Source organism: Globicephala melas, chromosome 11 (genome assembly GCF_963455315.2).
Source record: "Globicephala melas chromosome 11, mGloMel1.2, whole genome shotgun sequence".
NCBI classification, from domain to species: domain Eukaryota; kingdom Metazoa; phylum Chordata; class Mammalia; order Artiodactyla; family Delphinidae; genus Globicephala; species Globicephala melas.
In genome coordinates, this window is record NC_083324.2 from 100,238,734 (window position 1) to 100,309,266 (window position 70,533).

Consider the following 70,533-nt stretch of genomic DNA (forward strand, 5'->3'; position numbering starts at 1 on the left):
TCTCCTTTGCCCATGAACTCAGTCTGAGGCGTGGGTAATAGGGGAGATAGGAAACGTTTTATAGACTTAATTTAGGGAGACTGTTCATTCCACGCGCCTTTGCAGAGGAAGGCACTGTCAGGGGACCACTGCCGCCACTGCGGGGGGACCACGGGGCATGTGGGCTGCCTCTTCCCAAGGTTCTTTATCAAAGCCCCCAGGCTGGCCTGCGCAGAGGGGAGGGAAAGACCCCAACGGTCCCCAAATCCTGCTTCTGCACCTGGTGACGCAGGAATGGAGCCACACGGCCGGCCCTGGTCCCACCCCAAACTCCATCCGCGGAGCTAAGATGGGGCAGCGCAGAAAAAAGCTCCCATCATCGAAGTATTGTTTTGATAAAATACTTGTATTTTGGAAAAACCGAGACTTAGGAGCATTTCCAAGGGAAAGCGTTCACTTCACACTGATTTGCCAGGAGAGGAGAGAACCGCATAATTTCCACAGTGACAAGAGAAGGGTCCTGCTGGGAGGGGCCATTTGATCAATCCTACTTAGGGAGATAATCCGGGGAAAACTCAGACGAAGAAACTAGAACCTCTGTTCCTAAATGCTCAGCAACATCCCGATTTGGAATATTTAGTAATAGAACCTACGTCTGAGAGCGAACGGATGTGAGGTCATGGTCAGGGGACAGACCCAGTGCCGTGGAGGTCTCTGGACCTCTCCTCACTGCAGAGCTGGCCAGACCGGAGCAGCCCTGCCCACACAGCTGACCCCCATCCCTGGGAGGAAGTGGGTCTCGAGATAATCCAGTCCAGGGCTTCCCACTCTTCTATGAGGAGCAGCAAAGCACCGCAGTGAAGAGGGTGGACTCTGGACTCGGGCTGCCGGGGTCACATCTTGGCTGGGCCGTCACCACCCGGGAGTCGACCGAGAACCTTGAGCCATGTGATTTGGAAGCAACAATGCAATAGAAGCTGTTCACAGCACGGCTTAGACCCAAGCAAGAGGGGCCCTGCCTTGGCCCCAGGCTTCACGGGTCCCCGATCTAGCCCCACGCCCGTTGGGGTGAGGATGTGTCCACCTGGAGCCCATGACTCTCTCTGGACTACGTTCCAGGTCCTTGCGAGCCCGAATTTCCTGCCCAAACTGCCTGTTCCCCCCTTCAGGGCCGACATGGACCCGTTCCCCGGGTCTCTCCTCCCGGGGTACCACACCCCAGGCCCTCGGGGTGAAGCAGGGCAGCTGCTGGCGGGCTGTGGATGGGGCTGGGAGGCCTCTCGGGCGTTGGGGAGGAGACGAGGCAGGTCGCAGGCTGACGGCAGGCTGGTCCTGCATCCCTGCGTGTTATTAACCTCAAAGTGCCAGAAGTCCTAAATCTGAACCTGCTCCTCAGGTCATGATGAAGGTATACTTGCAAAGGCAGGAGGACAAGAGCTTATTCTGTTCGACCATCTGATGAGTAACTTTTAAATATTTAGGCCGACAGGGTGAGGACCTGTGCTCGTGCTGGGCCTTGGGACCCACGAGTGTCAGGGCAGAATGACTCCCACAATCCATTGCGTGTCCATCACTAGCCACTGTACCAAAGGGCCCTGATGCTCCCCTGCCGCACACAGAAGAGTCCACTGTGTCCTGGAAGCACACGTTTAGGGCTTCATTATTACACGTACGCTTTAAGGGAAGACCAGCCACTGTACCAAAGGGCCCTGATGCTCCCCTGCCGCGCACGGAAGAGTCCACTCTGTCCTGGAAGCCACGTTTAGGGCTTCATTATTACACGTATGCTTTAAGGGAAGCTTGAACCAAACGCTGAAGAAACAACAGCACGAACAGGCCGCAGTCCTCAGGGAATGGCCATCTCTGCCCCCAGAAGGGGAGTCGGGGGCCCCGGCTCCAGAGCTACTCCCTTAGCGAGGCTCAGCTCCTCCCGCCCCAGCTTCTCTCTCTGTGTCTCTGACACAGTCATTCCCCTTCTAGAAACGTATGCTACGGAAACAAGCAGGATGAGACTGGGAGCCCCAAGCCCAGGGCAGTGACGCCTTCCTAACCCCAGGAGGGTGCCTGGTGCGTCGTGGGCGCACAGTGCACGGTTACCGAATGTGTGAAGGGGTGGCCAAGGGTCTGGGAAGAACGACACTTACTGAGACATTATTTGTAACAGTGAAAATACGGAAACAATCTAATACCCAAAATTAGAAATATGAGGAAATGAAATATTGAACATCTAAATGATGGATTGTTGAGCAGTCATTAAAAGTTACCTCTTAGTCATGTACCAATATGTTCATTGCAGCTCTATTTACAATAGCCAGGACATGGAAGCAACCTAAGTGTCCATCGACAGAAGAATGAATGGATAAAGAAGATGTGGCACATATATACAATGGAATATTACTCAGCCATAAAAAGAAACGAAATTGAGTTATTCGTAGTGAGGTGGATGGACCTAGAGTGTGTCATACAGAGTGAAGTAAGTCAGAAAGAGAAAAACAAATACCGTATGCTAACACATATATATGGAATCTAAGAAAAAAAAAAGGTCATGAAGAACCTAGGGGTAAGATGGGAATAAAGACACAGACCTACTAGAGAATGGACTTGAGGATATGGGGAGGGGGAAGGGTAAGCTGTGACAAAGTGAGAGAGGCATGGACATATATACACTACCAAACGTAAAATAGCTAGCTAGTGGGAAGCAGCCGGATAGCACAGGGAGATCAGCTCAGTGCTTTGTGACAGCCTGGAGGGGTGGGATAGGGAGGGTGGGAGGGAGGGAGACGCAAGAGGGAAGAGATATGGGAACATATGTATATGTATAACTGATTCACTTTGTTATAAAGCAGAAACTAACACACCATTGTAAAGCAATTATACTCCAATAAAGATGTTAAAAAAAAAGTTATCTCTTAAATTCCAGTGGGATGGGAGAATTCTCACAGTAGAATTTTAAGCAAAAAAGTAGGATTCAAAACTATATATAGAATATAAAGCATAAATCTAATTGTGTGTGAAGAAACACACATACACATATACACAAACAAATACACACACATCAACTAAATCAAGGTGTTAACAGAGTTGTTATCTATAGTTGTGGAATTCTGAGCAATTTTTAATTCATTCTTTTGGTTATTTTCAAAATTTTCTACAACGTTCATATGTGCATATATTACTAAATTAATTTTTAAAATAGAAACCCCATAAACACAATTAAAAGTGAAAAAGGGCACCAAAGAAAAATTTTGCAATATATGTGTCATAAAATTCCTATCATTAATTTATAAAGAACTCACATGCATCGAACAGCAAAAGATGAACACTCTCATAGAAAAATGGGGTAAAGTCTATTGTGGCAGAGATTAGCTTTCCACCTACATCCCTCACCCACACCCCGAGGTCCTGGTTTCAGTCTGGGTGCCTGCCCAGCTGCACTGCATGTCCCGGCATCTCTTGGAGGAAGGTGTGTGGTCTCGAGACCAGGTTCTCTCCAGAAGAGAATGATGAAAGTGGCATGTACCGATTTTATGACTGGCCCCCAAACCCTGGGGGTAGTTTATGAAACAATAGAACCCCATTTCTAAACTTAACGTTTACTGAGCTATTAACGAGAGCTCAGCACTTCACACACATGATCTCATTTAATCCTATCAACAACCCCCTGGAGAAGTATTATTATTCTCCACACTTTAGAGATGAGAAAACTGACACCAGAGACTGTTTACACTGTGGCATGTGGTATATGTATGTACAGAAATGGCCTGAAGAGTATATTCAAACATTTTAGTGGTTATTTCTGGATGTTCCGATTGTAAGTACCATATGTTCAAATTTCCTCAACAAACATATATTACTTGTATAATTTTTAAATGGTAGAAAACTTTTAAGTGACAATAATTCATTAGAATTTTATGAACAATAGATGACACAGCTAAGACATTAGCCAAAGAACTTTCAGAGGAGTATAACTTATCCTTCCTCTCGCTCTTTATTTTTTTTTTTAGTACATTCTCTGCACAAAAAACAATTTTCACTTCCACAATTGTAAACCAAATCTGAACGGTTCAAAAGGAGGTCAGACGATCTAACAATTACTGCGACTTAAAAATGTACCTTGCCCCTCTGAGGGAGGGAGACCCTCTGAGTCACCATCATCTTATAACGATCATGACCTACAGCCTGGATCATTGAGTTCATAACAGATATACCAGCATTAATTAGCATGCTTTAAACCAGGGGTGGGCATGTTTTTTCTGTAGACAGCCAGCCAGTAGATATTTTAGGCTTTCAGGTAATACGGTCTGTTATAACTACCCAGCTGGGCATGGCTGTGCCCCAGTAAAACTGTTTACAAAATTAGGCATCTGAGGGACTTCCCTGGTGGTCCCTCAGATGGTAAAGTGGTAAAGAACCTGCCTCACAATGCAGGGGACGCGTGGGTTCGATCCCTCGTCAGGGAACTAAGATCCCACATGCGGTGGGGCAACTAAGCCCGTGAGCCTCAACGAGAGAGCCCGGGTGCTGCAAATCACAGAGCCCACGTGCCCTGGAGCCTGCGCGCCACAACTAGAGAGAAAAAACCTGCACGCCACAGCTAGAGAGAAGCCCGCGCGCCATTACAAAAAATCCCGTGGACCGCAAGGAAGATCCCACGTGCCACAACAAAGACCTGATGCAGCCAAAAAAAATTTTTTTTTAAAAAGCATCTGGGGCTTCCCTGGTGGCGCAGTGGTTGAGAGTCCGCCTGCCGATGCAGGGGACATGGGTTCATGCCCCGTTCTGGGAAGATCCCACATGCCGCGGAGCGGCTGGGCCCATGAGCCATGGCCGCTGAGCCTGCGCGTCCGGAGCCTGTGCTCTGCGACGGGAGAGGCCACAGCAGTGAGAGGCCCGCGTACCGCCAAAAAAAAATAATAATAATAATAATAAAGCATCTGGCCTCTGAGCCACGCTTTGCCAAGCCCTGTTTCAGACTCGCTATTCAAAGTGTGGACCAGCAGAATTGCGTCACTGGAGAGCAGGTCAGAAATGCAGGATCTCAGGCCCCTCACAGACCTGCTCTTCAGAATTTGCATCTTTAGTAGGATGCCCTGGTGATTTGCATGTTCATTCAAGTTTAGAAGCTGATTCTCAAGCATGTCTGCTCGCTGGTGTCACCTGGGGAGTTTCTGTAAAAAGCACCAATGCCCAGAGATTCGGATTTCTTTGGTCGGGGCTAGAGCCCAGGCATGGGATCGTTAGAGGCTCCAAGGTGATTCTAATGTGCAGCCACCACTGCAGACCTATAGACCTGGTCATCTGAGCAGATCCCTAATCGTGACTCAAACCCAGAGGACACCGCCCATGAGAAAGACAGAACATTCAGCACCCCTGGCTCAGCTATTGAGAACGAAATGCACCTTGTTTGCCCCCAACCCTGAGGATGAGCCCTGTGAGGACCCTTCCACCGAAAGGCGGAACTGCCACTGCTGGTTTTCGTTATCTTTAGCAGGTTCCTGCGTGGCTTTCACAGACTTGGCCACGGAGTATGCCGGGCCCTGGGAGCTGGGCCAGCCACACACAGCAAGAATCCAGCCGCCATGATTCAGCTCCAGGAGAACATGGAAATGCCTACATGTCACTAAACCAGAAAGGACGGATGCCCGCGGGAGTCGGGAAGGATCACGGGATCAGAAAGCCTAACCTTCATTTCACTGCAGAACATATTTACAAGAAGAACAAACGTAAAGATGCTGAACGGCAGATGGAGTCCTTCGGAAGTTTCTTGGGGGGTCGGGAGGGGGGACGTGATAGCATGAGTTGCACCGCTCAGATCTGTTGGGGACCACCCAAGGCAAGGTACCAGTGAGAGTTTACAGTTTATTAGAAAATTGGAAGCTGCTTGTGCAGAAACTCCAACCGGGTCAAGAACAGCAGTGCTACCCGGCAGTGATGCTCCAGGCTGGTCCACGGGACCTGAGATGCATCCCTGTTTGGAACAAACCCACAGGCCAAGGTTCAAAGTCTCAGAACGACGCCTGCTGAGGTGTTCAGGGGCCAGGTGTCACAGGGGCTGCGACCTGTGCTCAATCATTGAGTCTGGGCGCTGCAGCTACTCTTTCTTCTGCGTGCTAGTAAATTAATAAAGAAAATGGGCGAAGTTTCAAAGTCTCCGTACTAGTTATCAGGAAAATGCAAATCAAAGCCGCAACGAGATACCACCTCATACCTGTTGGGATGTCCACAGTCACAAACCAGAAAATAGCTTGTGTTGGTGAGGATTTGGAGAAATCGTGACCCTTGTGCACTGCTGGCTGGGACACTAAAGGGTGCAGCCACTTGGGATAACGGTATATGGAGGTTATATGGAGGATAACGGTATACGGAGGTTCCTTAAAAAATAAGCAAAGAATTCCCGTATGATCCAGCAATTCCACTTCCAGGCATATGTCCCAAAGAAGTGGAAGCAGGGTCTTGAGTAGGTATTTGTGCACCAGTGTTCACAGCAGCATCATTCTCAACAGCTATAAAACACGACCCAACGACCTTGGCCCCCAGTCAGGTCGTGCTGTGTGAGTGAGGGCTGCCCCTCCACTTACCTGTGCGTGCAGGTGAGGGCGTGTTCATTCATATTTGCACCTTCTATGTCTGTGCGGAGCTCCTGGATCAACTCAGTTGCTTGGAAGACATCTTAGACGGGAAGGGGTCAGGGAGTGAAGGGGACAGAAGCTGGGTTAACATCCGTGCTGAAGTTCCCCACCGCGTTCCAGGAAGGCCACAGAGACTGTTATGCATTGCAAAGCTTCCAGACTGGCGGGTAATTAGCCGTGGGCCCCCTTGGTGCCCTGGCCTCCCTGGTCCCTCCCCTAGCACCCCCAGATCTCTCCATGAGCTGCATCTAAAGGGTCACCCGGCACCGCTGAGAGCCTCTGGAACCCCTCAGCCAACGCCCAAGCTGACTCTTGGGCGCCCCTGCCTTGCATGTTGTGGTATATTTTGCAGTAAAAGTTCCGTTTGTGTTGATGGTTTCAGGTAAGAACAGACAGCAGAGAAAATGATGACAGCTAGGAGATCCACAGGTGCAGAGTATGCTGGCCTGAGCCTCTCAGGGCCCTTCCACCATGACCCAGCGGAGCCCTGGGCCCCGGCAGACGAGTTTCAGATGCTCATGCGCCGTGCAGAGGTGAGACCACCCTGGCGATAAGCAAACGGGGGGCGGCAGCCTCCTGGCACGAAAGTGCTCTTGGCTCTGTACCAGTGGGGTGAATCACACAGGACTTTGGAAAGCTTCCTGGCGAACACGCACCTGGGACGGACGGTTCGTGACAAGTGCCGGCTGGAACCGGAACAGCCAAGCGTTGGAGGGAGCTCACCGCTCGGCCAAGGGCAGGCTTGTCCCACCTGAGCGGACCCTGCAGAGCGGCAGCTCTGTCGCCGCAGTGCACTTCAGGTCATACCAAAGTGGTGAGCACAAAATGATGCCTACTTCGCATTTGAAGGAGGAGAGCCGTCGCTGTTTACCGTCAAATGCAGACTCCCGGGGTAACCTCAGGCTGGTCTGGACATGCAGGATGGGAGGCAAGAACCGTAAAGGTGGTTTATAGGATGAATTCAGACACAAATTAGTGCAGGTTGTCAGATACCACAATACTGCCTCGCACAGCACGTTTTCCAGGTCAGAGGCCATTAGGGGCTGGAAACCATGGCTAATGGGGTGAGGGGAACGTCGTACTGAGGATCCACTCCACACCCACCGGGGGATGCAGTCCTGGGCCTCGTGCTGGTACCCAAAGCTCAGCTCATCCAGCAGGACGAGGCTGCTGGCGTCCAGAGGGGTGGGCAGTGTGAGAGATAAAGTGTCTCACACACACTCACACACACACCTAGACACACACACACACTCACATACTTGCATACACACACTCACTGTGAGGCCACGGGAGGCTCATGCCTGGATGGCGTATAGAAATAATGAGTTAACGTGAGTGTGGTTTCGAGCATAGACACCGATTTCAGTTCTGAGTAAGGGATGAAAGTCGCTGAACTGGGTTAACTCTGACTCAGACAGCCTTTCTGGTAAAGAAAGGCTCTATTTTCATGCCAAGAGGCGGCCTGGGCAGGACGAGCTTCCTGAGGCTTTGGCGGCTCCCCCTACCGCTCCCGCCCCCACGTCTGGCAGCGTCGAGCTGCGTGTACTCACACGTCTTGCTGACTCCACCTCGTTCTGTTCTCTTAGAAGGAACTTCAAGCTGCTGCATGAAAATTCCATGTTGATGACGGGAAAACGGAGCAAAGCCCCAAAGCCGCTTTCCCGACCGGCTTTCCGTGGTCGGGGGGCGGGGGTCCTACGGGAGGCTGGGAGGCTGGGGAAGCCTTCTTCCTGCCCTGCTGGCTATCACCACTTACTGATCTCTTTACTTGGAGGAGAAAAGAGCTGACAAAAGAGACTGTCTCCCGAATTCTGTGTTGAATAAATCAGCAGAGCGCACCCCTCCGGAGAAGAGGGGCGGCCCTCAGGGCATCAGGACCATCACCCCCAGGCCCTTGAGGGAAGCTGCTGCTGGGGGGGTGGGCGCACCTCGAGGGCCCGGATGTGGGTCCCCTGGAGGCATAGAGCCGGAGAAACCCCAGCAGGACCCGCAGGCGCTGACCCGCAGCCCCTGCTGTGCTGGGGTCTTCAGGGCAGCTCGGCAGCTCTGCATCTTCCCTGACTTTCTCCACCGGTTCAGGGTCCTGACCGCTCCCTCCATCACATCCAAAGGACAGTGAGCTGGCCCGACGGGGCCCCAGAGCCGGGCCCATTGCCCTGGGCAGCCACCCCTCAGGCCCCTCCTGTCCCTCGCATTTTCCTCCCCGTCCTGTCCTCTCTCTTAGACGATGTCTTAACTAGTGTCTGGAGCTCCAATTTCCCTTGAGTTCGGCATCTCAGACTCAACCAAGCCCCAGCTGAGCTCAGGGGCTCTCCCATCCCCTCGGGTGCCCCTCCCCCATCAGAGGTACCATCAGGCAGGAGCACAGCTCACAGCCCTGCTACCCTCCCCCAGGCCCCGCATCTGGTTGGTACCAAATCTGACATCAGTCCCTTTTCCACGGTCCCTCTCCTGCCCCTTTCCTTCTGTTTCCAAGGGAACTTTCTGACTCAACGGACTCCTACCTGCCCACCCTGCCCCACCAGAGACTGTCCCCCAATAGTGTAGAGCACAGCTGCTACCAGGGGTCCCCCAGGATAGGTCTGCTCATGTCACACATGCTCTCCAACACACGTGCCTGGGCATGCACACACACACACCACACGCCACTCACCCACACGACATACACCCAACACAAACATACACAACCACCCTCCCCCAACGCACGTGTACACACACGCGCGCACACACAGCTCTTCATAACGTTCAGAATAACACCTCTAGACAATGCCCAGCCTGGCATGCAGAGCTCCCACGTCAGCTCCAACCCACTTACCCAGCCTCTTCTCCCACAAGCCCCTGATCCAAAGATGACACGTTTAGGCACTATTTGAAATGAGCCCATTACTTGCAGTGGAAGGAAGTTTCCCATGGAATACTTTGCGGTTGCTCGTCTGTTCTGTAAACAACAACAAAAGCTGTATATATACACACCCACACAGGTACATACACACAGACACGTGCGAACTAGATATTTTAATGCATTCTATAGGTTTCTATATAATATATCTGAATGTACAAAGAAGGTGAAATTGCTCAAATGCTGGCTCCCCACCCATGTCACCTTTGGGACGGTGGCAGCGGTGAGGATGCTGCCGGCACCCCCGTCTCGGCTCTCAGCACAGTGGCTGTAACCCCTGATCTGCTCATCTGTCCCCGACTGGATGGAGGTTCTTGGGGCAGGGCCACAGCTTCATCTGCATGTTGTCAGGGGTCAGTGTGAGGCCGGGCACAGAGCCAGCGCTCGGGAACGTGTGTGGGTGGAGCTGGCATCTCCTACAAGACACTGTCCTCAAGCGGGACCTGGGGAGCACCCTGTACTGGCGGGGGTGGTGGTGACAGCGTGCTCAGTGATGTGGGCGTGGCCTCCAAAACCTGCATGTGCAAAGGTGTCATCTTTAACAGTGACTTGCAGGCAAGTTTCAAAATCCTTCAGGCAGAATGCTTTTTTGGGTGTGTGTGCTTTCCTCAAGGCGCTGTGGACTCCTTGAAGACACGGAGCATCGGGGAGAAGGCCAGGATCCTGATGGGGTTTCAGGCCTTAGGCCTAATTGCCCCCAAACTCCTTCCACCGCTAAGCCTGTCACAGTGTCCGATTCATCCCCTTGGGCTGCTGGCTCACAGCCACACATTGGAATCACCTGCGGAGACTGGTCCTGACACTGGAAGCTTCCACCAAAGAGTCTGGTTAATGGGCTGCGCTGGGCCTGGGCACCCATCTTTTAAAAGTTGCCCCGATGACTCTGATGGGCGGTTGGGACTGAGAACCTCGCTGAGGTACCAGGAGCCGCAGAGCCTCCCGACCCCTTCCCGGGTCCCCAGGAGCGTCTCTGAACCTGTTCCAGAGGGTCAAGTCATGAAGGTGCTGACAGCACCTGCTGCTACTTTCGTTTTAAAATCATAAATGAACAAAATAGCTATTCAGAGATTTCCCCTTTACTACTGGACAGCTTGCAGCTCTGAGAACTCAGGAGGGAGGCCCCGTGGCGGCCGTGGAGGAGGGATGGGACTTTATCACCCGGTTCGCTGAGAACAGCAGGCCGCGCTGCCTCTCCTGACAGCATTTACGTGATTTTTCATCTTAGTTTTACACTGTGTAATTCATGCCCGCAATGGGCCATTGGTTAAATCAACAAAGCATTTGGAATACGGACATTTAAATCCAAGTTTATGAAGAAAATAACAATCATTCCTCACATAAGCTTCCAAAATTTTACCAGTTACGTTCAATACATTGAAATTCTTACAGGATGTCAGTTCAGGATATCCAGACCATTGTCTAAAAGAGAAAAAACAGTAATCATTGTATCCAATTGCTTTTCCATTTATTGAAATTAAAATCTAACAAAAGAAACACCCTCTCCCTTATCTTATCATTTTGAAACAAAATATGAAAATTCTTTAAAAATTAAGTCCATGGTCCACTTTTTTTTTTTTTTTTTTTTTTGCGGTACGCGGGCCTCTCACTGTCGTGGCCTCTCCCGTTGCGGAGCACAGGCTCTGGACACGCAGGCTCAGCGGCCATGGCTCACGGGCCCAGCCGCTCCACCGCATGTGGGATCTTCCCGGCCCGGGGCACGAACCCGCGTCCCCTGCATCGGCAGACGGACTCTCAACCACTGCGCCACCAGGGAAGCCCCATGGTCCACTTTTGATGCCCTTAACATGGTTAAATTTCAAGCTGCATTGTAATATTTGTTGTTTGCCCAAACCAAACACAATATAAAAATCATTTAAAAATTGGTTTGCCAAAAAACTGTGTGTTCGTTTTTGTATAAAATTAAAGTATGTTACATATCACAAGTCACTCGTGAAGGGAGGAAAAGTAAAAATGCATCTTACAAATTATGATCATCATTAATATTACATTAGAAATACTTTCTGACATCCTTTGATATCATATTGATCTGAAATAAGATACTAAAATTAAAATGACTTTTAGCGAACATCATATAAATTTTTTTTTAATATTGAAGGAGTTTTTTTACTTTTGAAGGAGTTTTCAGATTATATATTACATGAAGGGGGTGCATGGGTCAAAAACTTTGGGGAAATGACATCTCTTCCCCAACTTGATTATTTATCAGAATTACACAAAGAAACTTGTGGGTCCCTGCCCACCCCCAGCTCCATGAATCGGAGTCTCCAAGAGATGCTGGGGCACCTCTATTTTTTGTGGGGGCCCTTCTATTTTTAATAAGCACCCCAGATGATTCTGGTGATGAGCCTGGTGTAGAAAACGCCCATCTTGTCAGAAAGCGGGTCCCGAGGTAAAAAAAAAAGCCATAAGAGGAAGTGTCAGCTGGCAAAGCACATAGTTGGCAGAAGGAGGTTTGACGTGAGTGTGGTCTTGCCCTGGAAGGTCTTAGAAAACCGGCCTGAAGACACTGAAGGGATAGACCCAGGATTGGGTGACAGTTGAACCTGCACATTACTGCAAACCCACAGACCCAGTGACTCGACTCTGATCCCTCCCTTACCGTGGAACCTAGAGAAAGTCACTTGCTTCCGGCTCCTCAACTGTATAATGAGGATTAAAAAAAAAAAAAATCAACCTCCAAGGATTGTGCTAAGGGTTAAACGAAATCATTTGGGCAAAGCAATTGGCCCCAAAGCAGCTAACCCTAAGTGAGAACGCAAAGAAATGGAAATGACTTGGAAGAGTGATTCTGACTCTGCCTTTGACCTACCTCAGCGAAATTCTGATTGTAGTTTTTGCAACTGCAGCCTGTCTGTTGTCCTGTTCTTTTAGGGATGGACAGTTTCTTCATCGATCCCAGCTATCTGGGGTCCCACGCCGTTTCCATCGGCTGGTGCTTCAATCACTGAACTCTGTCTCCAAGGCTGCGAAATGGTTATTCTCTGGGCAGATCAAATGAAAGCATCTCAGTGAAGGGGGCCAAACAGTGCTGTATTAAGAGCGTAGTTCCCGCAAGGTTCTCTGGGTGAAGATGAATGTTCGAGAGAAAGGGGAGTTTATGCTCCAGCCTCCACTGAGCAAGCAGAGACGTTGGGCTGGGGGTCGGGGGCCACTCATGCTGAGATCTTCAATTTATTCTCCCCACAAAGCATGCTTTCATTTAACATCTTTCAGAGATGAAAATGTAATCGTTAGCTCAGCTTACAAATTGGAGGTGCGGTTCTAAAGCCTGGAGAATAACTCAGTGGAAGTACACAGGCTGGTGATGAGATTAGAGCTGCAACGTTCAGACATCGCACAGAATAAAATGCATATTCAGGAAGCTGGAGCTCGGGTCCCATGCGGACCAAAACTATGTTATGCAAATACAGTGTGTCTGTATTAGTCAGGGAAGTGATGCAAAACAGAAAGAAAGCAACCTCGAGGTCTTTGTGCTCCTTAAAGAAAAGATGCGAGTGCTCCAGAGCTGTCCCCTGAGAGGATGCCTGGCTGTGCAGAACGTGGACGGCTGGCTCTGGGGAGGCACCTGGGAAAGACCCCCGCCTGGCACTGAAGATGCAAACAAACGGCACACTAGGGTGAAAAGGGGGGAAAGAAGGACACGGTTATTTTCATCTTTATCCTCGTCGTTCGCACGGTCACTCTCAATCTATTGTGAGAGCTGACTGTGTTTCCCTATCTCTTCCTTTCTTTCAGACACAATGCTCTTGACTGCTGAAAATTAGTAGTGCGTTTCAGCAAAACTCTTACGGCAAAAGTTTACCATGTGGTGTTCATTCTTTTCATCTGAAGAATGAAATTGGAAGTTTGGGAAATTCCTGTTCATAAAGTGACATACCCACAGCTTCTCTCCTTGATGAGTGTTTCCACTAGTCAACAAGCTAACTAAATCCAGGACAAGACATGTGTATGTGAATTTTATAAAGAGAACAGGAGGTATTTGCTATGACAAATTGAATGTGCTGCTCTAAATTTACTACACAGGTCCCACACGGGGGCCCCTAGAGATATCAATCTGTAAGTGAGCTCATTACCACAGAGAAAGGTCCCTTAAAATGGGGGAGAAAAATTGGTGCAGAAATGAATGGTCTGACGTCTGGCTGTGCAGCAAATACCCCAAGCCTTATCTCCAGGGTGCATTCTAGAAAAGGAATGGACAGCATGGCCATCTCCTAAAAATGAAACAGGGCTCTAAAGAGCTCACACCGATTACAGTCAGGGATGCGGCAGCTACTGCTTCCAGTCTGCCACAAATTTCTTCCACTTTGAAATTAAACCCTGGTGGCATTAAAAATTGATAGATGCACTCATCAGAGGTACCTGACCAGCTTCTAGAATATCATCTTCCCTCTCTCCCAGTCCTCAAGAGCCAGGAATTCCTGATCTCTCGGGCTAACAAATCTAAATTTAAAAAAACATAAAGGAAGACTCACAGACATAGAGAACAGACTTGTGGTTGCCAAGGGGGTGGGGCTGGGGGAGGGCTGGACTGGGAGTTTGTGATTAGCAGATGCAAACTAGTATATATAAGATGGATAAACAACAAGGTCCTACTGTAGAGCACAGGGAACTATATTCAATATCCTGTGATAAACCATAATGGAAAAGAATAGGAAAAAGAATATACATATATATGTATAACTGAGTCACTTTGCTGTACAGCAGAAATTAACACAACATTGTAAATCAACTACAGTTCAAGAAAATTTTTAAATAAATAAAAATAAAAAACATAAAGGAAAACCCAGACCACCTGGTTACTTCTCAAGATCCAGAGGGGTTGTTTATCTTTTCTGAAGAAGCACCAAAAGTTCAGACAAATTCCTGCTCATTTTGGTGCTGTTCTCACTAGATTTATGACCCGACAATAAAAAATCTGTTGAGTCAGTGAAGGAGTGAGTGGTGAAAAGAGATGGACAGGTGACAAGGAGGGATTTTTACAAGGAAAGGGAGATTGTGTTGATGAATATTTAAAAAAATTAAATTGGAGGGGTGAAAAAAATGACACGTAAAAAAAATAACTGCTTATTTGGGTAAAGAGTCCTAAGTTTTGAACCTGGATTTATAATCAGTGAACTGAAAAGAAAAAAACAAAAAACCAACCAAACAGAAAAAGCCTTCTCTTGAGATCACCAGTAAAGTCACAGAAGCTTTTAGGAGTTTCATTTCCTTAGGAAGTGTGCTCATTCATACCACGTTGTCATAGAAACATTTTTTTAAGTGTTTTCCGGCCATTTTGTTGTTTCACTAAAGAAGCAGGGGACCACCAAGTACTGGATTCAGAGGAGACAGAAAAGTTCCCTCCTGCCCACTCCCCACAACTGAAAGAATTCTGGACCAGTTCTTTGACTTAGGAGTTCCTGGAAGTGCCTTTTGTTTGAAAACACTGACTGTTCTCCCAGCTGGGAGCCAATTCAGAGGAAAAGTTCAGCTATTAAGGAAGAAACCTTGCAGGCAGAAGGAGGTGGACGGTGCAAGCCTCCTGTACGATGCAGCATCTAACGCGTGATCATTTGGAATATGTGTAAATATTTTTACCCACCTTATTAAAATGCTTTTAATTCTAGATTTGTATATAACAGTTAAATGGTGTAAAAAATGGTCTAAATAATGTTTTCCTGTGAGCCTATGACTTAAACAGGGTATTCCCAGATTCTATGTTATTTTCCCCGATGGTCATCCTTCCTCATTTCTTATGCCTCTTGGGGTGAAATGAGCAGCCAGAGAAATGGGAAAATGAGGTGATTTAGGTAATGCTCGGTTTCTGCCCCAAATCCTTAGCTGTCAATTTCATTCTTTTATTCGTTGTTTTGGAAGCCACTTCAAACACTTTTTGGAAGGAAGTTGTCATAATAAGTAATTGAACCCTTGGTATGTGTTTGTATTCCAGGAAGAATTGCATTTTTCTAACATGGGACTTTAAATTGTTGGGATAAATTGGAAAACAGTCTCCTCAATTCCATTTGCTCTCAGTTTGAAAGATACTGACTACATGTCAAAACCCGTTTCCCCGGAAGCGATCAAAAGCAGCAAAATTAATCACCAAGAGCTATTATCATTGAAGACTAGACAGTGCCTAATATCCAGGAGGTCACGGTTACAGGGGTGAAGTACGTGGAGATCATGCAGACCTTGGCCATTTGCCTGGAACAGGGCCACACTGCCACCCAGGTAGACCAGTTCTCCCAGGGAGATGGCCTTTAATAAAACCATCCTGCAAGGGACAGTGCGGGCTCCACCATAGCAGCTGCTATGGGCGGAGTCTGTCTTTCAAATGCGGTACACTAGCAAACCCAGAAAGCAATCTCACTTACTGTCAGACCGGGATCTGCTGACATTGAACTTGGAGGGTTAGGAGTATAATCAGGCTCAAAGGAGGTGCCGGTGTGCTGACCTGTAAATAGATTATTAACAAAGAGCAAAGCTTGACAGAGCGTCTGCAATTGCTTACCTTCTAAACTGCGCTCTGCCCAGAGTTGGACATCAGACTAGCACTGGTTTTCTAGAATATATGTGGGCATATATATATATATATATATATATATATATATATATATATATATCTGGGGAGACGATGGAGGAGAGAAGGTCCCTCAAGCATGAACGTTCCACACACACACTCTCTTCTCGCTTAGAGGGTCAATAGAAGCAACTTAAACAATTTTAAGTAAGGAGGAAGCAAACGTTCCACACGTCCTGAGCTCATCTTCAATCACTGGCCCGAATCGGATGTTTTCGGAAAGCAGTGGTCCCTCCATCTCTTTAAAAATTTATTTACTTATTTCTTCAATCTTACGACTTCTGCTCTGGGCCAGCTGAGGCCAGGTCATCTGGAATGTTTGCGTTCAGGAGCACTTGGGAAAAGAAACTTCCATTATTTTCCTGTCTGGATGAGGGTCAGAACAATTCACCATAACAACGAATACAAATGTACTTACTTCTGTAAAAGTCAACTCCTTGAACCACGGCATGGGCATCTGTGCCGTTGCCCTGAGCCTTTATTCTGGTTTCAGTTCACTGAATGCTTTGTGCCTGTTTAAGCCCCATCAGTGAGGTACTCACAGTCCCGAGATAACGGATAGCAGAAAGTTGACAATTAGCTGAAATACTTGGGATGTGCAGACAACCGAGTGAAGTCACTCGGGCTGCCACGTGGAAGTCAACATCCAGGCGGATCAGAGAGTCAGAGAGAAGAGACTAAACTCAGAGGCTCTATGAACATGGCCTTGCCTGCGCTGCGCCCATCTGGGAATGAAAATACAAATGTCCACAAAAGCCAAAGAGGAAATCAGGATGTGGGTATCAGCCTTAGAAAGGAGGGTTGGGCTTCCCTGGTGGCGCAGTGGTTGAGAGTCCGCCTGCCGATGCAGGGGACATGGGTTCGTGCCCCGGTCCGGGAGGATCCCACATGCCGCGGAGCGGCTGGGCCTGTGAGCCATGGCCGCTGAGCCTGCACGTCCGGAGCCTGTGCTCCGCAACGGGAGAGGCCACAGCAGTGAGAGGCCCGCGTACCGCAAAGGAAGAAAAAAAGAAAAATAAAGGAGGGTCACCTGTGACTCCTGTGTATGATAACTTCAAACATGACCTTGATGGACATTTGCTCTCATTTCCTTAGACTCACACTCAGGAAGAACTCGAATTGTCGTGTCAAAAAGGCGAAGAGAAACAAGGGTCTCCCGCCCCAGAAGGATGCTCTTGAGATTCCAAAAGGAAGGACACAGTGGGGCAGGAGAAAGAGTTTATGCCTTGGAAAGAGGGGAAAGGAAGAGGCTGTCACCTGGGGGTGTGGCCGGGAGCGTGGCAGCAGGGATGCTCTGGAAGGTGGGTGCGAAGTGAAGTGGGAATCCGGAATCCGGAGGACAAATGGCTGCCGGCACACCCCGCCCCGTGGAAGCCACGCCCATGGGATTGCAGGCGGTCAGGAGCTGCTCGTTCTGTCCTCACCGGCTCAGGAGCCTCATGGACCCCTGCCTGCCCTCTGCTGTGGACAGGATGCCCGCCTCTCCAAACACCTGCTGAGCCCCAGAACTGCCCCATATTTCCTTTCTTAAATGGCCCAAATCAGATAATTTCCCCCCAAAGTAGGTCCTTGCTACTCAGTAACGCCGTTGGGGACAAATCAAGCCCTCGATGTGGGTGAGGCTGAGCGGCCACATGCATCCTCCCTTTACAGATTTCTGCTCCTTTCAATCAAATTTATAGACACGTACTTAGTCCACATCTTTTCAGAAACATCTGCATAAAGTGAGGGGCAGTGGGATTCAGCCCTGGTCTTCTTACCTAGGGATTCTCTCTCACCTCGTGCTAAGTGGCCGATGGTGTGAGTGGATATGGACGCTGCACAAAACTGACGGGAGGCTGGGGCATATAGATATGATTGGATGTCAAAGGATGTGAACATCGACCCAAACCTCCCCCCTTGATTTCTTGAACAAGCTGGAAGCACCTCCGTCTCCTTTTCATTCACTCATAGAATGAAATGTGCCCAGGGTACCAGTCTAGACTCTGGGTTGTGTGATGCAACCAATGCAGATATATCCAGCACAACATCTCTACCCCCAGGAGCACGAATAACTTTACAACCAACATTCGCTACAGTTAATTGATCATTATTTACTGTAACGTAATGTTTTACAGTATGTAAATGTAAAAAAAATTTTACACTGAGAAGTGTAAAACTCCAGCAGCCCTTCCCAACAGGATTATTTCATGCTGTGACTAAGACAGATAGTCTTAAACAGTCTTGGGTTTTCATTGAGTTTTCTCAGCATCACGTTAAAAAATGGTGACTTAAGTTTATGTAAACACCTCAGCTGCAGCGGGGAAGTCTGTTATTCAGGACTTAAGCAACAAATTCCGTCCTCAGAAAAGGGGTATCGTGGAATGGTATTCCGGGTGGCAAGAACCCACAGAGGTGAGGTCAGTGGATATGAGATTAGGATTCCTTGCAAGTAAGAGGGATGAGAAGGAATACATGGACGAAAAGACAAATTCAGAGAGAATTCACCTCCCAGTGGGGCGCAGTGGTCATCTCCAGCCCAACCTTACTTTATAGTCTGGAAACGGAGACACTGAACACAGTGACTGATTACAGTACAGCCAGCTCAGCGTCTGTGGTGATAAAGCAGAAGTGACCAAGAGAGAATCTGCTTAGAGGAACTTTAAATTTCCTTTGAATTACTGCAGTAATGCTCACCTATTGCATTAAATTTGGAAAACATGGAAAGTGCACAAAGGAAAATAAGAAGTCTGTGATCCCATTCCGAAGAGATGATCACCATGAACCCCTTTTAGATGGCTTGATGCATGGAATTTGGGTCTCCAGGAAAATACGGATTTGATGATAAGACTATGAACCCCCCCAAATGTCTCATTGCTGGGAATCGGGGGACGGCGGCGTTTTGGTGGCTCAGTCATTCGTGTCCCTCACTCACCTTATTCATTCAGCAGATATTTAGTGAGCATCTATCACGTGCCAGGCACTGTGTTAGGCACTGGGTGTACCAGTATGTACCAGTATGTACCAGTATGAAGGAGACGGTCATTGTCCCTGTCCTCGTGGGGATGACATTCCAGCCAGGAAAACATAATTAACGCTTAGTTACAGTCATGAACGGTGAGGACACCGTGAGATGGTACAACGGGTTGCCCGACGCCAGACTTGCTTTGTCTGGTTGAAGCTAGAATCAACCTTGCTACTCAGAGCGGCCTCTGCAGAAAATGAGCTCCGGGGCCTCCTGGGAACTTGTCAGAAATGCAGACTCTCAGGCCCCACCCACTGAATCAGGATCTGCTTTTTCACAAGCTCCCAGGGGATTCGCAGGCCTATTAGGGCTTGAGAATCACTGTTCTAAAGGATGTGGGACTCCTCAGTCCAGCGGGGCATTGGGGCAGGTAAGGCCCACTAGGCCCGCGAGCCTGACACCCACCGTCCGCATAGGAGATTCTCTGGAGCCAGCAGAGGAAGCCAGGGCGGCTGGACCACAGCCGGAGGAGGCTGTGGGGTCAGCCGGGAGGCCTCGGTCTGCGGCCAGCCGTGGGTCCAGGAGCACTTCAGCCCCTTTGGGAGCCCCAGTTTCCTCACCTGCAGGGGCAGCTCTCCTCCCTACCCCTGAGGGCTGACATGAGCGTCAGACCAGCCACTGTGCCGAAAGCATTCACAGCGCTGAGGCCTCACCACTGCTTTTCATTTGATGAGGGAGGAAGGAGAGCTATGTTTGCAGGGCCTTCACTGCCCCGCCTCCCGTGGGCGGAACTCAAAGTGAATTATTCCTCAGCCATTAAAAGGAACGAACTAATGCCTTTTGTAGCGACATGGATGGACCTAGAGATTGTCCTACTGAGTGGTGTAAGTCAGACAGAGAAAGACAAATGTATGATACTGCTTATATGTGGAATCTTAAAAAATGGTACAAATGAACTTATTTGCAAAAGAGAAACAGAGTCACAGATGTAGAAGACAAACTCATGGTTACGGTGCCGGGGGAGATAAACTGGGAGACTGGGATTGACATATACACACGGCTATATATGAAACAGATAACTAATAAGGACCTATTGAAGAGCACAGGAAACTCTACCCAACACTGTGTAATGACCTATATGGGAAAAGAATCTAAACAAGAGTGGATGCGTGTATATGTATAACTGAGTGACTTTGCTGTACGGCAGAAACGAACACAACACTGTAAATCAACTATATTCCAATAAAAATTTTTTAAAAATCACGGTGCCCCTGTAACTAGTTTACCCAACTCATCACAAGCACAGGCAGTGATGGAAAAGACACTCTAGCTCCAACTTTGCATATGGCGGCGGTAGCATGGGGGTGGGGTGGTTACGAATTGAGGAACAGGTGTGGTTAGGGCCCCGCTGCGGCCAGGAACGCCTCCCCAGCCCCGTCTAACCTCCTGGCTTGAGCCCCCATGTTTTCTGATGCAGAACGAGGGGGACACGGAGGGTGACCTGGAGTGACCACCAACCTTTGCTCCTTCTTTTCTTAACTGTGAGTGTTAGGGAGCAAGGACAGAACTTACAAAACAACCTAAGCCCAAACAAAACAGCCACAGGAGAAAAGTAAACAGAAAAACGACCATCCCTTCCAAGTAAAGGCCTTGAATTTCATGAAGCCTTTCTTTTATTCCCATTTGTTACTCTTAAGAATCAGATTAAAGTATCTGGTTTCCCAAGCGCTTGCCTACAACCAGGGCTCCTCCTCGGACACACCTTCGTAATTCTACCCACCTTGGCAGACAGGCAGGTGACCCAGAGAGCTTTGTTCCCCGGTTTCACATTGTATTATGTAGCCTCAGGCACCAGGCTACCCAGTCAGCCCGATTTACAACCTGAAACCACTCGTCTTTTCTGTGTCTGTTCCTGACGTTTACGCAACACAGGTCCTCAGAGGTGTACCAGCACCCTGCCTGCCCTCTATCATTTTATTTGTCCTCACAGCAGACATGGACTTCTTATATTTTTTGTGTTCAATTCCTGATACATGGAGAGGCAAACCCAGGCAAAGAGAGTTCAGGTACGCCGTGTGAGATGATACACTGGACTTGGTGGCTGGGCTGGACTAGAAGTTCTAGTACTTACGTCAGAGATTCTCTCATCACCGTCATCATCTAATATTTAAGTAACAGAAAAAGCCTGAGAAGAAAAGCTCACTAGGACCTAATCCCACTTCCCAGAGTCAAGCACTGGGCACACGCTGGCTCTTTACTTCCAAACTCCCACAGCGCCGAGATACCCCTTTAAAATGTTACACAAGTAATACATGCATCTTAATTCAGAAATGTACACAAGAACACTACAGATAAAGCAGAAGTCCCTGCTGACATCTTCCCATCTTGACTTTGCTCACTACCCCATAGGCACCTTGAAGGATGTGGCAGGTACCTTTCCACTTAGTATTGTTTTGTCATATACGTCCATATAACTGTGCTGTACCCATAGTCATTTTCATTGACAGTGTTTTCCCACTGACATTTTGTTTTTGAGATCTAGCCACACTTTTAGGGCTGATTCATCTTCTGTGGCTCTAGAGTATTCTATCACACGTATGTGCCACTAATTTGTTCATTCCACTTTTTAAAAGTATTTTTTAATTGAAGTGTAGCTGATTTACAATGTTAATTTCCGCAGTACAGCAAAGTGACTCAGTTACACACACACATATACATTCTTTTTTCTATTCTTTTCCATGATGGTTTATCCCAGGATGTTGACTATAGTTCCCCGTGCTACACACTAGGACCTTGTTGTTCATCCAGTCTATATTCCATTCCACTTTTGATGACCACTGAAGTCCTTTCCACTTCTGATGGCCACTGAAGTCCTTTCCACTTCTGATGGCCACTGAAGTCCTTTCCACTTTCTCACCGTGGCAAACACTGCACATTTCTCTAAGTGCCTGTGTGGAAATGTTTCTCGGGACTTACTCCTAGAAGAGGAATTGTTGGGTCACAAGAGGAATTGCTGTGCACTTTCAGTTTCAACAACAACGGCCAAATTGCCTTCCAAAGAGCTTTTTCCAACCCGGACGCCCCGAATCAGCGCGCGAGGGTACGTGTCTCTCCATAAGCCGGCAAAAATTCCTGTTCTTGTCAGACTTCCCCGAGTATAATTTTCCAAAGTTAAATATGACTCTCACATCTTTCTACAAATATGGCATGCACATGGGCCAAAAGTTTACTCACCTCATTAACTAATGAGGACGTCTGTAAGATGAAAAAGCTGATTCAAAGACCATTTGGGGAAATGGGTTTACAGAGTCCTTAACCTATATTAAAATAAGATTGCTAGGCTAGATATAAACATGGTAATGTCCTACAGGGAAATAATTCTAACCTTTGAAGTTACCTTTTCTTTGGGGCAAAGATTATTTGCATCTCTACCAGGCACAAATCTACAAGTTGGTACATAACCTTATAGAGACTCAGCTTTTCATTAATAGTAAACAGCAACATCAAACAACAGAAACTTCTCCTAGAAAAGTAAGTAATCCTTGAGCTTTTAAACAACGCTTCAAAACGAGGTTGAAAGGAGCGCCATCCTTTTGGTCTTATTTTCAGATTTTGGATAATTTCTCTTAATAGATTTTTAAAAATCTGTATCAGTGCAATGGATTAAAAAGTGGCAGTTCATTGTGTTTTACTCGGAATGTCTGTAATGATTAGTGACTTTTGGGCCGTTGTTATTTTTACTCTCTAGTTCCAGGTCTCTTTAACAAACAAATATTGCGGACAGGAAATAGCTTCCTTCTCTTTAGTGACCAGAGTGCCTGGCACAACTGAAGAGCAGCCTCACGAAGTTAGGTCTCCTAGGCAACAGGGAAAAGGAGACCTGATTGCTCCTAGGATAGATTTATTGGATGCATAAAAACACCTTCACTGTGGTCGGAGAGGTTCTGCTCAGCCCAGCGGCAGTGGGAGAGGGGGTGTGTACCCAGGGAGAATACGATGGGGGGAGACCTCAGTGGGGCTTTGTGGGGGACGGCAGAACTCAGCTCTGCCCGCTTCCTCAGCCTCTACCCTCAGGTCCCTCCTGCGGACTAGGTGGTGAGTCCATCAGTTACCAGCATTTACTGACTGTCGCCAGGTTGGGGAGTCTCCAGGTTGTGGAAAACACCTTCTCTTCCCAGTTCACAAGGCAAACGGGAGGTAAAGATAAACTTGGATGAACTTTGAAGGTCTGATATGGGCAAGTCACTGGAGCAGTCTGAGTAAAACCTGGAGGCGGTGATGTGTGTGCGTGTGCGTGCGTGTGTAGCAGTGAGACACACCTCTCGGTCTGGATCGACTCACGTGACCGACAACCTGCCCTCAAGCTGGACCGAGTCACGTGACCGACGACCCCCGGGTCTGGATCGAGTCACGTGACCGACAACCTGCCCTCGATCCCCATCGTTTCTGCGCCCTAGCTGGGCTTTCGATACTTTCCAGGAGCGCAGAGCGCTTACGGGCCTCGCCCTGGCTCTGCCTCCCCAGCCTGGGGCGATGTGAGGTCACCCGAGACCCTCTAGAACCAACTTCCAATACTTGAACTAACCGGATTCCTTAACTATCGCTCGAAATTACCTCCCAATTAGGAGCAGCCTGAGGGGCAGGCGGCCGTGAATCCCGGTTCTCCACGGGGGCAGCTTCCCCGGGTCCACTTCGAAATCTCTCCGGCTCACCAAGGGCCCCAGCTCACGCGGGGACGCTCTTTCCGAGGGGACCCTTTCCCACCGCCGGCCCGTCCCACTTCTTAGCAGGGCGTCCACTCTCCTTTTGGGGGGACCCTGTGGCTGGTTGGCCCGGGCCTGCCGCGTCGTCTGTCCCACCGTGTCCCCATCTGTCCCCAGCCGCGTCCGCGCCGTGGCCGGGCGGTGGCGCGACTGGAATGCGCGGGGGACGCGGGGCGGGCGGCTTCGGCCTCCGGCCCGGCCCAGGGTAGATGGGCGGGCGGCGCGCGGACGAGAACCTGGCCGACAGCACCGGCGCCGGGTCCCCGGAGCGGGTGCGCCCCGCCCTCGCCCCCCTCCCGGCACACGTGCAGCTTCCACCCCCGCGGGTCGGGTGGGGCGCGCAGCCCCCCGACCCGACAGTCTCCGAGGATCGAGAAACGGAAAGAGAGAAGTCTCCCCGGGAGCCCGCCGAGCGCAGGCCAGCCCGCCCTCTCTGCCCAGTCTCGTCCGATCCCGGCCGGCGGCTCGGGGCCCGGAGGGGAGGGAGGGAGGGGGCGGGGCGGGGGCACAGAGGCGGGGCCGGCGCCCGGGTTTCCGCCCCTCCAGGCAGCCGGGGGTCCCCGCGGCCCCAGCAGCGCGGGCTCGGGAGGCGGCGCGGGGCGCTGAGGCCAGGCCCCCCCCTCCTCCGCTTGGCGCGTCCTCTCACCCGGAGGCGGGGAAGGCGGACGCGACCGCGGCCTCGACGTCGGCGGCCGCGCCGCCCGCGAAGGGAAGCGCCTTATAAGCCGCCGCTCGGCCGAACCCGCGGCTCGTCGCCGCGCCATCCCGGAGAGCTCGCGGAGGCCGGGCCGACCCCAGACAGACTCCGACTCCGGACAGACTCCCGACCAGCGCCGGCTCCGGACAGATCCTGGATCTGTCCGACTCTGGACAGACCTCGGACGGACCCCGGCCCCGAACAGACACCCCGGCTCCAGACCGATCCCGGCTCCGGACGGACTCCCCGCGGACCCAGGCCCGGGCGGGCGCGCCCCCTGCCGGCCGGGGCATGCTCAGCCCGCGGTATGGCCTCGGCGGTGTTTGAGGGCACGTCGCTCGTGAACATGTTCGTGCGCGGCTGCTGGGTGAACGGCATCCGCCGGCTCATCGTCAGCCGGCGCGGCGACGAGGAGGAGTTCTTCGAGATCCGCACCGAGTGGTCGGACCGCAGCGTGCTCTACCTGCACCGCAGCCTGGCCGACCTGGGCCGCCTGTGGCAGCGCCTCCGCGACGCCTTCCCCGAGGACCGGCCCGAGCTGGCGCTCGCGCCGCTGCGCGAAGGTGGGCGCGGGCCCGGCCTGGGGCAGGGGGTCGCGGGGGCTCCTTTGAAGTGCAGGGAGGGGGCGCAGGGGCGGTTATTAAGCGGGGATCGCGACATCCCGGCCCCCGGCACGGGACAGGGACCCTCAGACCTCCGCCCGCCCCCGGGCGGTGAAGTGCAGTGGCTGGTGCGCAGGAGTCGGCGCACGGGGCCCGAGGCCGGCCAGACGGGCGTCCTGACCGTCCCCAAGGCGAGCCACCGGCCCGCGCCAGTGTCGGGCGGCCCCTGCGACTCCCGCCGCGGCCGCGGCCGGAGAGGCGGGGGGGACGTTTGGGAGGAGTTAAGGACAGCGTCCAGCTGGGGTCGCGTCGTGTCTGGCAGCCCCCTCCGAGGCCACCCCCGGCAGGGCCGCGCCTCTTGTCCCCGGTGACCGACAGCCCGAGTGCGCGGTGCCACGCGGCCTCCGTCGCCACCAGGGTGGGTCCGCATTCGAGTTTGATGAGCCCAGAGGCCTCCTCCCGCGCCTTGTGACTTTCCTGGCTCGCAGGGACTGGGTGGCTTCCCGTTTCCTCTTCTCGGCCCACAGGCTGGCCTTTGGAGGCCGCGGAGAGGAAGCGAGAGGCTGAAGCCGAGGCAGGAGGACTGGGGTCCCCCCTGCCCCCTCCCACACACACGCGTGACCACCTGCAGCGCTGGGAATCTGGTGACACTTCCCAGCGCCTTCCTCTAAGCAGATCCCTGGGGCACTTTAGGGGGCATTTACTGAAGCTGCCCGTCTGCCTGAGGTCTTGGGATAATCTCCACTCCGCCCCACGCCCCCCTCCCCGGGACAGCTCCCACCCGTGTGTGAATTATATGGGTAATTAGCTCATTCTCATGACACATTCTCGGGCAGACGCGTCACTTGGAAAGGCTCCCAAAGCCAGCACGTGTGCAGGCCCTGCTCCCCTGAGTCTCGCTTTCGTGCTGCTCTGGAGGGAGTTTAGTGGTATTTCAAGCATGGCAGCAGTTTACCTTGATCTACTGTGTGTGTGTGTCTGTTGTTGTTTATCAAATGGATGCTGGAACAAGGCAGGCCATAAACAAACAGGAGTCCCCGAGAGCTGGTGGAGGGCCTGCCCTCCCCCGCCCTCCCCATACCCTCCCCCCGCCCTCCCCTGCCCTCCCCCATACCCTCCCCCCGCCCTCCCCTGCCTTCCCCCCATACCCTCCCCCATACCCTCCCCCTGCCCTCCGCCTGCCCTCCCTTCTGCCCTCCGCCTGCCCTCCAGGTCTCACTCTGTCAGAGGACCCCGCTCAGCTGTGACTCCAGGCTCCCCACTTGGCTCCGCCCCTGTAACATAGGACCTGACACTCACTTTTCTTGTGCGGATTGGAGTGCACCCTCAGTGTCCAGCAGTAGTAAGCCCTCCGCAAAGGTGGCTTTTGTTGTCACCCCCAGCGGCTTCTGGTGAGGGTCATAGAAGGTGGGGAGGAGGGCGGAGCTTCAGTCGCCCTGGGATCTGGTGAGGAAACCACCTTACCCGGAGCACAAGGGTTAGGGTGCGCTGTGCACTCGCACGCCCTGGGCTCTGTCCCTCCGCACAGGTTGTGCCTGGTTGGTTCTGGGTTTGCGAGGTGTCAGCGCACCATCCGCAAGGAGACAGGAAGAGGGTGACCACCAGGGAGAAAACAAGGCGCAGAAGGGGTATGATAGCTGCTTTCAAGTGTCTAAAGGGAGAAAAATCGGCAAGAAATGGGTATTAGGTTTAGTGGGGGACATGCGGGGCGGCCATCAGGTGAGGACCAGTTGTGTGTGAAGGCCTTTCGAACAGCCCACGGTGGACTGTGGGAATGTCTTCTCGGCTGGAGTCCTGACCAGAGGGCCTCCTGCAAGGCCAGCTCAGCACCCCTGGAGGAGAGGAGGTGGAGGCCCGGGGCCGCAGGACAGGCGACCTGAACCCTCTGTCTGGTTCCAGGTTCTCTGCCTGGAGGCAAGTGGCCCCTCCCCCAGCACTACCTGAGTTTGTTGTACACCCAAGGGAAGGCCTTTTCCTTCCTTAGAAGGAAGGAAAGTCCAGGGAAGTCGTTTGCTAAGTAAAATACATCGCCATAATGCAAAAGAAGCGTTCACCTTATTTCCAGGTGGATTTACTATTTGCATAAACAGATCGTCTGGACATACAAACCGTACACACAAAAGGCATCCAGATGTGTGTGCTGTTTTAGAGATGCCAGGTTTTCTCAGTGCAATTCCCCATCAGATTCCCTCAGTTTAAATTTATTGCATGTTTCTGGGCTGGGTTACATTGGCCCGCTCATCTCTTTAAAAAGCTTTGCAAGCGTAGGTTTGAGAACTCGTGCTGGCAGCAGGCTGGTAGCTCTTGTAAATGCAGGACTGAACACCTCCAGGGGGTGGGAGCGCCTTGGGTCCGACTTGCATCTTTGATTCTGCGTGCAGTGAAGGGGATGCTGAGCCCTCTGTCTTGGTCCCTGGAGTACTGCAGTGGGAGAGTGCTTCTGTGCAGAGAGTACTTTTCCTTGATTCTGCACACACACTGGTGCTAGCCTTGGCTGTCTGTCTGTGGAACGTGTATGTTTCCTGGTGACACGTGCGCAGAGATGTTTAAACCCCTGCGTGGAGTGGCGGCACGGGGCTCACTCGCCCACCTCTCTGGTCTTCTGTTTGGGCGAGGCTGCCCTCAGGACTAGTCTTGCTTCTTCTGTCCTCTTCCTTGGCCTCTTGGCCTCTCACCTTGTGCTCTTCTGCGTCTGGATCTGATATACCCGTCCTTCCTTTCTTGTGCCCCTGCCTGGGGGAGGGAGGTAGCTGCTCTCTGTGCATATCATCTCTGGGTGACCAAGGTGTCCCCTTCTGCTCTTTCCACACTCTGACACAGGTAGGGCCGAGTCTTTGACTTAAATCCCCTTTACGTAATACTTAACATGGTTCAGGGCTCCTGACCAGATGTGGCAAGGTCTCTTGCCTGTTCCATCTCTCGTCTGGGAAGGTTCACACTTTAAAAGACAAGGATGCAGAATTTCCCCAGTGACTATTTGGGGCTCTTGGATTATGTTGATCCTTTTTAAAAAATAACACCTGTTTCAGGCCTTATGAAGTCATCACTGTAGAAACAGATTCTATTTCCAAAGTAGTCAGGTGACCTTTGATTCCTGATCACTGTCAAATCAACACTTTGGTTTTATATTCACTCAGCAAGTACCTACCAGATGCCTCCCCTGCACCATCATCTTCTAGGCGCTGGGGATGCAGCAGTGAACAAAACAGACAAACCCTGCCCTCATGACTCTATATTCAGGGTGGGGGAAATCCAATAATAAAGAAGATAAGTTAAAAAAAATGTTAGATGGTTCTGCACCTTCAGAAGAAAAGAAAAGGGAGGAAGGAGAGGAGCTATGACTTGCAGGGGCAGGGAGGGGTTCACTTTCAGATGGGCTGGTCCGGAAGGGATCAGAGGAAGTGACCTGTGAGGAGAGACCGGGAGGAAGTGGGGAGAAAGCGATGTGGGTGCCTGGGGAAGAGCTTCCAGCCAGTGGCCAGAGCAAGTGCAAAGGCCTTGAGGCCGGCATGTGCCCGGCGGCCCTGTGTCCTGAGGGGGCCGCTGTGGTTGGAGGGGAGAGAAGGGGGTGGAAGCAATGGGAGATCGAGGTAGGGAGTGGGCAGATGACGCTCAGCGTGGGGCTCTTGTCGGAGATGTAGAGCTCGGAACGGGAGCGACCTGATGTGACGGGCACGCTGGCTGCTGTGCTGAGCATGGCTGGAGAAGGACCAGGGCGAGCCGGGGAGACAGGGAAGGTGTGAGAAGTGGTCAAACACGGACGTGTCTGGGAGGGAGTGCAGGGTCTATGGAGAGACCAGATGTGGGTGTGGGGAGCCTTGGGCGATGCAGGAAGCCCGCAGGGGGAGCTGACGGAGGGCCCAGCTTTGAACACGGTATTTAGTGTTTTCTCCAAATAAGGCCCCTCCTTGAGATCCTGTGCGTGGTGCTGGGGTAACGTCTGTTCACCCCTGTCACCGGGGACGTGGATCTGCCTGCGTCTTCATAGACCTTCTGTTAGATGTGAGATGGAGGGGCAGAAGCGAAGGCGTCCGGCACCGACCAGAGAAGCCTGGGCGCAGGTCCGCCAGCCAGGACACCCCGCCTCCCCACGGCTCTAGGGGACAGCGCTCTGCTCCCAGGCTCTGCTCTCACGTGGATGGGGAGAAGCTCTGTGCTTCCCCGAAACAAGCAGGGGTAGATCGCTGTCTGGTCTGGGGGTGAACTGCAGAGCCCCGAGTTTCCTTTCTTAGTGAAAGTGGCTAAAAAAGAGCAGAGGCCGCCCACAGGTCGGGGCAGCAGATCGGGGGGACAGAGGCCACCTCTGTCCGGCCTGACGGGCCCTTCAGTGGGCTGGGGTTCTGTCCTCCCCCCTCACAGCCCAGCCCCGCCCCCATGCATGGCTTCCCTGGAGGGGGTCCTGCCCCTTCTAATGGGGAGAGGGGCAGTTTTCACTTCTCTGGGGCATTTTGGGTGATCTTTCTGATTCACAGACCTATTTCGAATCTCTTCCATATATAGGGCTGCCGGGCTCTGCTGTCCCCCCGGGGCCGGGGCCGGCATCCCTCCCGGGAGCCGGCTGTCTCCTCTCTTCCTAAGGTTTTATGTTTCTTTCCCAGACCCACACCCTGCTGTCGCTCAGGCTTTGTTCCGAGTTCCCTGTCCGGACTCTCCTTCCTCCGTGAGTGACGGTGTGCTCTGCGGTCCCATGGTCTCATCCGTCAGAGCTCCGGCCGTGCCGTGGGCCCAGGTGACTCGGGCTAACTCCCAGTCAGAGAAGGAGCGGCCAGAAACTCACAGAGCTTGTTGGTTCTGGAGCTTCTAGGCCTCGCTTACTTCCCACTAGATTTCCAAGGGGAAACTTGGCTCTGCATCTCAGCACCGGGACCGGCTGGTAGCATCTGGGTGCCCTCAGGCTGGCCCTCAGGGACGCCGTCGTCCTTTTCTCTCTTTTAACAACTCTGGGCCTGGTGTGCCTCCACTGTGCGTTTTTATAAACACTTTTCCAAACAGCAGGAGGTGTTTCTGGTTGGGAGCAGTCAGAACTAGGGAAGATGGGCGTGCAGCGGAAGGCGGCAGCAAAGCCTCTGCGGTACGAAGCAGGGTCGGGGCCGTGTGGCCGCTCCGTGAGGCTCGGTGCGGAGCTGCAGGGCGGGGCCGCGGAGAGGCTGGCCAGGAGCGATGACCCCACGGGCGAGCACGGGCGCCCCAGGCCCCGGCCCCTTGGTGCGGGGCGTCCTGCAGGGGCAGCGGCCGTCAGCAGAGTACATAGGGGACAGGGAGTGAGGGCGCGGCGTTACCAGGGGTTGACGTTGTCCCACTGAAATCGTTTTTATTGGTGTTCTTGTTCACTTTCACTTCCTCGGGTGACAGTAGGCAGCCACCAGCCCTTTCGGTCGTCACCACTGACAAGATGGTCCCCATGTCCCTGAACGGGCCTGAGAAGCTTCCCCCCCCCCGCCCCCGCCAGGCACTGGATCCAAATCCTCCCCGTGACGGGGGCAGGGAGGGGGCTGAGGCGAAGGGCTGGACGCCTTTCTTTTCTGGTCGGGCCTGGGCTCCCTTGAACCGTGGCAGCACAGACAAGACGTGTCCTGTGTCACATAGAAGCACAGACCACATGCCGCGACGTTGTCCTCCAGGCAGGCCCCGCAGGGCCCCGCTCCCCCCGCCCCGACCTGGGTCCTGCTCCGCTGCCGACTTACACTGCAGGTCGTGCCGCACGTTTAAGAACAGGCACCTCCGTCGTCCTGTGCTGGTGTGTGACTTACAGTCAGTAGGAAACACGACGAGCGGCATTTGGACCGAAGGTGGGGGCAGGGAAGGAGCGGACGTGGGATTAAGGCTGTTACCACGATGCCTGCTCACCACCAGAACCCCCTGCTTCCCGCAGGGGAAAATCCAGGCCCTGCAAGACTGGTGGACCCGCCTGGGGACACGAGGTCACGGCGGGAGGAGGTTGGGCTGAGCGGCCGAAAGCACCAAGCAGCAGCTTTGGGACCAGGCAGGTGAGGATGCGGTGTCGGGTTGTTTCCGGTTCCCTCCCACGTGACTCGAGGCGGGTGAGGATGCGGTGTGGCGCTGTTTCCGGCTCCTTCCCACGTGACTCGAGGCAGGTGAGGATGCGGTGTCGGGCTGTTTCCGGCTCCTTCCCACGTGACTCGAGGCGGGTGAGGATGCGGTGTCGGGCTGTTTCCGGCTCCCTCCCACGTGACTTGAGGCGGGTGAGGATGCGGTGTTGGGCTGTTTCCAGCTCCCTCCCACGTGACTCGAGGCGGGTGAGGACGCGGTGTCGGGCTGTTTCCGGCTCCCCCCCACGTGACTTGAGGCAGGTGGTTCAGCTCAAGCCACCGCTGCAGGGTTGATAAGCTGGCAGGGGTGGCATCTGCATGGCCGCCGCTGTGAGCGCTGAAGCCACGACAGAGCCATGCTGGACGGAAGGCACCGTGTGAGGCGGAGCTTCTGCCCTTTGCTCTGGGTAGGCAGCGTCCCTCACCCAGAGCCCTCCCGGCGAGGGTGTGGCCTCCAGCCTCCTGTCCTAGGGAGGTGGGGACGGCGATGGCGCCTGCGAGCCGGGGGAGTGGGGCACCCGATACCTCAGTGGGACCCCTACCGACCAGGCCTGGGGCTGGTTGTGTGCAGCAGGGTGGGCATGGGGGCAAAGGGTGGGACCCCATGGATGGAGCCTGTGAGGTCAGAGTCGCCACGGGTTCCCAGGGAGCGAGGGCTGCGTGGGGATGCTTGAGTTTAGCAGAGAATAACCACTTTGGTTGAGCTCAAGCTCATCGCTGAGTGAGTCCCTGCTGGTTTTATGTTGACTACCTATTTAGAGGACAAGTATTTACGAAGTAATCATTGACAATTTTCCTGGAAATTTTAAAATATTTTATTTCCAAAATTTGTACGATCCTCAGCTTCTAAAGAATATATATCTCGTGACAGTGCCCTCCGCACCTCGCCCGAGCCGCCTGCTTCTCTGGGCTCTGCGTGGATGGACTTTTGAACTATGCCTTCTTTGACTCAGTTGGAAAGTCCACATCACAGAAGATTTCCCCGGGGTCTGCCATGGGAGTCTCTTCTTAAGGGACTGGCATCCTCTGGGTAACGGACACTCCTTCCCAATTGACCCGAGAAGCATGTGTCTTCACTCCCAGAATTACAGCGGCAGAAGGCGCTCAGGCAGATTCAGCCCTGAGTCTGTCCCTGGAGGCTGGGACAGTCACCAGAGATGTTCAGTCCGAGGCCTCCACCCACGGAAGTAGGACGTGGAACCAGGTGCCTGAGATTAGGACACTGGTCCGTGTCTGCTCCCTCAGCCTGATCTTTGTGCTGATACAGTTTGGGTTCAGTTTGGGTTCCGAGAATGCGTCAGGTGTTTGTGTTTGTATAAAGACCTAACCCAGGAACTGACAGAAGCTCGTTTGGAGTTCTCGATTTTCAAGGGTAAACTAGTTTAGACAGAAGGGGTACCCTGGCTGCTCAAGGCTGAATTTCAACCCCCAAAGGGATGTGAAATTGACATACCGAAATGTACATAGTCGTGTTATCAATCTTACAGTTTCAAAGTTTTGGGCTATATCTGGATAAATTTCTCACATCACAAATTGTGTAGAGTGAAATTTTTAAAAATTGAGATTATATTAGTGATGATGCTTTATCAGAAATTAGAAAATTTCCTGGGGCTGTGAAGTCTTCTGAGTCAGTTTCCTTAGAACTTGGGTGTGGCGGGTGGACCGCATCCCTTCCCGCTGTCCTCGCTGGACTGCGTCCCGCGCCTTCCATGGACTGATGGCGCCTCCTGCTGGCCGGCCCTGGAACGGCAGCCTCATAACCAAGGGGGGGGTCTGAGTTTTTCTGTCCAACTGCAAATTTACAACCATTTTATCCGCTTGCATTCTTTAGAATCACGATCTCAGATAGTAAAACGGAGTCAAACAAGATCCCCACAGTTTTCGTTCGATCAACCATATTTGGAATACAAAAGCTAAAAGTTCTAGATAGTCCTAAATTATTGGACGTAAGCACATTTTTGAAAATGAAGTTTAAAATAGTTACTGTAAACAAGTGACATTTGGAAAAGCTCTGCCGGTCATCAAAAGCCAAAGCTCTTGGGTCACAAAGGAAGAATACAGCAGGTAGGACAGAAAGCCCCCCGACTGCCTGTACGTAGTTGAGCGTCCCCATCCGCCGTCTGTCCTGGGCAATGACACAGGCCCCAGATGTGGGCTCTGCTCACACCCCGCGCCGGGTGCTGTGTCATTTTGGGAATTGATGCTGATCTTGGGTGTTTCCAGCTGGTGTTTCGGTTTCCAACAGTTGAGAACTTGAGAAAGCTGATGGGGGCGGACCTCAGTGGGTTTGAGACATGAAATTTTAAAGGAAGCTTTATTTCATTTCTGCACTGTGGCCCCAAAGCACAGTTTTGGGTTTGTTTGTTTGTTTGAATGTTTTCCTTCCGCATTTAGTACACCTCCCTGTTTAATGGGAAACACCTTTAAAACAACTGAAGGAGGGAGATTTCCAGGCCCAGGAGGGGAGGGAAACGTGGGTGCTGGCGTTGGAAGAGGGGCCAGGCCACTGGAAGCCCCGTAGCCAGTGGTGACCCCTTCCTGCCCTGATGTGGGGTGAGGGAGGGGCTCTGTGGGGGCCAGGTAGCCTTGGGGGCCGCCCCTAGATGGATGCCAGTCAGCCCAGCCGAAGCCATAGCTTCATGAATCTCCACCTTTGATTCCCTGCCCAGGGAAGAGGTGGGCGTCCTTGTCATTCACGTGGACGGCTTTCCTTGGGGAAAGGAGGACGTACCGTGGGAACGCGGAGCCCGATCGCCTTGGTTGTCACCCAGAAGCCACTACGCCACGGGGAGATAAATTATGACGAGGGGCCCCCAACCAAAAGCCAAAGCTTAAGAAACTACCCCTGTCACTGTTCCTGCAGGAGGGAGTCCAGCGTGTGCTTTCGCCATTGAGATGTTCTCAGCCCCTCTTGTCGTGAAGCATGTTTTCACTTCCAGAGAGCACCGTTGGGCTTCTCCTCGGAAGCATAAAGGCAGGTGAAAGGCAGCGATAAGGTCGCAGCTTCCACAGATGGAACCAAACCAGAGTGGCCGACAACTAGGTGGGTTTATTGCCACCTCGGTCTCGGGCAGCTGTCGTCCGAGGCCTGTGACCCTGAGCCTGCTGGCCGGGATCCGCTGGGGTCAGTGACCCCGAGAAGCAAGGGCTGTGGTTGGCACCCGTAGGCTGCTGGACACACACAGGCGATAACTCGTCCTTGACTCTGTTCTCTTGTGCAACTTTATTCCATCAACAAACGGCCAACGACCAGTGAATCCCCTGCGGGTGTCAGTGTCAGTGTCAGGCCCTGTGCTGACGGCTGACGACAGGAGGGGACCCTGGGCACCTCCTACACTCAGCTTCACAGGTGGGCTTGGGGAGGCCACAGGGGAGGGAGCAGGTCTGCTGCAGAGCGGTGAGTGCTGCAGAGGTGGGGTGGATGGAGCTCTCCCAGAGCTCAGAGCAGACCGAGTCCCGCCTGGTGGGTGGGGGGCTTCACAGAGCAGAAGGCGTGTCCCAACCCACGTGGCCTTTAAGAGATGGTGGGATTTTCCCACTCGAGCCTGGAGGTGGGGGAAGGCCAGTGGGCATGAGTCCCCCAGAGGCAGTGCTGTGTGGTGCCTTGGACCGGTTCCTCGGGGTTGGGATGAGGATGTGGTAGTCACAGAGCAGTGGAGCTGGTGAGGTTGGCGAGGCTTGGACCCCCAGGGTGTGTGCGCTGAGCCTAAACCCTTACATGTTCCCAGAGGCCTGACCACGTACTTCTTGCCTTTCTCTGCTTCGTCTGGAAAGCAGGTCGCCAAGAAGATAGTGTTGCCAGGTAAAGTACAGGACACCAAGTAAGTTTGAGTTTCAGATAAACACTGAATAATTTTTTAGTGTGTTTATCCATACTGTTGCATTATTCGTTGTTTATCTGAAACGCACCTTGAACTAGGTGTCCTGCTTTTTGCTTGCTAATTCTGGCAGCCCTAAAAGAAGATCAGCATAGAGCAGAGTGTGTTTATTTGACTGAATGGTACCCTGGGTGGTTGTAAACCCAACCATGGGCTACACGTGCTCTACGTCCTAGGAGGTGGGTGTAAATACGCCGTATGCGTTGACCGGATGAGAGGCTGATCCTGTAAACTGTCCTTACAGAACACAACTACTGTGCCATGAACTCGAGTGATTTAACACCAGTGTGTTAGATGTAACAGAAGTTGAAACGTGACAGTCGTTTTGCTTGTCTTAGAATAAAGAAGCTCTTTCTGGGGACGACTTACAGAATTGTCCTGTCTCTAAAAACAACTTTGCAGAGGACTTTTCAGCGTCCCTCTTTTCCTCTCTAGACTTGTCCGTAGGAAGCAAGAGGTCACAGAGGGGTGTGTGTGCGTGTCTGCGTGTGTGCTTGTGCGTGTGTGTAGTTCTAAACAAGAAGCTCAGGGCTGAGACCCTGGCACCCTGGTGTTTTCTTTCTCCCTTCTCGCTGCCCCCAGCCTGCAGGGTGGTGGGTAGGCCAGGCAGCCTAGGTGAGAGGAGAGGAGGTGGCCCGGGCCCCTCTCTGCGGCGATGGCTGGGGAGTCGTGCTGAGGTTGCCAGCGCGGGCTGTGTGGACCAAGGCTTGGGGTCTTTGGCTGGCTGCCTGGGTCCGTGTGGCTTGAGGTGGGGTGGGCAGGACCAGATAGCCCACTGAGAAGCAGGCCCCCGGGTGGCCAGGTGAAGGTGCACCCGGCCTGTGCTCCAGGAGGTCCAGGGACCCCCTGCTCAGCCCAGGCCTTCAGAAGCGCCTCGCCCTGTGTTTGGGATGCCCCTGGTTTCCATGGACCACGCGTTCCGGGGCCTCGTAATTTCAATCACGTAGTGTAGGAGGTTAATTTAACACTACGTGGACTTGGTGAGCTGCCTGCAAAATGAACAACCCTTTCTCACCTGTAAAACAAAACCAGAACTTCTGAAAACTGGGATTCAGTGACTGAACATAGTTCTGGGATTTCAGCCTCTGTGGTTTGGTCGTAGCTCACCGGGACCAACATCCTGGGTCACGTGAAATGTCCTTGGGAATCTGACCTGCTCCATCCCTGGGAAGCTGATGTGTAGGAGCTGTGCTGGGAAGGTCTGTGCTCTGCACTGCTCAAAGGAAGATAGAAACGCACCCCGAGTCTCCGTGCCACTAGCTCTCGTGTTTTAGAGACAGAATACCGCGCTTTTTAGTAGCCAGTCGAGACTTCCGGTAACCAGAACGAGGGTAGGAGCCGATTCCTGGAAAGTGCTGTGAGTCACGCCCGCGCTGGTTTTCTCTGGGTAGAGATGTGATTTTTTCCCTTCCAAAGCCCGTATCTAAATGACTTGTCTAAACACAGGCTCCGTTTCCACAGGACCTGTGGTCATCTCAGCTGTGTCATTGGGGGCTGGTGGGTCCAGCCTCCCCCAGCTACAGCCACCACGCTGGCGGGGGCTGAGCTCTGGCCTTGTCCAGGGTGCGGCTGGAGAGTCCCGCTCGGAGAGGCCTCTGATGGTGTCTCTGTGGCTTTCAGACGGACAGCGTCCACTGCAGCACACACGTTAATCACTCGTTGGGTCGTTGAAACTTAAAACGAGGTTGAGAGCCAGGCTTTCGGGGCAGGGCTGCACCCACGTGAGGCCGAGTAAACTTCCCAGATGTCTTGCATGGAGGGTGACGCCAGGGAGGCGTCATGTTGTTCTGTAGTTGATTCGGGAGCACATGTCTTGGTGTGTTTTTCTGATGGAGGCATTTCTGTCTCAATCCCAGGGCTGGTCGCCATAAAGGATGCCCACGACATCGAGACCAGGCTTAACGAAGTAGAGAAGCTGCTCAAGGCCGTCATCAGCATGCCGCGCAAGGTGGGTGCGCAAGGTGGGCGCGCAAGGTGGGCGTGCAAGGTGGGTGTGCAAGGTGGGTGCAGGCGGACGGGCGGGGCCGGGGCGCGCTTCCTGGAAGTGTCAGGTGGGGTTAGGTGTAAGCCCAGGGAAGGAAGGCTCCTCGGGCTCTGGGGGCTCCGGTGCTTTCTCCCTGGGGAGGCAGCGGAAGTGACGGACTCGCAGTTTACTGGAAAGTGAGGGGAGATGGACGTGCGTGAATGCTGGCGCAGACCAGGCACGAACTGTTCCCACTGTCCCCATCCTGTCCGTCCCTGGGCCTCGAGCTACCTGAGCACCTGACAGGTGAGTGGGGAAGCGGCCCCGTCCGCGCTCAGTCCCGCAGTCTGAGCAGTGCGGGGCCACCGGCGTCCGACGGGCTGCCTCACGAGAGGGAGCTGTGTAGGAATGAACCTGTTTCTTCCCAGTATTCCAGGTCAGAAGTCGTGCTCACCTTCTTTGAAAGATCTCCCCTGGATCAGGTGTTAAAAAATGACAACGTCCATAAAATTCAACCCAGCTTTCAAAGTCCGGTGAAAATATCAGGTGAGAGCCACAGGGCCACCAGAAACCTTCCCAGCCCACTGTCCACGTGCTGGACACACCTCCCCCACCTTGGGATCCAGAAATACAGCCCAACAGAAGGGTGGAAGCAGCAGGGGAGGGACCGTTTCCCGATTTTTATGAAACAGTGTGTTTCTACCTACTGACCTGCAGTTTACACTCTTCCTACTTCCAAAGCAAGTTATCTGACGTATAAATTGGAACATACTTAAATAGTCTATGATGAAAGCATCAGTGAGGCTTTTTTTTTGTGGTACGCAGGCCTCTCACTGCTGTGGCCTCTCCCGCTGCGGAGCACAGGCTCCGGACACGCAGGCTCAGCGGCCATGGCTCACGGGCCCAGCCGCTCCGCGGCATGTGGGATCTTCCCGTACCGGGGCACGAACCCGTGTCCCCTGCATCGGCAGGCAGACTCTCAACCACTGCGCCACCAGGGAAGCCCTCAGTGAGGCATTTTGAAGTGAATTACTGGAATGCGTCGTCCAGCCTGCAAAAATAAGAGTTCGCCTAGCGCAACACTGACTTGGTTCTTGGCTTTAGGGCGAGGGGACAGAAGGGGACACATGGTGTAGGTCTCCTTAGCGTGGACACTGGGTTGAGCCTCTGACAAATGTCAGCAGCGCTAGGAGGGGATGGTCAGCCGTCCTGCGGGTCAGAGGGGAGCGAGGGAAGCCTGGGTTCAGCCCGGTGGCAGCTTCCTCAGATCTGGGCCGCACGTGTTGCTACGACAGTAGACTCTGTTTTTGCAGTACTGTCGGCAAAGCCTGTGAGGGGCATCTTGTAGGAAAAGAGGTCTGTCCTGGAAGTCTCAGGTACCAGGCTTCCCCAGGCAACTTGTCTGGCCTGAGTGAGGTTGTGTGGGCGTTTGCCGGGCGCAGAGGGGATACAGCTCGGCCAGCGGTGACATCCCACAGGTCACCTTGACGTGAGGGGAGGCGGGGGGGCGGGGCGGGGTCCCTGTGTCCAGCACTTGAGTTCTGAGTGGAAGGAAGGAAAGAGGAGGGAGCGGAGGAGGGGGGCTCAGAGGGAGGTGATGGGGAAGAATCAGCAGGTGAGGGGACCTGAGCCCAGAGCCATCACCTGAAAAGGAACTGGGTCCCAGTGATGGAAAGACGGAGGGGGCACATTGGGGTGACGGCTGACGTCACTGTTATAAAAGTGTCCTTACTGAGTGATATACCAGGGCAAGGATGAGAGTCCTTAATTGCGTGCTGGGGCACGGCGGGCAGGGCTGGCAGGTTCTGGGAACCCGGGATGGAAAAGTTACTTTTCGCTCTGACCGTGTGTGCGCAGGACAGGGTTCAGCCTGGGTTTGCGTGTCTGCCACTTTTGTCGTCTTCCCAGGAGAGCTTCGTGTGTGTCCTTAGGAAGATGATCAGGGGACTGGGGGCCTCTTCTTAGCTAACGCCTAGCGTCCAGAACCTTCTCTACAGGAGAGTGAAAATGGCGGTCAGCCCTCCTGACCGGATGTCCGGGGACCCCAGTGTCCAAGGCTCAGAGAGGCTTCAGAGTGTGTCGGGCTCTGTGTGCTGTCACCTGGAGCGTGGGCATCTCTGTCCTTCAGTCTTGCACGGAAGAGCCCCGGCCCTGGCATCTCCATTTTGCTTGATTTCTTTCTGTTTTGAGCAAACAGGAGAACCGAGAGCCGCAGGATCCTTTCAGGGCCTGGGGTTGGTGGCAGGCGCAGGTTGACCCAAAGGCCCCAGGGCGTAAGAGGGACGGGTCGGCGCTGCATGCAGGTGCTTCTGATGGCGACAACCTGGCGTCCCCAGCCCCCGTCTCAGTGCCTTGTCTTTACTGCCGATTCGGATAAACTCACGACCCAAGTTTACCCCAAAGCGCTGAAAGGAAGGAAACAGGATTGAACAGGGGTAGCGCTGGGGTCCCACGTCGAGGTTTTAACTACGTTCTTGTGTTGTTTCGAGAACTGAGGACAGAGGTTTGGGGTTCCTCCTGCCCACGAGCTCAGGAGGCCTGGCACGCAGGTCTGGGAAGGCAGGGCCTTGGCCTCCCCATGCAGGCTGGGAGCCCGGGTCCTGGGGACATCGTGCTCCCTGCTGGGGCATCACAGGGGGGAGTCACTGTAGCCACCGCGGTGCAGCACAGAACACTTGGTGACACAGGGCTGCCTGACAGTGGGCTTGGTAAGCAGCTATTGCGAGTCAGCTGCAGAGAGCACGAAGCCTTGTGCCAAGACCACGGCCTGAAGGCCGCCCTGCACGGGAAGCTGGCGGGGTCACCCCTTCCAGAGCTGAGGGTCTCCCATGCCTGGGGGTCCGTCCTCCTCGTCTGCCCTCATCAGTCAAAGGGGTTCTCCCTGGGATCTTCGCCCCCAACCTCGCTGGCCCTCCCTCTGCCTGAGCGCGTGGCTGGGTGGGGCAGTTCCCATGGCACGTGAGATGTGCTTTCGTTGTCCACTGAGACAAGGATGTGGCAAATTCAGAGAAACTTCTAATGAAAACTGTTCGGTACAGTAGCGCTGCCAGCCGCAGAGGGCCTGGAGCCGCGTGGGCAAGCCCTGCTCCTCAGTCTGGGCCCGTATTTGCGCTGCGCGTGGACTCGGGAGTCCCCGGGCGCTGGGCCTCAGGACCCGGAGAGCCAGGCGCCCTGAGGGCTGAGTCTCCAGCAGCCCAGCCTCTCCCCGGGGTGTGTCCTCAGTACCGACATCGGCCACCAGGACCTGACTTCCTGGCTCATTCATTAATGGATTTCCTGTCATCCTGGGCATGTCAGGCAGTGGTCACTCTGGCTTTCCATGTCACCGTCGACCCCTCTGCTCCAGGCCCTGGGCCTCCTGCTGGCTGGGCCCTGTCTCCTCCCTCCCCACAAGCCCTGCCCGTCCACGTCCCTCCTGTCCAGCTAAATTCCACTCGTGCATGGAAACGGCCGTGCCCACTGTCACCCCCTCCCCCAGACTTCTCAGCACCTTCTCAAGCCTCTGATGTGGCATCCTGGGAGGTGGTGCCCTGGCGGACAGCCCTGACGTTGGCCCACTCTCAGGCCTCCTGCAGTGACCTCTAGGTTGACCGGCTAGGGATCAGAGGCTCCACTAGGTGGCGCCAGGCGCCCATGGTGTGAGAACCAGCACCACCACCACCCCCCCCACCCCCACCGGGGCCCCGATTCTGGCGAGGGCTCTGGCTTCTTAGGTGATGCTTTGGACCGGTGCAGCCTTAAACACTCTTCATCCCGTGTTAATCTAAAAGTTTATTACCGAGTCTAGGAAAACTTAGAGTTAGTTTTCTACACCGTGGCTGTGTTGGTGCAGCTTAAAAGAAAGCATGAACCTCAGCCTCGCTCTGGCTGCTTGGATTAACTGATGTTGGCCTCAAAAATCATTTCATTTTTTAGTAACCAGGCATCTGTATATTCTCAACTTAATTTTCACCATGCGGGGAGAGTCCTGGTCTCCAGCTAATGAAACTACACGGCTTTGGGTTTTGTTCCGTTGCTAGAGACGTTGACAGTAGAACAGGAAAGGGGATCGGAGAGTGTGTGAACGCTTTCAGGGCTGAGACTGTCCGCAGGAAAAAAAGAATAGATGAATTAATGAAGTGAGTTATGGTGGCATATGGGGCATGTGAAAACGGGCTGCGAGTAAGAAAAGCAAATCACCACCAGCCAGACACTAGCCATTGTTGCAGGAATGATCCCTGGAAGATGCTGAGATTAGTGGGTGAAAGTTGAAGGAGAAGCAGAATTTGCACTTGCATCTCCACCAGGATCGTTCTCAACTACAAAGAGAGAGGGAGTATCCTCATTTTGGAGAAAACCTCCTGACCCGAGAGATCCAGACGACATCCCAGGAATAAGTGAGGCCTGTGGGCATCGCACTCCTGATCTGATGCCCAAGGGAAGGCAGCGTCCCTGCGGGTTCCTGCCGGACCGTCCACCTCTGTCCAAGCACGGAAACACCAGGCAAGTTGAGGCACAGTCAGTGAAAGACTCACCAGTCCGCGCCCCGAGTGTTGCAGCCACAGGAGAGATGAGGCAAGACCCAGGCCCTCGAGGCCGTCAGGGGTCACAGGAGGCTGAACCACCACATCTTCCTGCCCCGAGGGATCCGGGCCGGGCCCAGAACAGACAGAGGGATGTGGGTGAAACTCAGGTGCAGGAGGTTTTAGTTTAGAGTATTGCGCCGATGTTCGTTTCCTGGATTTGCTCGTCACACCATGGTTACGTAAAATGTTAACCAAAGGACGGGCTGCCGAGCGATCTGTGAAAGCTCTGCACTGTTTTTGCAACTTTCCCATAATTCTAAAATGAGCTCCAAAAAAGCTTTAAGAAGTAAGAATGGCAAAGCAGGACTCTTCTTCATGTGAAGAAAATTCTGTATGCAAAAAACTGGCTTGAAAACGAACTATTTCATGGAACTGGCCATGTATGTGATTAAAGGTACTAAGCTGACTTCTAAGAAATTCCCATTTTCAGTATGTTTGAAGGCAGGCTTCAGATGCTGAAGCTTTTCAGTAAGCGTCGCATTTCCTTTGGTTCTTTTTATTTGGGTGACGCAACAGATATGAGGACGCTTGGAACAACGATAGCAATAACTACCATTCGTGAGCCCCAGCATTTGTTAGATTCTTTATAAAAACCATCTCATTTAATCCATACCTGTGCCCCTTAGGATAGCTGGATACGGTTATTCCCCTTTTACGGACGAAAAAGTTAAGCAAGGAGTAAGCTGCTTCCCACGCTTAAGTGGCGGAAGTGGAGTTTCCTGGAGGGCCCAGCTGGCCCTGCAGACAATTGGCTTCTCTGCACAGACAACTAAGGAATGATTTGTAACAAGTTTGTTTTGGGGGCTGGTTCCATTTTCTAGATTCCACATTCTAGAGCTCCAAATCTCACATTTAAGATAGATGAGGAAGTTCCTATACAAGGTGACTCCTGGCGACATTCACAGATGTTTTGCAGCACTGACGTTTGTTTTCACTTGTAGGGTCCTCCCCTCCAAATTCCCTTGGGAGGTGGTGGGAGAGAGGATCTGGGGGCTGTCAGCTGGCTGTCCTGAGGCCCCTGAGGTTTTACGTGCTTCCTGGGACAGGTTTGAGTCAGTTAATACAAGCAGTAAAGCAAGGGGTTCTGTGCTGTTGTGCATTTTAAATTGTGAAGCAGGGGAATATTAATCTCTCCTGTCGGGGTGTCGTCCCCTGCAGTGTCTGTCCACTCAGGCTTTGGTCAACGTCTTCATGCTCTTTTTGCACCTGGTGGTGTAGTTGACCCCAGAGGTTCCAAGCACTGACTTTTCGCTGGTTTTCAGCTCCTTCTCATGACTTACAGGCTGTCCGAGGCGGGTGGGCTCTGGGTGGGCTCAGCCAGGGAGAGGAGGTCGGGAAAGAGCCATGTGCTGATGCCACGTGGAGTGCGACCGACCTCGAAAGGCCAGCGAAACGAGCGCTGTCACTTCTGCAGAAAGTCAATTGGAAATTTTAGCAGTTACTTGGCAAATCCGACTGATGGATAGTCATTTTATCCTGGGGGGCAGAGGTAAGGAGAAAATCGACTTTTTTTTCTTCTTTTTTTTTGTGTAGTTTCCCTAAGTGTCTTCATGTGGAGAGAAATTCATAGAACTGAGAATCAAATACCCAGAAGGATTAAAAGTAAATAGGAAGTTACAATTTCACTTATTAAAAAAAAGCAAATCTGTACATGGGGATAAAATAATCTAAATTACGGTGAGATGTAAGAAATAAAACAATCCCGCAAACAACAATAGCATCAGATGCCCGACGAGACGGGGTAACGCTGGACATCCTTGCGGCCTGTGCCAGGGCCAGAGGAAGGGCTGTCTTGAGCTGTTTCCGTGCATCAGGCCCTGAGTGGGAAGATGATGATCATTGGATTTGAGGACCCGGCAGGAGTTTAGAGTCTGTTTGAAGCACGTTTTTAAGGTGAGGTTAGTGAAGGCCCTGATTTGATGGGACAAACGAGGCCCTGAGCGTGGAGCTCGACGACCAGGGGCTCAGGTTGGTTGGAGATGCACGCAAGGAGCTGGAGCCCTGGTGACCCTCCAGGTCTATCCTTGGAGAGTCTGCGATCCACTGAGGGAAGGGAAGGACACACAGTCCCCGGGAAACATCAGTAAGAGCTTCCCCAGGTCGGAGAAGGGAGTCAGGTGCACTTATGTTTAAATGGACCAGATGACGTGATGGAGCCTGGGAGCTAATAGGCTCTTAGAGTTGGAAGGGTCCTTGGAGAGCATCCAGGACAGTTTTGAAATTTCCAGTTAGGACACTGCGTCCGGTATCTCGGGGTTCCCTGCTGGGCTGCGCCGTGGAGTCCCAGGTCCCAGGCCGGTGCTGTTTCAGCTGCCCACGCCTCCGCATACACACACACACACACGCACACACACACCCCGCCACCACCGATGCTCGGGCTTGCCCTTCCCCCGCTCCCCTTCTAGAGCTGAGTGAGCACCAGACTTTGCACTTGGAATCTAACCGCACAGCCAATGTAGATACGCAAAGATGGTCTCTTTGTTGCCCTTTTAAAATTACTCCAAGTTGTGCTTGTTGGTGAGAAGTCAGTTTATATATAGGATTATATAAAGCAGAAGGTGGAGTCACCCGTTTGGTTGAAAACGCACACGGATTGCGCTGGATCCTCACGGCGACCCTGGGCCGTGTTATCCTCACCTGAGACAGGTGAGAGCTTAGAGAGGTCAGGCGACCTGGGCAGAGCCCACGTCGTGTGCGGTCGTCTTAGCCTGAAACCCAGCCTCGTTCTGCTCCAGCTTCAAACCCACAGGGCGGGCGTATGGCGAGAGCGCTCGGACTGCCAGAGCGCCTTTCTGCGGGGGAGAGATGCCCCTCTTGACTGGTGTAGGGTCGGCAGGTGTGGCGCCTGAGTCTGGGCGGCGGAGCATTCTCTAAACTGTGGGGAAGGAGGGAGCACAGTAGGAGAAGGGGGATGTGGGGAGATCAGTGTGAGCCCAGACTGCAAAACTTCAAAGTCGGATCCCCTTCTGAATATTTCCCTTACTGCTTTCGCTTTCAGAAATCATGAGGTCCAATGGATTTTGCTTAGCAAATACCGAAACAATCGTTATTGACCACAGCATACCAAACGGAAAAGACCAGCACGCAGCTGTGGACCCCTCGGAGCACCTGTAAGTGCACTGATTCGAGTGTCATTTTACAACGAGGTCCCGAGCCGTCAGCCAGTGCCCGGGCCAGGTTCCCTGCCCACTCGGGGCTCTAGGAAGGGGACAGAGTGTGAACATGCGGCTGGCAGTGGGGAGGGGGGACATTCAGGAGGAGTTGCCTGGCTTCACCTCTGGGCTGTGCTGGGCCCTGGAGGGTCCGGGGCCACAAGCCTCCTCGTGGGGGCCTGGTCTCCTGGGGTGGGGGGCGTCAGCTGCGTGTTGACCTCTCGTCGCCTCCCAGGGGGCTTCTTTGTGGCTCACGGGCCTGCCCTGCGAGGGCGGATGCGTCAGCTTAGAGAAGGCAGGCAGCTAAAGGCCCCCTGCCCTCCGTGCTTCCTTCCTCGGTGACAGAACAGGGACTACGATGGGGGCTCTAGGAGAGCCACCCCGGGTGCTGCCAGCCATCTCGGGGTTATCGGGCAGGACCTGGCTCTGGTGACTGTCAAGGCCACGCCCGGGGCTCTCCCTGCGGTGTGAACTCAGGGAGTTCGTTCCCGTCTCCTGGCTCCTGTTCTCTCCGGGTGGGACCGCTGTGCTCTCGCAGGATCTCCTGAAGGCTCAGGTGACGAGCGTGGATGCCTGACACTGGGACCCCCAGGCAGCTCTGGAAGCTCAGGGTCTCCCGCGGGCACTTGACCGGCACAAGCCCGGAACCAGGGGGCCTCTCAGAGTCCGGGGGTCCCTCCGCACCCCGTCAGCCCCACGTGAAAGCGGACCAGGACCGACCCAACTGCTGCCGTGCCTCGCGCTTGGCCAGGACCACGCACATCGTACACACGGTGTGTGCACAGACAGCTCCCAGCCCGAGGGTCCCCCAAGCCAACTTGGAGCTGGCATTGTGGGTCCGAGGCTGACGTGGATTACACGGCGACGGAAGGAGGTCCTGCTGCATGGGAGGAGCTTCTGGCCGGGCTTGTCCTGGTGGAGTGGTTGGTGGACCACCAGGGGCTGCAGGGTCCTGGCTCTGGCTCTGCATCCCAGGGACCCTTTCTGTCTCAGAGGCCCCGAGAGGCCCTCTGCCCCTGGCATGAGGCCAGCTCTGAGAAGGAAGTTCAACCATGAATCGCTTTGGAGGAGAAGCATGGAGAGAAAGCAAGGGCTGTAATGTAACTTTTCCAGCCAGCCCGGGGCTCTGCACGGACGGGGCAACCCATCCTCAGTCTGCAGCGCCGGGTTGGTGGGAGAGAAAGATCGCGGGGAAACCTCTGCGATCCCAGGATAGCTTAACGAGGAGATGTCGGCCTCTGAGCGGCCCCGGAGCATCTCCAGGGAACTTGGGCTTGCTGGGCATTTCTCCAGGTGCCTGACCTCGGGCAGCCCCGCAGAGATGGTCTGCTGCCGTCTGTCTGTCGGGAGGGTCTGTCTGAACACTCCAGGGGACTCCTGGCCACTCTCCTGGCCACAGCTGTCCTCAGCGCTCCTCGACAGCAGCTGTGTGGCCCCAAGGCTGTGGATCAATGCTGCCGGGCCTGCTGTTGGGACCTGTCAGTCCCCATGCTGTCCCTGGGGGAGAGCAGCTACAGTACTCGGACCGGAGAGCCCCCTGCACTCAGGGACCAAGTGTGTGTGCCTGGCGGGGACGTGAGTGAGAGCGGGACGGCTGGCCTCTGCCTTGTGACCACCCTGGTTGGCTGGAGGGGTTGCCAGGCTCCGGGAGATTCTGCCCAGGCCTGGGGCGAGCCCTGACCCTGTCCTCACTGGTTAGAAGCAGGGGGATTCGCCAGGCCTGCCGAGGAGTCCGGGGGCTGATGGGGACCCCAGACTACGCTGAGCATCCCAGGTCCCCTTCCTTCCCCGGTTCTCAGGGGATCTGAGGGCAGGAGGGGTAGCAGGGGCAGGAAGCTGCTGGGCGGGGCTGTGTCGTGGCCGCCACCGGGCCCGTCCCTCACCTGCCCGGAGCCTTTCCCTGCACCTAAGGGCCCCCTCTCGGCCTCACTGCCTGCACGGACGCAGGGCTCCACGCATCTCCACACACGCCCGTCAGCATGGACTTAGAGGGAAACCCACCTCCATGCCTTTCCTGTCTGATTTCGAAGCTGCCATCGCTGCCTCCTCCGCTTCTCCCTTGCAACTTAGAGGCAGCAGGCCTCCCTGGGACCCCGTCCACCCCACGTGCCCTGGATGCTGGCGGGGCGGGGGGGCACCTCTCCGCCCTCCCCCGCCCCCATCCCGGCTGGCTCCCCAGCCAGTGTAGCCAGGCTGGCGGCTATGTGGTTTGGACGCCTCGTGCCCTGCCCGTCGCTGCCCGGCTTTCCGCTGTAGTTGAACTCCTGTGAGGTCTCAGTCAGCGGGAGTCAGAGCAGGGACAGTGTGGACAGTGTGCTCGGTGGCCCCAGGCCCTCTCCGCTGCCCTGAGCAGGGCCTGCACCCGCCCCCCTCTGCCACTCCCCTCTGTTTGGACTGGTTCTTAGCTGGGGAACAAGGAAAAGGTACAGGCAGCATCTGTTTCCCCTCCTGGGGAGAAGTCCTCCGTGCACTGTTTTCTCTGTGAAGCGTCTTTTAACATTTGTCGTCCTTTTTGTCCAGCTTAAGCAAGTGTGCTTAAGCTGAGGCTGGGTCAGGCAGGGCGCGGAAAGGGTTTCCATTCCTGGGGAATCCCTGTTGAGAAGGTATTTAGGTCACCTCACATTTGGGGCACAAACCCTTCCTTGAGCTCTTCCCGTGCCCGCCATGTAATGCCCCACATTGAATACAGGACCCAAATGCAGGACCCCACCCTCTGCTAACCTCTGCCCTCACCCAGCTCCTCCCTGACTCCTGCCTCCTTGGTCGTGTGTGCACGTGGCCCAGGAAGCAGTCAGGCTGGGAGCTGGGACCACACGGCCTTCTTCACCCGTCTTTGCCATGGTCCACAGGCCCAGCACGTGGCAGGTCCTTGTGCCTGGTCCACTCTGTGTCCCCAGCGCCTGGCCCAGAATAATCCCCAGATGGAGAGAGAAATACTCACTGTGTGAGTGGATGGATGGATGGATGGATGGATAGGTGGATGGATGGATGGGTAGATGGACGGATGGACGGATGGGTGGATGGATAAATGGATGCGTGGTTGGATGGCTGGCTGGCTGGCAGGCTGGATGGATGGACGGATGGACAGATGGACGGACGGATGGATGGATGGATAAATGGATGGGTGGTTGGATGGATGGGTGCCTCAATATTGATCAGTGAGAGTAAATCAGTCTCTAAGGCCGTGAAAACCAAAGCCGTGATGGCTTTGGAGTCGGGCCCACGTGACTGATCAATTTGCAATCATGGTTCCTTCCACACTAGCTCCACACACAGCCTGGTGGTGGATGGGCCGGTGTCGTGGAGAGCCCTTCCGTGCTGTTCGATCCAAAGACCCTCCTGCCAGTGACCGTCTGCCCTTTGTCCAGTGCAGCGGGGCCGGGGGCCAGTGAGCCAGCCCTGGCCTCACCTCTGCTTTCCCATTTCAGGTTTGAGAACGGCGGTGAGTTTGCCTCCGAGCTGGAGGATGGAGATGACCCAGCAGCTTATGTCACCAACCTGTCCTATTACCACCTGGTGCCTTTCGAGACGGACATTCTGGACTGAGTCTCCACGGGGCCCCTCCTCCCCCAGCTGGTGACCGTGGCTCCACTGAAGTCCATGATGCCAGGGACCGGTCCTACCCAGCCGCCCGCGCCCACGGAGACCGTAAGTCTCCGACAACCAGGAGTCGGGTCACGGGGGTCCGGCACCCCTGCTGCTTCTAGGGGTCTTCCTGGCCTGTGTATGCATCCCCGGGACACACCCCCTCCACGCCTGGAGGGGCCACAAGTGCCTGCAGGACGTCCCGGGCCGGGTCTGGACACCGGCTCCTCCCCCCACGTCTCCTCCCTCCACAAGCGCACAGAACATTTTGCGTGGCATCTTGGTAAGTCACCAAGTTCTGGACAACACAGGCAGGTGTGTTCTGTCATCCAGGATTTCCCTGGAAATCAGGACGTGCAGCTTCCATTCCTGTTTTTTATCTTCTATCCGGAAACTGTGGGCTTCACGTCAGCCAAGGGAGTGTTTGCGGAAGGTTGGTTGTGAATGGGGTTTCGGCCGCGGGCATAGGGGAACCACTGACTGGTGCCCGTGTGATGAACTCTGAGTGGTGACGATTCTCCCGAGAGGAAGGAGTCCCCACCGGGGCTCCTACGAGGGCTGACAGCGCAGTGACCCCTGGGCGGCTGAGGGTCACCCTTCCTGCCGGTCACCAGGATCTCGGTGATACATTTGCCATATCCACCTGAGTGGATGGGAATCAGGGGGTCACCGAGTGCCCCCAGCGAGTCTCCCTGTGCCGTCGGGGAGGGTCTGGGCTCTGCGTGTTCATCTCCTCACAGAGAAAACTAACGACCAGAATTTCTCGTGTAAATAATAGTAAATTATTGAGAAGCCTAATTCTTTTACACAGTCTGTTTTTTAATCTATTTTAATTAAATAAAACACGTTACTCTACTTTTACGGGTTTAAGATGTGGCTCTTGTTACCTCTGCCCCACACGCTGCGCCTCCGGGCTGCCCCCGGCACTCCCGTCTCATTGTCCTTTAGGAAATGTGCTGTTCTCACCCTGGGGAATGATCTATCCAAACTGCAAAGTAAGCAAAGTGTTCTTTTGTGTTAGGGTTTCCCCTTTCTCCATGCTCCTCGCTGGCAGCCCCGGGAAGCCGCCTGGAACCCAGCTGCGCAGCAGATGGGCTTCCCGTGGCTTTTGCGTCTCCCTCTGCTTCCAGCTGTGCTCAGTTGGGTTCAGCCTGCTTCTAAACAGGCTGTCAGGCGGCCAGTGGGGTCGACCAGTTGCCTTCTTCTCTTGGGGGTAAAGTTCAGGCCTGTGCAGGGTGGGGCCTCTTGCCTGGCGGGGTTAGAATCAATCACAGCTATAACCGCCTTCCAAGTTCCAGTCATTGGTTCCTGGGTTTTCCTCGTTACCCACATTCTGCAGGGGACTTCTCCCCAGCTCTGGGGCCACAGTGATGGCAGCCCCCTGAGCTCATCTGCTCACGGGGGCTGTGTTACCCCTTCACTGCCCAGCTTGGCTCCCCAAGACCCGCCCCCCAGCTTTCATGCAAGAAGCTTCACTGTTTCCAGTCAATGCACCACGAGATCTCAGATGTTTGGATATTTGTTTTCCTATAAAACACATCAGAATGTTCTCTGGCTTCTTTTTTTTTTTAATGTTTTTTTCTGGAAAAACATGATCTTCTAGACCCATTTGTTATGTCCCCGCATTTGAAAGATGTTGCCAAGTTGTCTTCCAGAGAAGTCATACCCACCACCAGTGCCTGTGCCGTGGCTTCTGTTGATAGAAATTGAGGTCGTTTCAACTATTTCACAAAACAAGAAGCAAAGGATGTGTCTGAACACACACAAAACTCCTCATGAATGAGAATGAATTTGTAGAATAAGGTGACTGTTGATTTGTGGGAGTTTTTTTAGATGTGAAAGGTACGTAGTTCTTCTCATGAAGGAAATTGGCCTTTATGTCACTTAGCTTCTGCAGCTTAACACGAGCTCCAAACGTAGTGACTGAACAGTTCTAGGGTCGGCTGTGTGCACTGGGCTTAACCAGGTGGTTCTGCTACTGGGGCTCAGGCTTGGTGATGCTGGCCGGGCTCACTGAGGGAGAGCTGGTGTAGGAGGGCCTGGCGGGCTGGACCCGTCATCTCTGCATCCCCTGCCCTCTATCCTCCAGTTGGCTAGCTCGGGTTTTTCACACTGCGACTCACCATTCCAGGGCAGACAGAGGCCACGCCCCCAAGTGCAGGTGCTTTTCAAGTCTGTTTCCATCCCATTTGTTACCTTCCCAGAGGCTTAAGCCCGGAGTCAGTGTGGGAAGTCAGTGGGTACAGGGAGGTATCGACAAGTTGGGGCCATGTTGCAGTCAATTCACTTCATCCCATAAAGGCCTGATCTTAAGTCTCTGCTTTAAGAATCTGGGCTGATCACTCTAGTCCCTCTTGGTGGTAAAGCCAGGTGCAGTGTAGGTTGGGGGTAGGTGAGTTATGGTCTCCAGGCCCCTGGCTGGGTTTGGAGCAGCTGTTCACACAGTTTCAGGTCTAGAATACAAGCTTCTTTCCACTAAAGTTCATTTTTTTCTGAAGAGAAGTAGGACTGGCTAGAGCGATGGGGCCCTTGAGACCCAGGAACAGGGCTGCTGCTGAGTGCAGGACACACCTCCTTTTGGTGGTTTTGAAAATATGTTTTTATTTTCTGAACAGTCTGCTTTCCTTCTCTTTAAGGGAGCTTAATGACCAGCTATCCCTCTGGTGTTCCACCCCACCCAGCAGGAAGGGTTTGATTTTTGCCTATTTCAGCTGCAAACGTGTTTAATGGAAACAGACGACATCAAAACTGGGCTTTGAGAAATTGTAACAGCTGGATGACGGGCTAGAAAGTCCTCCAGTGACTTGAAATGTTGACTCATTGACAACGGTCTGATCGACACATCAGCCACCCACTGTTTTTGTTTTTCTTTCATTTCATGAGTGGAGTTGACTGAGTCAGCCCGGGAGCCTGCTGTTTTGGGGAGAGGAGCCTGCAATAAGATCCACGACGTTAGTCTTCTGAGCGTTTAGGCAGAGCTGCCGTGACTTCCCAGCCCTGAGGCAGGAGTGTTGCTGGAATGGGACTGGTGTCACCAGTGCCCAAGCCTAGAGACCAGGCATGGGAAGAAGGAGGGGGAGAAGGAAGAGAAGTGACACTCGCCGAGCATCCCCGACGCCCCAGGTACTGCGAGGGGCGATGCGTGTACAGGCGTGTGTGCGGGGCGGTCTCGGTTCTGAGCAGACGTCAGCCAGCAGGTGGAAACACACAAAACAAACGAGTGTGAAGGTCCTTTGGGACTCTGTGGGCGGGAGGCCTGACTGCTTCAGTCTCTGGGGAGCTTCACACGGCAGTCAGCTCACAGGACAGTCTAAGTCCACTCCTGTGTTGAGGGCAGGTTGCCATCCAGTCTGGTCCCAGCTCGGACTTGAGTTAGAGCTGCTTTCTTCAGAGTTGGACTCCCCGGGCCTGGGGTCAGCCTCCAGACACGAGCTGAGCAGCGTGTGGGGACCAGGAGTTCCTCCAGGGCCCCTGGGATCTGGTCGGATGAGCTCAGAGACCTGGCATGGCGCGGTCACCCCCGTCATCCCAGCCCCACAAAGACGCCGCACAGGGCCTCTGTCTCCCCAGTGGCTGGACGGGTCAGTACTGTCCCCCCAGCACCCCCAGGCTGGGCAGTATTCACTCTCTCCGGGAACCTGGCTCCACTGGATGGTCAGGTGCAGCGTGGTCACAGGGGATGCTTGAACCAGTCCCTCCCCGGAAAGAAAATAAGAAAAAAATGAGGAAGTGTAATTGACGGTTTGTGTTTGGCATGAAGGAAGACAGTCGGGGTCCCTGGGGATGGGTCTTTCGGCTTCCTGGGTCACCAGCAGCAAGGGGGACGTTTGGCTTCGGAAGATCCCAGTTCTTCAGTGGGGGGCAGCCGGGTTTTGGGGAGTCCTCCCCATGGCAGGTGGGTTGCCCTCGGGGTGCCCACGTTGCTTCTGGCTTTGCCCCTGCCACGATTGCTCACAGGGGAGCCTGGGTTGTGTCCGGGCTTGCTGCAGCTCCCAGGCTCCTGGCAGGCAGGCCTTTCCCCATCCGGCCCGTTCTGTGTGGAGCCTTCCTCTGGCAGGGCCCTGCTCCCATCGTCCACCTACAGCTGGAGCCCCGGCCGCTCCCGGCCCCAGGCACACGGCCCGTCCTCCACCATCACCATGAAGGGCTTCCGGTTACCAGCGGACTCATTACCTCTGGGTTCTGTTTACAGACCTGCGTCTCCCCAGCCCCCAAACACTCGGCTCAGAGCCCACATAGTTCATCCTGCGTGGCTGGCTCTGCACAGGGAGATAAAAACCAGTTCGGGGGTGAATTGGACAGAACATTCCAGAAAGTTCTCTTTTCACAAATCTTTTCCAAACATCTAAGGAGCCTGATTAGATGTCACCATTTAGTTTAGTATCTTCTCGGTGATCAGTTTTAAAAATTGACTCTGACCAGGGCCAGGATTATGCTGGTCTTGGGAGGTCTGCAAGCGGCCTGATGCTGGGGGATCACCTGTCCTTTCTGGGGCCTGGCTGTTTCCTTCTCATACACAAAGTAGCCAAGCCCGCTCATGGTTTCTCACTGTCACTCTCTGTCCTGATTATCCACCTGGAGTAGGTTCAAGTGCTATTACTATTGTTAATCACTGTTCATAATTGTTATTACACATGAGGAGTGAAATGGTTCAGGCTGTAATTCTCCTCTTCCAGTTGTGTGTTAGTGACGAGGGTCAACGCTGCTGTGGTAAATCGCTAGGCAGTGTAGACTGTGGTAACTGTACTGTCTTTGGAGCCAGATGGACGGAGGTTCAGATCTCGGCTACACCACTGAATGGGTAGCTCTCAGCCAGTCACATGACCTCTCTGCCCCTCAGTTTACTCAGCTGGAAACAGGAGAGATCATAAGTCCTTCACAGTCTGTTATGAGGATTAAATGAAAGAAGGGATGGGAAACACTTAGCAATGTCTGGAAAATACTATGGTCCATAGGCGATAGATTCTGGTACAGGACATCCAAGTTATCATAGAATTTGGTCTAGAACAACTGATTCGTTTCCTTAAAGACGAAGCAGGCTGCGCACGTTCATATTCACAGGTACAAGTTTCTGTTCTGAAAGGGGACAAGGAGGGTTGGGACGATTTGCAGTTGGCACGTCCGAGGCTGGTCTCAGAGGGAAGCTTAACCAACAGGCGCAGGGCATCGCCGGTCTCCGTGCTGGTGGCCGTGAGCTGGACGGATCACTGGCCTGACCAGTGGGCATTTCTTATGTTTTCATGGATAATTCATAGGAAGGTGCCCAGGACGCGTGTGAGGAATACGCTCGAGGAATAGGACAGGGAGAAATAAGGTGAGAAAAGGGTGAAGGGCATTTTGCCTTGATTTAATCAACTTTGTTCATCACTATTCAGACCCACAGAAGCACGGCCTTTGGGGTGGCGCAGAACTGCAAATTCACATGCAGGTAAACGTTGGTTACGCCGTCTCTCCATCTGGCGGTGCACCTGCTGTGTGACCCCCCCCCCAGGCCCCCCCAAACATTCTCACGGGCAGAGTCAGTCTCCCATCAAACCTTCCCAGCTTCCCTTTGCCTCATGAAACCTGCCACCAGACTGCTTCCTTACCCCGAGGTACAGAAGCCTCATGACAGTATAAGGAGGCATCCCTTCCCTGGGTACTGGAAATGTTACCAGGGATCAAAATCTCAACCCCAGGGAAGGGGCTCTAATGGTCAAATTCCAGAGCTCAGCTGTGGGCGGGAGAAGGACGGGGCTTAGTGTCAGGATAACACCCAGAAGCTGCCCTGAATTGGAGTGTTGAGTGCTGACCCTGACTGCTCTCAGCAAAACTGTGATGGGGTGCCAGGCTCTGCCTCAGGGCCCATGAGATGGGGGCAAGTGGGCTGGGAGAGCCCTCACTCTGCTTCATCCCCAGCTCACAGCTCTGGGAAGTTTTAGGACACTAAGATTTGGTTTTATATAAAGCCATCAGTATTAGCTGTGGTCACAACCTCAAAAGTCCTCCGTCTTCCCCTCCTTTCCTTCTGCTGCAGTTTGAAGGAAAGTGTTTGGGCTTTGGAGCCTGACAGATGTGGGTTGAAATCCTCAGAGCTGCATGCGTTGGGTCAGCCACCCAGTACCATGCCCGGGGGTCTGGAGGGAGGGGGCGCAGGGAACAGCAGCCCAGGAGAGGGAACAGCAGTGCAAAGACCTTGAGCAGAAGGATATTGGCCTTGAGCGACCGGGCACTTCGATTGACCAGCTTCTCCCCCAAATTGTCCAAGAGCAATGAGGGAAAGGAGACGGTGAGACCTCACCATGCTGGCACAGGGCAGGTGCACCCCTTGCCAAGGCCAAGGATGCCCATCTTATGAAAGCCCTACAAAATCTTGCTCCCCTCACAAAGAGGGAATGTTCTGGAACTTAGAAGGTTTGGCAGCAACAGGGATCCAGGAAGCCAGAAGCCTCGCACAGCAGGAGGGGCCACCCCACCCCCCAGGACTGGCCTTTGACAGAAGGGGGAAATGCTGTCCTTCAGCCGGGGGCAGGCAGCAGAGGCAGGGACAGCCTCACCTGGTCCCTGCAGGGCCGGCTCCCTGGGGGTGGTTCCTGCTCTGTCCCTGCTTTGTCACACAGGGTGAGAAAGTCGAAGGACTATAGGATTTCTTCGCCGTAGGTCCCAGCTGAGCCTGAATTATTCATACGTGCTGGATCAATTATTCAGGACGATGGATTGGCGTGTGTGGTGCAGGTTTGCTAGTAAACAAGAGGCCTGAGCAGCGTCGAGCAGGAGAGACAGGCCCTGCCGGCCCCTGCTGACGGCATCCGTGTCTTGCCCTGGCTTCAGGGCTCTTGCTGGAGAGATCAGTGACCCCACAGGCACTCCCCAGACAGGTCCAGGGGTGGCAGTGTGGCTAGACCCTGTCCCTAGGCCTGGCTCCTGCCACCGGATTGTATCTGATCTCAGGTTGGCCGTAGCTCTGTCAAGACTTCTTACGTGTCTGCGTTCTCCATCATTCGTTGTGGAATGTCTTCGTGAGCAGTCGTGAAACAGATCTTTGGCACGAATCCTTGTCCCAGCGTGGAGGGCGTGAGACTGAAAAGCCACACAGCTCAGGCCCCAGATGAATGTGGACCCCTCGGCCGGCGAGCTGGCGGGGGTCTTCTGAGCCACCCCACTGGGATGGCCGGAGCCTCCCGTCCCGGCCCCCGTGCCTGTCCAGGCTGCCCCCCTGCCCCCCACATATCCTCCTCTGGCTTCGCGTGCCCAAAGCAGCCTTCTCCCTCCTTCTCCAAACCCACTCTTACCCAGCGATCTCCATCCAGAAACTCGGGAACCGTTCTTGACACTCCCCTGACCCCCTTGCACCCCCCCATTCGTGCCGTTGTGAAATCCCACCTCCAAATTACCTCTCACCTCCATCCCCACTGCCACCTACCGGCTGCCAGCCCCGGTCCACCAGATGTCAGGGTTTGAGCTCAGCCCCAGCCAGGCCTCTGCGTCCACAAACTGGCTCCTAATGGGTGGACACCCCCTTCAATCACGGCAGGAGTCCATCACGAGGCCAAGGGCAGGGGGTGGCAGTGGGCACCAGGGTCCATTCTGGCCTTGAAAGCCCTCAGTAGAGCAGAATTTTCTTTGCTGGGTATCTGTGGATTATTGTACCTGAATCAAATCAGGTTTTTAACCCAGTGCTTCCAGACTCACTTCTCTTGATCTGAACGGCTGGCTGCCTGGGGCTTTGGCCCTCCAGGGGTACAGGGGAGCAGCAAAGGGGAAGTTACTTGGGGGTCAGTTTCCAGAACTACGTGGGCGAAAGGAGAGCCCCCCCTCTGAAGGGTGGATTAACCCCAGGCTGCAGGGCTTGCCCCAGTTGTCAAGTCACCCCCAACACGGGTGTGTTAGTGCCTGGGGTCTCCAGAGATGGGGACTTCAGGGACAGCTGGAGGGGAGTGTGTCCAAGTAGGTGATTTCTGTCCCTGCTCATTCTTCCAACACACACGGACGGACACGGACACTCACACAGACGCTCAGCGCCTGGACATCTGTGTGTGTGTGTTTTGTTGTTGTGGTTTTGTTGTTTGTAATTCAGAAAAATGACCTGGCGCTGGAGGGAGCTCTCACTGCAGCTGGAGGACCGGGACGGGAAGAGCTTATCTGACTCCACGCGGGGTTTACGTCTGGCAGACCTGGGAGTTCTCACTGCCCTCGTGCTGTGACCCCTGGCAGGACAGTCCCTGAAGACAGGACAGCAGGCCCTGGGCTCCATCCCTTCCCGGGAGAACCTGGTGCTCAGGTGGGGACAGCATCCCCCAGGAGTGCGGGCCATCCCAGCCAGCTTGGGCTGTGGAATGTTCCAGCCCCCAACCACATGGTTGGTCTTTTTGGTGACCAGACCCTAACCTGAAGCTCTCTAGGGGCCCTCCAGGGCCACCTCATTAGCATAACAGAACCCCTCCCCTCACTAAAGGAAATTCGAAAGGGTTTTAAAACTCAGTCGGAACCTGGGACAGACTGAGTATAGTTTTCATTATATCACTGTTTTTCTGGTGCTTTCCATGACTGAAATTGATTATTTATGCAATTCAGTGTTTCCTGTTTGTTCCTCCCATTAGACGGTAAGCTCTGTGCAGGCAGGGATCTGGTTGTTCCTGTTCGGATCCGTAACCTTAGCCCGAGGTCGATGCCTGGCCCCCAGATCTGCTCGCTAGACGGTTACAAAGTACGTGAGCAGTGGGGAATGAGACACTATGGGACCAGATTGCAGGCCTCCTGTGGTCCGTGGCCCAAGTATTTCCAGCCTTTCTCACACTTCATTTCAGTAACCGCTGGGAAAACAGCACCAGGAAGGTTTGTAAAGTCACCAGGTGTCCTACTCCACGGAAGCCCCTTTGCAACAGGGTCCTATGAAGTCTTGGTTGGGGGGAGGGCTGGGAGGGACCGGTGACTCAAGGCTTCATTGCAGTGAGGGGCGTGACTTAGCTCTAAGTCGGGGAAAAGAGCCCAAAATACAAAAGGTGGTAAGATATGTCTCTCTCATGTTTCACAGCCTGAGAAGTGGTAATAAAATTTAAAAAAAGAAGGAAAATTAAAAGTAGAGAATATGTCTCTCTCATGTTTCACAGCCTGAGAAGTGGTAATAAAATTTAAAAAAAGAAGGAAAATTAAAAGTAGAGAATATGTCTCTCTCATGTTTCACAGCCTGAGAAGTGGTAATAAAAAAAACAAGAAGGAAAATTAGAAGTAGAGAAGGAGGAAGGGGGAAAGTGCCGGGGCCCCACGTGGGGAGTCGCAGGTCGAGCCTGGCACCTGCTGAGCGTCACTGGCCATTAGGAGGGGGGAGGAGAGACTGCGGGGAGGGATGCAGGTTCTCCAAGGAGGACTGATGGAGGCTTAGGTCACGGGCTTCCAGCATCTCCTGCTGACAGCCAAGCCAAACTTGGAGCTGCACTGAAAATATATAAGTATATAAGGAACATGTTGATGTCTGTTGATGAAAATAGCAAACAGTGCAGGGGAGCCTGATGACGTCATGCTGTGGAGATGGGCTCCTGGTTTACTGCACCCTCTTTCCAGAGCAGAATTGAGGGCCTTTTCATATTCAGACAAAGGCCTCCAGCCTTCACGTGATCTGCTCAGCTAACGCCCGGTCTTCAGCTCCATCATACTTTTATTACCAACGAAAACAGAAGCTTTTAGTACAATAATCGAACATGAACATTCTTATGTGGTCAAAAATAAAAATATAGTATTCAAGTTTTTTAAGCCCATAAACTTAGAGGCACATTTTTTAAATTAATTTTTATTAGCATATAGTTGATTTGCAATGTCGTGTTACTTTTCTGCTGTGCAGCAAAGTGACTCAGTTATACGTATACCTATATCCAGACTTTTTTAGATTCTTTTCCCGTATAGGTCATTACAGAGTGCTGGTTAGAGATCCCTGTGCTCTACAGTGGGTCCTTATTAGTCATCTATTTTGTATATAGTAGTGTGTATGTGTCAATCCTAGTCTCCCAGTTTATGCCTCCCAACCCCCAGCTTTCCCCCTTGGTAACCATAAGTTTGTTTTCTACGTCTGTGACTCTATTTCTGTTTTGCAAACAGGTTCATTTGTACCCTTTTTTCTAGATTCCACATAGAAGCGACATCATATGATACTTGTCTTTCTCTGTCTGACTTACTTCCGTCAGTCTGATCATCTCCAGGTCCATCCGTGTTGCCGCAAATGGCATGAGTTCATTGTTTTGTATGGCTAAGTAATAAGAGGCACACTGTAAAGAGAATAAACATAAAGCTGTAAAAAGAAAGTCCCACCACCCCAAAGAGGTCACGTGGGGGTGGAAAGAGCAATAAAGGAGGAAGGAGAGGAAGAGAAGCACGTTCCTTCCGGGAAAGCCAGAGCAAGTGACTCAGAAGATCTCTCCAGGGCAGGCTGAGGCGGGAGAACAAAGGCCTTGAGAAAGTATGATTGGTCATTGCTAACATCTAGATGATCACGTAGGCTTTTCAAGGTAACTTTATATTTTAGTGTTCAAATCTTTTAAGATCTTGCTCTAAATTGAATGCTCTGTATTTCTTTCTGGAAGCCATTACTCTGCGTTTGGGCGGCTAGCAACATCTTAACCATACACAGAAGCGGCTGCCGGCCTTGCTAATGTATTATGCTAAGTCCGAACTAAACGTATCCCAACTTAGCTTCCCTCAGAGACTCCCACCAATGCCGCAGCATCCCGCCTGCCCCGCAGGAGCGGGTGGGGCAGCAATTGGGATGGAAAGAGGCAGCGGCCTTAACTGACGGCAGTTACAATAACGTCCTTGGAGAAGTTAAACATACAGATTTCTTTTCTTTTCTTTCTTTTTGTTTATTGATATGCTTGAAATACCTTAAGCAGTTTATTTTTACTGTAAGTTTTGTCTCAGGTTGAGTTTATAATTTCATCATCTTAATATCTAATAAAGGCATTATAAGTTTGAAAAAAAATAAACAAAATAAAATACCGTACTTGGCAAATTTCACAGGAACATGTGAGTTTCTGAACGCCCTGCTGGAGCCCTTCCCAGGGCCTTGGAAGGGGCTAGCGTGAGTCGGGGGCTTGAGGCTTCAGCACCACAGTCAATCCATCAGGCCACAGGCAGGGTTCAGGCAGAGAGAAAACCCTTCTTGAAAATGCCTGTGGTCTGGGCCAAGTCTTTGGTTTCACATTCCTGGTGAGTGCGACCCAGAGGAAGGGTCATGTCCAGTCTTTCCAGTCTCCACCAAGAAACCTAAGTGGGGGAGGAAGGTGACCACACACCAAGAATGTCTCCTGTCCCCAGACAACCTCCTCCTCGTTGCTTCCTTGATACATTCCCTCAGTCACTCATGAAGTCATGCCCGCGTTACACAAATATTTGCTGAGCATTTGCTGCAGGCCTGGCATCTTGCCAGAAGGGCTCCAATTCGTGGCTCATTCTGTGGCTTAAGGCTGAAAGCTTTGTTTGTTGTTCTCTGTTCTGATGACACTGCCCGTATGGGATGGATCAACTCATGGACAGAAGGTGGGTGTCCTGGACACCACTCAACCCTCCAGTGCAGGCGGCCCAGGGCTGTGGTCTCGAGACATGGATACGGGTCCCAGCCCTGGACTAACGAGGTGCATCCCTTGGGCAATCAGCCTCTCTGAGCTTTGTTTCTTTATCTGTAAAGCCCAGCACTTAGTGCTGAAGGATTTATTAAAACTCAGATGGATGTAAGCTTGGGGAGAGAAAAAGCATTAGCAAACTGCAAGCAGCCGCTAGGAGGCGGAGGCTTTGGGGATGGAAGGTCCCTTTATTTTCTGCCGAAAAAGTCCAGGGAGTGAAGATGCTTGGGCTGTAAAGCATACCCGGGCCATCTGTGCTCTGGAAGGTCCTGATCCTGGAGGTGGCCCTGTGGTCCCATCTGTGTTCTGCGGTCCTGCCCCTGTGGCCATGGCCGACGAACCTGCAGTATCTCTGGCACAGGCTGCGCCCACCCTATGGTCTCTCCCAGGAATTTGAAACCAGTGACTCAGCCAGGGAGGGTCACTGGAACAGGGCTGTGCTAGGAGCCATTTTCCTAATCTCCCACTATGGGGGTTTGGGCAGCTGGTTCTCTCTCTTCCCAAGGCTTGAGTTTCCAGTTCTTGGATTCCACGAGCTGCACCAATGTTCTTTCCAAACAACCTTCTTGTACATCAGTTTGTTGGAAAAGGTTTTTGTTGAAACCAAAAAAATTTACTGAATACAAGTCATAACGCCAAGGGCTGCTCGATTAAACAAGATAATATACGTGAGAGCCCTTCACAAGCCAAAGTGAATATCGCACACCTGGTTATGAGGTGTGTCTTTGCTTCTGAATGACCTGGGACTTGCTGGAGTCAGAGCACCCATCCTCACTCGTTTGCTGGACCTTGGCTCAGACCTATGTTCATATGACCTTGGACAAGATAACTCCCCAGTCTTAGTTCCTCCATCTGCAAAATAGGGTAGAAAACCCAAGCTCATAGAGCTGTTATGAGACTAGAGTAAGATTCATATAAAGTGTATAGCCAGCCCCTAGCATATAAATATTAAATATTATAATTTGGCGAGCACTAATGAGTAAACCCTGCAGGCTTACCATAAAAAGCCACTCTGAATGCTGGAATCTGAATATTTCTCAGTTGTAGATTTTGGACCTCCCCTGCCAAACTGTGCGTTCACCCCATTCACCCACCTGGGGCCAATTTTCTGCATCATTTTTTGCTATGAAAATAAAAGGAATTTGTTCTTACTGTCCTTGAACCACGTTCCAAGGGAGAACTTAAGTCCTGGCCAAATGTCTCCTCCTTTGCAGGAGTTTCTTAATACTGCTTAAATAGCCTTGCCAGCAATAATTCAACATCCCAATAATATCTCAATCTTTGGGACTGACATATATACATTTCTATGTATAAAATAGATAACTAATGAGACCCTACTATATAGCGCAGGGAACTCTACTCAGTGCTCTGTGGTGACCTAAATGGGAAGGAAATCTAAAAAAGAGGGGATATATGTATATGCATAGCTGACTCACTTTGCTGTACAGCAGAAACTAACACAAGATTGTAAAGCAACTATACTCCAATAAAAATTAATTTTAAAAATCTCAATCTTTTTGTGCTTTTCAAGTGAGGAACTGTATCCATTTTGACGTGACAGCTAAAAAATTAATATTATGCCCCTCATTATATTGTTTCCCCTCATTATTATTTTCATCCTTATTGTATGATTACTCTACTTATTCTCTAATTAGAGAACAAACTCTGGGTGTGAAGGTCTTGGAGGCTGGGATCACAGGTAATTGAAGGCTCCTTGGAGGTACCAGCCACCTGAAATGTCTGTGTCTAGGAAAACATGCCTCATTTTCACAGATGGTAACATTCCAGGGTCGCTGCTAAAGGAAAGGGCTGTCCCATCATCTACAGAAGATATTAGTCATGGCTTGAGGCTCACGTCGAATCCCCAAAGTGCTACGCGGGTGCCGGGAGCCGTCGCTTTGTTTGTTTGGGTGATACCGCGAGACGGAACCTTCTCCCATCCTCACGTCCCTGGGCCTCATTGAATTCCATCAGGTCCTGGATCCTGTTTTTCAAAAGAAGATGCAAATCAGTTATACATACACAATAAAAATTAATTTTAAAAAAGGAAGATGCAAACCCACATAGCTTTAGGTGGACCTAAATCCTAGGATAAGATTCTGAGATGTTTCTGACATCTTTACCGCAGAATCTTTTATTTTCAAGCAAATCTGCCTCTTGAACCAACTGTCGATGGTTATGGACTGATTTAACAGGACTAGAGACAACGTGTAGAACTTTAATGGTGCGAGTCTTCAACACACACGTCTTAGTCGCTTGGTAAAGTGTCCACTATTCAGGCTTTGCTCTCTGATATTGGGACTGTGGCCACTTCTGGTCACCAAGTGACATTTACTCTCACTTAAAAAAATTGTCGTTAGCGTTCTGTGGTAACTCTTAAGTAGGCCTTTAAAAGTCACCACCAAGAAGCTTAGATTTTGTTGCACTAGAAATTCAATTCAGTTCACTTCAAGACTATTTGGTTTTTTTTGTTTTTTTGTTTTTTGTGGTACGCGGGCCTCTCACCGTTGCGGCCTCTTACCGCCGTGGCCTCTCCCGTTGCGGAGCACAGGCTCCAGACGCGCAGGCTCAGCGGCCATGGCTCACGGGCCCAGCCGCTCCGCGGCATGTGAGATCTTCCCGGACCGGGGCACGAACCCGTGTCCCCTGCATCGACAGGCGGACTCTCAACCACTGGGCCACCAGGGAAGCCCCAAGACTATTTGTATTTTTGAGATGAGTTCTAGCCAGTTCAGAATTCCAGCTGTCTTGATGTATAGAGATAGCATTAAATAGAGAAAAATACTTAAACAAATGTTCAACAGTTTGTACATTCGTAACATTAAGTAATTAAAAAGAAATGTCATATGAAGTGACCAGGGACTCCCTAACTAACGTTAAAGTTGTCATCTAATAACTGCACTCTTTCTATTTTGCACTAACTAACTTGCTCTGTTTCTGCTGAAACCATTGTGCAGGTGGACCGTTCCATCCGGTCACGGACTTGTCACCTGTCCTGGCGGGAATCCCAGCCGTGCTCATCACCACTGTTTACCTTTTAACCTAGTTACAGGCTTATTAACTTTGTGAGCTAAAGCCTTTTCTTTCAGTGACAATCAGGCTGCAGCCCAGGGACGAGCTGTGTCTGAATAGCTGCCACTCCCTTGAGACCCCGCAGAACACACACCTGTCCCCTCTCCCCCTGCACACAAGGAGGCTGGGCTGCCAGTAGGCATCTCTGCATCCTTCCAAGTTTCTGCTCTGAGCAAATCATCTTAGGACAATTTATTAGAAGATTAGGACTCACTGAGGAGATGCCCATTCAAGACCAACTTTTAGCCACCAGGGAGGAATCGTTGGTGAACGATCGCTAAAAAGAAACTCTGATAAGCTGACCCTCGTGGCACCAATTCTGAGCTAACAAGGACCTCCTCAGTCATCATGGAGGTAGGCACCCCGGCCCTAACAGATTGACTTCTGGGTCTCATTCAATGGCATTTCAAGAAAAAACTCACCTGCCTGCAAATTAAACAAAATTAGTTATGAGGAGGACAGAGTGATCCCTCTGGTCCAAGTCAAATAATTGTGATGTGGAGGCAAAAATTGTTAAAGGGGGGCTTCCCTGGTGGCGCAGTGGTTGAGAGTCCGCCTGCCGATGCCGGGGACACGGGTTCGTGCCCCGGTCCGGGAAGATCCCACATGCCGCGGAGCGGCTGGGCCCGTGAGCCATGGCCGCCGAGCCTGAGCGTCCGGAGCCTGTGCTCCACAACGGGAGAGGCCACGACAGTGACAGGCCTGCGTACCGCAAAAACAACAACAACAACAACAATTGTTAAAAGGTCTTTGATATCTGAGATTAAATGAAGTGCAACGTGGGGTCCTGGACTGGATCCTGGGACAGAAAAAGAACGTTAGTGGGAAAACTGGTGCAGTTTAGTAGTAATATACCAACGTTAATTTCTTCGTTTTAATAAATGTGCCATGGTTATACAAGATGCTAGCATCAGGGGAGACCGGGTGGAGGGGTACGTTGAAATTCGATGTACTACGGTTGCAACTTTTCTGTAAATCTAAAATTATTCCGGGTTATTAGAGAAAATGAACAAAGCAGGTGGAGGAAGGGCATATTCCAGGGATGGATGTGAGAGAGAGCCACGATCCGTGAGATCCGTGGGGAGGGTCGGGAGGTGCGGTCCTGGAATGTGCTCCCCCCCCAGCAAGCTGAGAAGGAGGCATCCGCGTTATGTGTAGAACAAGAACGGAAATGGGAGCAGTGGATGGGGAGGAAGGATGCAGCTGCCACAGTTACAGACCGTGGGCTTGACGTGCCTCGAAGGGAGAGTGCTGACACAATCAGATCAGTGGTCTGTGAAAGCTCAGAGAGAGAACTGGAGGCCACGGCAGCCAACCGGGCTCACCTGAGAATAAGGAAGACCAGACAAACCTCCGAGCCACATGAATAACGTTAGGAAATTGACAGATGAGGGGAGTGGTGTGGGTATATACACGTTTGGATTTCTAGAAGACAGAGCTTCTCATTACGTCTCTGTGGACACTGGAGTTTGGAGAGATGGATGATAATATGGTTAGTGAACTTAGTACCCAAAGACTGCAAATGTACAGGTGATGCCTGTCTAAAGAGAGCTGGTCCCTAGTGCTCAGTTTACCGTTCTTTAAATCAATGACTTAGATGAAGGTAATATAGATTATGTTTGACTTCTTGTAATGGAAACCCGACAGGAGTGGCTTAGCCAAATAGGGATTTATTTCTGACAATTAACAAGAAGACCAAAGACAGCGGTCCAGGCTGGTCAGTGCTTCACGCTGTCCTAATTGTCCCAGGCTCTTTCTGTCTCTCTTCTGTGTCATCCTTTGCGTGTGTCTTTCACCCTTATGGTTCACCTCTAGCCTCACGTCAACTCCAGGCAGGAATTAGTAAATTAGTAAACTAAGTAAATGGCAAGGAATAAAGAGAAACTCTCATATCCGGAAAGCAAGAATATGCCAGAAATCCCCAGCAGGATTCCAATTGGCCAGAATTCTGCGTGCTGGCTGCAAGGGATGTTGAGAAATGAAGGTACTTGGTTGAGCATATATCCACACTGACCAGAATCAGTGCCCGCCTGAAGAGGTGAGAATGGATTTGGGGTTGGTAGTTAGCACTGCTTGCCAAAGATGGCTGACTTACCTGAATCAAGTGGAGTTTTGGATGGCTGACATTCCTCACCTCAACTTGGTCCTCTAAGACTGTTCATCTCAGTGATGCGTGTTCCCTCACGCCAATCTCTCATGTTAAAATCTTGGTGTCAATCTGGACAACAATCGCTTTCTCTTACACTTCACATCAAGTCCACACCACCTGGCTCAGAGATGTGTGCTGTGACCCCGTGTAGACGCCAGGTGTAGCTATCCCCACCTCCTGCCGGCAGTGAGAATAGGAGGAACTGGGAGCAGACACGCTAGGACCCAGCAGCCGGTCTGACTCTCCTGATTTCTCCTCTCGCACCTATCGCTCACATTTTACTTTCAGTTTCCAGCTGTTCACTGCATGTAAAGAGAAGCACAATTGATTGTATATTGATGTTCTATTCTGTGACCTTGATAATCTCACTTATTTGTCCTAATAGCTTTTGTGTAGATTCTTCAGGATTTTTCTAAGTAAACAGTTATATCATCTGCAAATTGAAACAGATTTATTTCTTCCTTTGGATGCCTTTTATCTCTTTTTCTTGCCTTATTTCACTGGCTAGCAAGTCCAGCACAATGCTGAATATGAGGGATGAGAGTGGACGTTCCTGCATTGCTCTTGTCCTTAGGGAGAAGCATCCAGTCTGATCACGAAGGATGACATTAGCTATAGTGCTTTTTGTAGATGCCCTTTATCAATGTGAGGAAATTACCTTTAATTCCTAGTTTGCTAAGAGATGTTACCGTGAATGATGGTTGAATTTTACCAGATGCTTTCTCTGCATTTATTGACATGGTCATGTCCTTAGGTCTATTGATACAGTGAATGGTGCAGTTTACTTTTTGAATGTTTAACCAACTCCACTTAAATGTTAAACCTCTTCTCCATCTGAAAGCAGGGGCAACAATTACTCATATCTAAGCTCTCTCTTTTTTTTTTTTAAAGAACATTTAAGGGCTTCCCTGGTGGCACAGTGGTTAAGAATCCGCCTGCCAATGCAAAGGACACGTGTTTGATCCCTGGTCCGGGAAGATGCCACATGCCGCGGAGCAGCTAAGCCCATGCGCCGCAACTACTGAGCCTGTGCTCTAGAGCCCACGAGCCACAACTACTGAGCCTGCACGCCCTAGAGCCCACGCTCCGCAACAAGAGAAGACACCGCAATGAGAAGCCCGCACACCACAACGACGTGTAGCCCCTGCTCACCACAACTAGAGAAAGCCCACACGCAACGCAAGACCCAATGCAGCCAAGAAAAAAGAGCATTTAAGATGATATAACGTATGTAAAGCACACAGCACAGCATCTGACATACAGTCAGCCCTTAATAAATTGTAGTAGATACCGTCATTTAATTACTAGCTCTGGTGGGTGCCCATACCCTACCTCCCTCCCCCGCCGGAGGGCTGGATGGTGAGGTTGTGCCTGTTGTGTGGCTCTGGGGCTTTCCTGAGTACTTCACCATAGCCTGGGTCTCCTGCCGCTGTGCCCGGTTCCGCAAGGCTGGCCTTTCCGGCACGCAGACTTGCCCGAATCACCCTTGACTGACTCTCCTGCACTGGGACGTGGAATGTCTGGCTGCCCTTTCAGAGCTGCCTCTGTGTCGGTACCCTGACGTCTGCATCCCAGCACCTGCTCTTGCTGCCTCTGCTGATCCCATGAATCGGTTAGGATGCCACCAGCTGCAAATAATAGAAAAACCAGTGCAGAGTTAGTTCCTTAGCCCACAGGCCCAGAAACCTGCAGGCCAGGGCGGACGCGGCCGTCAGGGTTGGTGACGTCACCGAGAACGGCGCCCCTCTGCGTCTCTCAGTGGTGCTCAGCGTTAGCCCTGTGCTGAAAAGCCAGTGCTGATGGCAGCTGGCTCTCTCAGTGGGGAGCATCTCTCCTCCAACTGCGGAACAGGAGTCGTCCCTGCGGGGGCCACCTCCTCCCTTCTGACCAGTGTCTGTCGCAGTCGGAACGCCAGTTGCGAACTGGCTTAGGTCTGGTTTCCTGAACCCAGAACAGAGAAAGGAGATGAGTCAACCACAGTGAGCTGGTTTGTTCAAAGCCCCAGCCCTCCTTGAAGCTGGAGTCGATTCCCCAAACTGCACTGCTTCTGTCCTGTGAGGGCAAAAGAGGGAGGATGCGAAACAGTCACCACACAGCCCCTCCCTCTCTCCCCGCGGGACCCCAGCGTATCCTGTGTTCTGGGTCCTGCGTTCATGTCCCAGGAGCCCCTAAGCTGCTTGTAGATTTAGCCGAAAAGCTGTGTGGATGGACATTTTTATATCACCCCCAGAAGAAGGACCAAACCCTTCCGAGCCAAGTCAAACTCACCCCCTTTCTCCGGAGGCTGGAGGATGCCCCAGGAGAGTGCTGGGGCTGGCAGGACGTATGAACCTGTTCTTCTCTTCTGCAGAGATGCTGCGACAAACAGTGGAAATGAAGCCCCAGGTCCAATATTAGATTTATGTCTGTTCTTAGATAACTTCTTGAGAAAGCAACTGTGGTAAGTATATTGGTTGCCTCCCAGCTGCCACTCGCCCCTCTAGTTTGCTGATAGAATCCCGATTTTCAGGGGGAGGGGTTGGCAACGTGCCCTCCCCCAGGGACCAATCCTGATTTTTCTACGTCAGTTGTGGTGCTTGCTCTGGGGTTGGGGGCACGAGTGGACGTGTGCTGGGCAGGGAAGGAGCTGTGGGCAGCAAATCTGTCTCTGGGATGGAAAAGGAGGGGGGAGACCCCTTGCTTAGAGCTCCTACATGGATGCTGTGGTAAAGGCTGGAACAGCCCCTGCACCCTGAGGTTGTCCAGGCAGGAGGATTGACCCTGGGTCTTCAGTGTTGTCGTGGGGTCAGTGAACGAAACCTGGGGCCGGCCGCTTTGGGACTTGTTAATACGCAATAAATGTCCTCATGTTTTAGGCCACCGGTAGATGAGTTTGTCTTGGTGGCAACTGGATGCGTTCTAAGTGAGTCAGTGGCTAAAGCCCTCCTGGAGGCTGGGTCCAGGGAGGAGACTCTGAAAAAGAATTAAGCATATTTGTGATCTCAGGTCTGCCTCAAGGTACTGAGTCCAGAGAAGAGGGAAGTTTGCCCAAGACCCTTCGGAGGGACGCAGGTTTGGTGAACAAGGTGTGAGAGGTGAGGCGGGGTGTCACTGGGAGTCGGGGGGTCTTAAGAAGAGTGTGACTCGGTAGGGATGCTGACGCTCGCTATTGAAGAGGACTGAAAAGGGCTCAAGGTGGGACGGCTCTGGTGAACTTCCAGCGACTCCATGTTCAAAGCCCCCAAGGGCTTCCCTGGTGGCGCAGTGGTTGAGAGTCCGCCTGCCGATGCAGGGGACACGGGTCTGTGCCCCGGTCCGGGAAGATCCCACATGCCGCGGAGCGGCTGGGCCCGTGAGCCACGGCCGCTGAGCCTGCACGTCCGGAGCCTGTGCTCCGCAACGGGAGAGGCCACAACAGTGAGAGGCCCGCGTACCGAAAGAAAAAAAAAAAAAAGCCCCCAGCTCATTACCTGGGAAACTTACTAATCTGTGTGTCTCAGAGCAGCCCCCTCACCGGACGGGGCAGAGGGGGAGATGTCGGGGGCAGTGTGATCATTGCCGAGGAAACGGATGAAGAGCTGGAGACTCAGGGTGACAAATGAAAATAATTACTGGAAATCTAAGTTGGCAGCGAGAACTATCAAAAATTGTACAGCCTCCAAGTGAGGAATAATGTGTAAATGAGAATTTGTATCAAATGTTCATTTTGGGTGTGTGTGGGTGAGTGAAAGCTGGGAATACCAGCTGGGCTGTACTGGTGTGATTTGAACTTGGTTTGGGTATTTATTGATGGGAGGTCTTCATCTGGACCGGGAGAAGGGCCCGGGGGCTGGCAGGGACACCCCCAGACTAGAGGCCACAACTTACTCTTGCTGTATCTCCCCACTCGCCCCCAGCCTCGTATGTTTACGTGTCTGTCTCTGTGAAACGCCACCAGCCCTTCACAACCATGGGCTTTGAAAACTTCATCTTTAGCACAGTGTGCTTAGCCCCTAATGGACCCTTAGTAAATGCTGACAATGTATGAGACGCACAGTCAATGTCGTAACCATCGCAAGGACAGTTAGAAGTAGGGAGGGATGATGTCTAAATACGTAATGACCTCGGTCCCTTGGTTAAAATGTGAGAAAATACCTCTGCCCACATCTCACAAGTTGGCTTTTGCATTATTGGACTGTGGTCATGGGTCCAACCAAGGAGACGTGTTTTGACCTCTGTCTGGGATGCTTCTCCAGGAAGAGCTGCCTGGATCCATCTTCGACATTCAGGTTTCCAACAGAGGACATAACCATTCTGAATTCTGTCACTCAATCATCATAGCGGCTAAGGGTTAAATAGCATATTCTTAATATATAAATGTATTTAAAACCCCAAACATCCCATCTGTTTTAGACCTCTGCAAGATCTGCATATATTATTGGAGGTTCACGTATGTTTTTAGATCTCTAATAGCAGCGGGCGCCCTCTCAGTCTCCCGTCCTACAAACTAATCGGACACACACATCCGCGCAGCCTGCACTGAGGCAGGGAGAGTGAGGCTCCAGGAGGATAGCAGGGCTCTTTCTTTATCTAAAGCAAAATTCTCCACTCCCTCCCTCCTTCCCTCCAAACTTGGACTCAATACCCAGAAAGGGAATGACCGCTATAGGCACACAGGGATGCCTCCGTGCATGTGTGTTGATGGAGAAAAATAAAGACCAGAAAAGACAGGGACTGAAACGCTCACCCACCTGATCTTATACACGACGAGGTTTCTCCTACAAGCACTGAATTGATTTTCTCTGCCAAGGGATAAGCTCAATATGCCTCACGCTTCGCAACTGTTTCTTGACAAGCCTTAAGGGACTGGCCGCAGCAGCAGACAATTTGGTTTATGCTGAGAGAGAAGAAACTTGAGGACGCGCTTCTGGGCAGCGTCCCCTGGGGTCCAGCCAGGTACCAGGCACGTGAGGATGCCTGGGGGTCCGTAGAGCGACCTGCCCTGTGTGCAGACCCCACAGCTGGTATGCGAGGGGCTAAAGCTATCCTCAATGTGCCCATGCTGAAAAATTAAAGAAATGTCACTTCTCACCTTCTGTCAGACCAATCATTTGTTGTGAATTAAGAAGAAGGAGTAATGGACCCCTGCCCGCCAAGCAGTCCCTCCCCATCCCCTGCCCCCAGCCCAGACATTTATTCCTAACAACCAACGTTAGTGAAGGGCTGTGAATTTCTAACGTGCTTTACAGACACATTCCTTCATTCTCACATGAGCTCTGTTGATTGGCTCTGCTTACCCCATATGACAGGTGAGGAAGTGGGTGGTCTCCCAGCCGGGAGCCACGTCCTGGAGGTCCTGAGCCAGCTAGCTGCCCAGTCTCCAGCTTTGCAGCCTCGGTAGTTTCTTGGCAAAGAGCTATTTTCTGTCGGGTGTAAATGGGAAGAGGCTCTAAGAGGACAGATTTACAAGTCACAGCAAG

The 70,533-nt window shown here is 52.6% G+C and overlaps 1 protein-coding gene and 1 long non-coding RNA gene across 3 annotated transcripts; one reads left to right on the forward strand and one right to left on the reverse strand.

Moving 5' to 3' along the window:
* Positions 1 to 9,615: 9,615 nt before the first annotated feature.
* Positions 9,616 to 24,199, reverse strand: LOC115866206 (uncharacterized). Of its 2 annotated transcripts, XR_011377865.1 has the most exons (5): positions 23,646 to 24,199; positions 15,882 to 15,961; positions 12,987 to 13,140; positions 12,338 to 12,509; positions 9,616 to 10,926 (listed from the first exon to the last, which is right to left on the reverse strand). It is a non-coding gene; the product is annotated as an uncharacterized lncRNA (long non-coding RNA). The 2 variants fall into 2 exon arrangements; XR_009565817.2 differs by lacking the exon at positions 15,882 to 15,961.
* Positions 24,200 to 24,360: 161 nt separating this feature from the next.
* PXDC1 (PX domain containing 1) lies at positions 24,361 to 49,141 on the forward strand. The gene is made up of 5 exons (XM_030881517.3): positions 24,361 to 25,054; positions 36,878 to 36,969; positions 37,413 to 37,530; positions 44,548 to 44,659; positions 48,130 to 49,141. Exons 1-5 carry the CDS (start codon positions 24,799 to 24,801, stop codon positions 48,245 to 48,247), a joined length of 696 nt encoding a protein of 231 aa, XP_030737377.1. The 5' UTR covers positions 24,361 to 24,798; the 3' UTR covers positions 48,248 to 49,141.
* Positions 49,142 to 70,533: the final 21,392 nt, after the last annotated feature.

Excerpts from the sequence above, each read along its gene's own strand:
- PXDC1 (XM_030881517.3), top strand. The coding sequence starts at position 24,799 with ATGGCCTCGGCGGTGTTTGAGGGCACGTCGCTCGTGAACATGTTCGTG. Across the intron at positions 37,531-44,547 it reads AAGTCCGGTGAAAATATCAG|AAATCATGAGGTCCAATGGA; the intron begins GTGAGAGCCACA and ends TTTCGCTTTCAG. Across the intron at positions 44,660-48,129 it reads GTGGACCCCTCGGAGCACCT|GTTTGAGAACGGCGGTGAGT; the intron begins GTAAGTGCACTG and ends TTCCCATTTCAG.